This window comes from Panicum virgatum, chromosome 2K, assembly GCF_016808335.1.
Source record: "Panicum virgatum strain AP13 chromosome 2K, P.virgatum_v5, whole genome shotgun sequence".
Classification (NCBI taxonomy): domain Eukaryota; kingdom Viridiplantae; phylum Streptophyta; class Magnoliopsida; order Poales; family Poaceae; genus Panicum; species Panicum virgatum.
In genome coordinates this window covers 23162417-23234505 of record NC_053137.1, presented here as the reverse complement: position 1 = coordinate 23234505, position 72089 = coordinate 23162417, and the positions used below count along the sequence as shown (strand labels likewise).

The 72089-nt window shown below is 46.5% G+C and overlaps 1 protein-coding gene and 1 pseudogene across 1 annotated transcript; both read right to left on the bottom strand.

Moving 5' to 3' along the window:
* Window positions 1-34561: 34561 nt before the first annotated feature.
* LOC120672306 lies at window positions 34562-56208 on the bottom strand (annotated as a pseudogene).
* An 11760-nt stretch (window positions 56209-67968) lies between these two features.
* On the bottom strand, window positions 67969-71108 carry LOC120672297 (geraniol 8-hydroxylase-like). Its single transcript, XM_039952622.1, has 2 exons — window positions 70025-71108; window positions 67969-68777 (listed from the first exon to the last, which is right to left on the bottom strand). Exons 1-2 carry the CDS (start codon window positions 70925-70927, stop codon window positions 68160-68162), a joined length of 1521 nt encoding a protein of 506 aa, XP_039808556.1. The 5' UTR covers window positions 70928-71108; the 3' UTR covers window positions 67969-68159.
* Between the last annotated feature and the right edge of the window lie 981 nt (window positions 71109-72089).

The following is a 72089-nucleotide window of genomic DNA, read 5'->3' as shown; positions in this document are numbered from 1 at the left end:
TTTTTTGTTATGGTTTAGTTATCTGTTATGTTCGCTAGGCCTAGTTACGTGTAGGACGTTCCGATGTGAAGCTTTTACTGTCGTGGATCAGATCAGCTAGATTTAATTGAAGCAAGTTTCTCATAATTATTTGCTTTATTTGTCAATATCCGGATACACACAGATCCAATCTGACACCGGGACTCGATCGGCTCTTTAAAGCCGATGCAAGAATCGTCTCAGGGAGCCGACCACGGCTCGAACTTACGTTTCCATGTGTTTGTGTATGTAGGCAAATCGTCGCAAGCACGTTCGCACCTTCCTGATCGGGTATAGGTCAGGTGGCACTCCTTACATTCTCCGGAATCTCCGGGCGCGTGACGGAATTGCGGGCCGTTGACGAGGGAGCAGTGCCTGCCAGCGCTCCGGTGACCTCCCGGCTCTTCGTGTTGCCTGTCGCTGCTCGCCGGTGGGTTTTGACCGACAACAGAGCTTCTCTATCCTACGGAATTTATTCCGTATCATTTTTAAATTTCTTTCTGCTACCTCAACCCCCGCTACCACGGAGCAGCCTTCCATCCGAGACTTTTCTGCTCCTATGGGCGAGTTCCTTGAGCCACCACTCTCTGAGCACCCAATCCTTTCATCCGGCTATGAACTCCGTCCCGACCGTATCGCTATGGTTCGGGAGCTTTCCTTCTCTGGGTTAGATAGCGAAAACCCATACCACCATCTGCGAGAGTTTGAGCTAGTGTGTTCATGTTATGCCATCACAAGCATGTCACGCGATACCCTTAGGTGGAAGTTGTTTCCCTTTTCCTTTGTAGAGGAGGCTAGACAATGGTACACGCGTACTGTAGCGAGTATGAAAGGAAACTGGGGTGAACTTAGAGATGAGTTTTGTCTTAAGTTTTTCCCAGAGTCCCGACTCATTGCTCTATGAAGGGATATCATCTACTTTCAGCAGAATGAGAAGGAATCTATAGGTGCGGCTTGGGCTAGATTTTTACTTTTAGTAAAATCCGGCCCTGTCTTATCATTACCCGATTATGTGTTGCTTGAACACTTTTACTCTGGGCTCGACATGGACTCCGCATCTTACCTTGACACGACCGCTGGAGGGTCTTTTGCCCACAAGACTCTAGCCGAAGGCATAGAAATCTTAGAAATTATCAGCGAGAACACTTCCTTCGTAGCCGAATCTACACCCTCTCAAGAACAGCGTAAGTCAAGTGATGAGGACATTCTAGCAGCTGAACCCGATCCTTCTTTGTCCATACCCTTAGATTCAGCCCTAGAAACCTCTCCTGAACCACGAGTTTTGGAGAAAGAAGAAATTCGAACTCTAGAACTCCATTTCAAATTCGAGGATGATCTTTCTGAAAATTTTGAAAACACCTCGAATTATGTCTGCAAGAGGAGACCACCGGTTCCCGTTGCTTCTACATACCCCATAGAAGCTGCCTTCTGTAGGGAAAATATTAAGAAGTCAGCGACGATTATGAGCAGCAAGCGGTTGAGAGAGATGGAGCTATCATCAGAAGTACTCCGGATCAGCTCTCCTCCTTCAACCCTTCCTTGCACCATAAAAGGAACCTAGGTAGACACCCTCTACAGTCCCTCTGTCGGGGCTAACATCATCTCAAGAGAATGTGCATTTCGCCATTTGCGAGATGAGCCGTTGGTTCAAACCGACAAGACCTTCCAGACTCCCTCTGGAGAAATCCTGGAAGCATATGGGACTTTGCGGAATGTGTCTATTAGACACGAGGACATCGAAGTAATCCTTGACTTTCATATAATCAATGTCCAAGACTTCGATCTCTTAGTCGAGCAACCCATCGAGAAATTTCTCTTGAAAGCTCTGACTCAAAATAAGCTCAAAGTCCATCTAGGGAAGGAGACCATTTCTGTCCAAATCGCTAAATCCACAAACTCCATGACAAAACCTTCCCTTGACACTAAACCAATCAAAGAGGTTAAGGGAATTCTCCTTGTTGACTCACTGGAATCCCTCCTCGAAAAAGATGCTGAAAGATTCATCGAGGAGGATGATTCCGTCGAGCCCATAGATATATCTGAGTTCGAGACTTCCCTAGACCTCCGATTGAGTTTGAGCCTCTTCCCTCTGGCCCCGAGAAAGTTGTTCTCGACCATGATCAAGATCCAACTACGATTTCCCATGATGAATCCCTTGAGATGGAGAATACATGGGCCATGGAATTTGATGAGGCACCGACTCTGGAGTCCAAAGAAAAGGATTCCTTAGACAAGCATGGGAGTTTCACCCCTGAAATACCACAAGAACCATACTCATTTAATGCCTCTCCAAAGTCAGGCATGCTTAGTGCCTCGCGCGCACACGAGAAAAGCAATCACCCCAAGGTGTTTTCCTGCAAAATCTTCAGGAGGGTGGTTGTAGGCGCATTTGTTTATCATAAACATTGCAAATTTCGTGGGTGCACCGTGACACTAACCTTGTAGCTAGCTTTAACAATTGGTGGTGAAATAATGACCCATCACCAATGATGGCTACAAGGGGTCTCATGGTCGAGCTTATGACCATAAAAACAAAGCACTGCCGGGAGATAGCCCGGATTATCATTTATTTATTTACTTATTTATTTCATTTCAATAAAAGCAAGAGCATGTTCTAGGATGTATTTTTCCTTCGGGTATTTTTGGTTGCTAACCTTTCCAGGGGAAGATCAAGAAGAATGACGGACAAGCAACACCTACGAACATGAGAGCTACACCAACTACAATCCCTAGATAGGCCTTGATGAAGGAACAACTACAGAAGGAGACTTGAACTCCATACACTTGAAGTTTTGCAGACTCCAAGTGTGGGGGAGGTATGTGAGTGCCCCGAAGTAAGTTCTTTCTCAATCCACATCTTGTCTTCGAATTGGTGTTAGTTCCTGCATCTTGCTCTCTATAAAAAAAAAGAGAGAGAGGAGTTGCCATGGTGACAATATTGAGTTCTCATCAACAAAACACCATGGTAAGTACTTTCAATGTCCTGCTTTTGACATTAAACAAAGCCCTGCCGGGAGATCACCCGAGGATCGCCAGAGTAAGTCTCATGGTGAGAGTAAAGTTTAGTTTGAATAAATTCCAGAGCTCCCTTGTTCTTAAAACCAGCAGAGCCATTATTTTGTTTCCACTATCTCATTGAATACAGCACCAGGTACAAGTACAAGTGTGGGGGAGATCTCTTAAGATCATCATTGTCATACACATTCGAGATCTCCCATAGATGCATCGCACAACATCGTCTACACAAACATGACAAGAGACAAGGCAAGGACACCAAATTCAACCAGCCACCTAGTGGTTTGGCTGAATCACCATTGCCTTGATCCCCACCTTCTTAAAGAGCGATAGTATGTGCATCCTCTACCTCTCAACTCCCTTTGATTCATGAGTTTGAATAATTTCTTTTAAATCTGACTCATTAAAATCAAACTCAAGAATAAGTGTGTTGCTCCTGCTCTACATGTTTCCTATGGTTGGCTTGCATATGTTTTATTCCATTCTTATCGCCTTGATGCTTGTGAACCAAAATATTTAGGAAACCATGCTTATCTAAGTAGTTGATGTTTGAGATATGGTTTGAATGATATGATCTTCTCTCTTTATTGTTTAAGTGCTTGGGTTGTTTATTTGAAAATTTGTAAAAACCTTTGCAAAGCTCCTCTTTGATATGCCAAAGTCCTACCAAAGCCATATGATGATACTTCTTGAAAACCATATACACATATGCTGCTTGTTTTTGCATTGAGCTATGTCAAATTGTTGTGACCCTTGAGAGAATTCTTTTCATGCTTTCATGATCAAGATTCATGTGCACGCCATATACCCCTTTGCTATGCTTCTTTGAGAAGTTAGCATTGTACCATCCACTCATTCCACAAAATAAAACGCTCCACTATATGTGTTGGTCTCTCTCTCTTTGTTAAAAAAAAGAGAGGCATGGGCTATCGAGAAAAAAAATATGGACACATGAAGGTTCAAGTATTGAAAAAAAAAGAAAGAAAAAAATGTGTTGGCACATGAAGGTCCATGAAAAAGAAAAAAAGAGATAGCCACGCTCTCAAAAGAATTTATATAGGGAGAGAGATCATACAAATGGAGTTTTCATTCCTTCCATCACAATCCATGCACGTGCACATCTTGATCTGATTGTATGATTTGTTTTTCTCTTTGGATCTGGTTTTTGAATTTGCAATATGTGCAATACAAGTATGCCTTATCCTTCATACCCTACCTTGAGCTCCACATATAGCCATCACTAGAAGTAGGATGAAGAAAAGGCAAGTCAAATGCCTTGGTAAGGACATATACACATTAAGCGATCTAAGAGAATCAAATGAGGAGCTAAGCAAGGTTTGTTTTGAAAACTTATTGAAAAACCCCAAGCTACTTGACATGAGGAGTAGAAGTGATTTGATTCACGACCATTCCATTCCTCAACTACCCAAGACGGCATGATAGACACTTCAAAGTTCACAAGTACAAGGTATGGTTTGGAATATTTCTTATGCTCGCTTCATACCTTTGGAATTCATGTTTCACCTTAGTCCTTTGTGCTTTACTCGAGGACGAGCAAAGGCTAAGTGTGGGGGAGTAGTTGACGGCTCTTAAGTACCAAATTTAGGCCGTCAACTCCTGCATAAATACATAAAATGCAAACATCAACATAGTGGTAGGGTTTTATTACTAACCATTTCCACGAGTGTTGGTAATTATTTGTATGCAGGTGAATTAACGGAGAAAACACACTTCATGAGCAGGGAAACACACTCCACAGATCAAGGCAAAATGCGCAACCAATCAGAGAACACGAGTCAGGCTCAATTGGACAAAAATAAGCCCATGCACCCAAGCAAACCAGTTTAGGACAGGCCATGCCCCATGGGTTTAGGACAAGGGACACCAGGACATCCCAAATGTCAAGTTTGGGGGCGGTTGGAGCCTCGGGTAGGCCGACCGACCTACCAGGTCGGTCGACCTGGCCCATGGGCCCCACCGCCTCATCTTTGACGTGTGGCAGCTCCTTACTGGCTCCCAAGGTCAGTTCCAGGGGTAGAGCAGCAATTCTCGGACGAATGGCTGGTGGCTCCCTCCTATAAATACAAGGGGAGGGGTGAGAATAGGGACACACCACCAAGTTGGAGTTCCACATCCACCAAGTGCTCATCCAAGCCTCCTCTTTGGTTTAGAGCTTCCTAGCTTAGGGAGAGGGTAGAGGTACTCAGGAGGGGCGCTGGTATTCGGCGCTCTTCTCCAAATTGTACCTCTACGAGAGTGAGAGATTAGTTCGGGAGAAGTGCCGGGGTGTCGGCATTCTGCTCCTAGCATGTACCTCTACGGATGCAGCTACATTCTTCGGTATTTAGTAAGTATTCGTGGTTCCTATCTCTTGTATTTTACTTGGTATAGTAGATGCTAGTAGTGCTTGTAGCTGAGTGAGATCAGTTCTCTTACTCGCGGGTTCGTCGCTCTGTATTCGTACAGAGTGTTGTAGTTTGGTACGGGTACCAAACGTAGTTAGACTGCAGTAGTAATCTATAGTGTAGATGTGGTGTCTAGACTAGAGGTTATCCTTTGTTTGCCTTATATCCCACGGTTTGTTAGAGGTAGGCCATAGGTGGTGACAGCCCTATTGGTCGTTCGTAATCCTCTACGTTCGGATATAGCGTAGAGCTGTTGGCCGTAGTCGACTGGCAGACCAGTTGTAAGCCGGTGCCCGAATCGAGTATTGTGCCCGAGAGATCGACCTTTAACTCAGCAGTAGCACTATCTTAGGAACCCTCTCTACCCTTCTACCTATCTTGGTGTGTCCTTGGACCGATTAGAATAGAAGAGAGTGCACACACGTTCCTTGTGGATTCGATAACCATTGGAATACTCTGAGATGAAAGCTACAACGGTATCCGTGCGCTTGCGGATTTATTCGTGACGCTAAAATACCCAACAGGCCCGACATAAAATCACAGAAATTATCAAAGTACCGATTCAGGCTCAGATGGACCAAAAGTGATGCTAGAACCCAATTCAGACAAGCCAAAACAGGCCAAGACCAACGTGGATTAGACAAGGAGGCCCAGGACAGCCTGCTCGAAGAAGATGGGGGCAGTTGGCGCCACTGGCAGGCCGACCAACCTACAGGTCGGCCGACCTAGCCCGTGGGCCCCACTGCCTTAGCCAAGCCACGTGTCGTCTCCTGGTTGGTCCCTTAGGTCAGTTTGGAGAGTCTCACCCCGTGGCTGTCTGCTATAAATACAAGGGGAGGTAGAAATTAGAACACACACACACACACCTCACCTCACTCACCTCTTGCATAGTCTTTAGGCTTAGTGGAGTTTAGGAGAAGTCTAGGAGTCATCGAGTCGCCATATTCGGTCATTTGTAATAGAATTAGACTATGGTTACTGATATCTGCTCGAAGTATGTTCTGAGTTATCAGGTATATGCTTCTTGTCACGGTTCCGTTATTATTCAATGCTTGCATTGCATGATCGCCCTGTGCTGGAGATGGTTAGCCTTTTGTTCTTAGAACTCTATCAACTGCTCCAGTATTCATATGATTGCTCTAGTATGATGTCTGTCCATCCGGAGGGTGGGGGCTCCGCGCGGGACACTAGAGTATCCCTTACTAGTGTAGACATGGTGTCTAGACTAGCTAAGAGTTGCTGGATGTCAACTATACCCACGGTTTGTAGAGGTAGCCGGCAGGTGGTGACAGCCCTGTCCGAGCCCGAGTAATCCTCCATGTTCGGTATGGGGGGTAGGAGGTACATAAAGTCGCCGGGGTGTACGGGCTCCTACCGTTGCTTCGATAGCGATCTCCCTGTTGTGTAGTTTAATCTCTGACGAGCTAACCAATGAGAAAGTATAGATATAGCTAGACTAGCATAGTTGACTCGAGCTCTAACTTCTGCCTTGCTCCCGGCCTAGAGCATCTTTTATCTTTCTTTTATTTATTTATTTATCCAAGAGGGTAGTTTGTGTGTGTGTCACACTACCTCCTACCATGTTATTATCCTACCCTTGTTTATGCATGAGAATATCCAATCTAGATAAAGTTCATCAACTAGTCTATATCTCTTCACTCACCGTCTTCCCTGCGGAAATATAAATGACACCCCGGTATACTCCCGGGTAAAATGCTACAGCGGTATTCCGTGCGCTTGCGGATTTATTCGTGGTCCATGAAATACTGCCACCCCAATTGGTGTCTGCGGGCGTCATCGATGTTTCCTGGTGGTGACATTGGTAGGCGCCAACAACTAGCCGATTGCACGTGTGTAACAATATCTAAGCTACGAATGTGTAACCCGGATGATGCTTGCTCGAAACAGATCTAAACCGGCTTTTAAGATAACAAGGTGTTATTATAAAACCTAAAGCCGATCTAACATGCTTCTAAGCGGATAAATGTGATAATGGCCAAAAAACATAGGAAAAACCTATAAATCTAGCCGATATCGATAAATTGTGAATAAATCTAGACGAGAAAACAGCGATGCGCCCGAGATCAAAGGCTAGATAAACTCGATAACTTTTGAATAGATTTGAACGAAGCCACAGCGATACGCCCGGTAGCTAAAGCTCAAATATACTCGGTAAAACGAAAACTTACCAGCAAATCAAGTCGCTCGAATGTGAGGCGTCCTTGATCAACTTGAAAGAACTCGCCGGAAAAGAAAAGAAAAGGTGAAGTCGCCAAAAAAGTACAAAGGAATTGTAAAGTGTTTGTTGTATTGGATGTGTATCAAGTTTCTCTAGTCCCGTACAACTAATATATATAGCCTAGCGCTATTAAGTCCTAGCCGATTACAGCAAACACATTACTTAACTAAAAAGTAAAGATTTTCTAAAAATACAACAACATAGCCTTTTATCCCAAGTGAGTTGGGGCAGGCAAAGATTTTCTAAAAATAAAGTAACTAAATATTACAACCGAATTATCAGAACCCTTATAGAGCTTGGATTCCTTTTTCTCCTTTTGATTCATCGGCAACTTCTTATCAGCCGATCACCAAACCACGTGGATCAGCATCTTCATGGAATATTTCTTCTGGCCCATCGGCTGCACTTCATCCGCCGATCCTGATCCTATACACCTTTTGGTTTCTTTCAAATCGGCAACGTCTCCTTCATAAAATCACCTTCTTTGACGCGTGTCAAAAAAGGTGTCAAAACATGCCCCCCAGTTTCGCAATAATTTATTTATTTACTCTAAAATTACTTCAATTCATGATTACTCTTTTGTACCAACGCTCCAATCAGCACTTAGAGCAGTTCCTTGAATCCTGTGCACATGGCATGCTTCAGTATAGCTAGGCAAAACTCTTCATTGCCCCTGGCTTTTTGCTTTCCATCCACACAGGGTCAATACGAAGATTCATTTTTCATCTTTTCGCCCGATCCATTTCTTCGGCCTCAGCCCATAAATAATAGCTTCTGGCTTGACATTGGCAACACGCCTCCTCCAGCCTTAGCGTCCTTTGCCCTTCTTTCTCTTTTGCCCCAAAAACCCTAGTTTTTCCTGTAGCAATGGCGGGATTCAAGCGCTCAGGCGAAGGTCCCTCCAATGATCCCCTGGCGATCCGCCGCCGTTGGGAGTAAGTCTCTTTCTTTCACTTCCAATCATCGTATTCTTGCTTGATTTTGATCTTCAATTTCTTCATTCTTCGCACAACAACGACGCTCCTCCTTCCTCAGACTCCTCCGATTTGGAGGGTCCTCCCTTCCCTGGTGTCCCTGAAGACACCAAGGAGTACATTTGCCAGCTTGTCCGTGAGAAGGACGAAGCTCGGCAGAACTACTCCCAGGAGACCATCAGGTCTCAGTGCCTCGCCGTCGAACTGGAGGTGGCGCAATCCGACCGGGCGGTCTTCCGGGCCCAGCTCGCCGCCGCCGATTCTAGGGCCACCTGTAAGTTATCTTCCCCAAAGCGATATTTCCCTTCATTCCTAAGATTTTCCTCTAATTTCTTACTTCAGTCCTGGAGTCATAGGTCTAGGCCCTGCACGCCGCAGCCGCCACCGCAACCGGATCGGTGAGCGCTCGCGACGACACGGTCGCCGCTCGTCTGCGGGATATCCCCCGCCGCGTCCGGGGGGTCGCCGGACATGGGGTCCGCCGGGGTGCTGCTGTGGCTCTCACCACAGCCCAGTACCAGTCCGGCCACGACTTCCTACAGGTCAAGCCGGTCCACCTCCAGCTAGGAGGCGAGGACTGGTGGGCATATGAGGAGCTTGCCGACAACATGGAGATGGCAGCCACCGCCATCTCCGAAGATATTAGTATAGAGGTGATCATCGGCAATGTCTTTGCTGATGACTAGATTTCTAGGAGTAGCATCTTAGATTTCCAAGAGTAGCTTCTGATGTATCAGCCTGATCATCCGATCGGCCCCTTGTAAAAACTTGATCAATGAATCATCTACCTTTTCCATCAAATTTTACTGCAATTCTCTGAATCTTCTCGTTGCACCAATTGATAACGCAAAAATCAACATCGGCCCGAATCCAAACAATTTGGAGTGTGTGGATTTTTTGCACTAAGGGCGATATATGTCATATCGGCCATAACAACTCAACCGATAACTCAAGTCAATCAGCTATGCATCCACCCAAACACTAGGATAATACTTCTTCAAATATTTCCCATTAAGGGCTCTAGAATACTCTTCCCCTTCAAGCGTTTCCAAAATGTAAGCATTACTAGGAACACATCTGTTTATTCTGAATGGCCCCTCCCACATTAGTGACCATTTGCCGAATTTCGAACTCTTTGTTCCTATCGGCAGAATCAACTTCCAAACCAATTCTCCTTGATCAAAAGTTTTAACTTTCACCTTCTTGTCGTACCATCGGCCAACTCTAGCTTTGTTTGCCTCAACATTTACAAGAGCCTTCAGCCGATGGCCAGCCAAAACCTCCAACTCATCTTTCATCAGAGCCAAATACTCATCGGCTGTTAACTGATCTTGAAACGTGATACGCCATGAATCAGGCTTTAATTCCCATGGGAGAACAACTTCATGCACATACACTAACTGATACGGAGATACTTTGGTAGCACCATGACAAGCCATCCTATATGCCCACAAAGCTTCATTAAGCACAGTATGCCATTTTCTAGGATATTCATCAATTTTCCTCTTTATCAGCTTGATAACTCCTTTATTAGATGCCTCTGCCTGACCATTAGCTTGGGCATAATATGGAGAAGAATTCAGCAATTTAATCCCCATTCTAGTGGCAAACTCTCCAAATTCTCCTGATGTGAACATAGTACCTTGATCGGTCGTGATGGGTTGTGGAATATCAAACAGATAGATAATATGTTCTTTTACAAACTCGATCATCTCTTTTGATGTCATATTTTTCAGAGGAATCGCTTCAACCCATTTGGTGAAATAATCTGTGGCTACCAATATGAACTTATGATTCTTGCTGGATGGCGGATATATTTGGCCGATCAAATCAATTTCCCATCCTCTGAATGGCCACAACTTGATTATAGGATTCATGGCTGATGCAGGAGCTCTCTGCACGCTCCCAAACTTCTGGTATTCTTGACAACCTTTGTAATATGAGAAATAGTCTGCCAAAAATAACCATTCCTCCTAATCACCCATTTCATTTTGTATGCCGATTGATGGGACCCACAGACACCTTCATGAATTTCACCCATTAGCACTTTTGCTTCTTCTTTATCAATGCATTTGAGTAGAACTCCATCAATCACCCGATAATATAAATCATCTTCCAATAACACATATTTGATTGCTTGGAACCTGATTTTCTATCCACTTTCTTGGAAGGATCTTGCAAATAATCAACAATTTCTTTTCTCCAGTCATCGGCCGCTAATTCCAAGACCATCGCTTCTTCTATCAGCCGATATCCAGAAGCATGTTGAGCCAGCCGATTCGCATTACTATTATGAAATTTTTGAACATGTTTGATGGTCACTTTCTTAAATTCTTTCAGCAATCGGAGGCACTCTTCATAATACAAACGCAGAATGTCATCTTTGCATTCATATTCCCAATTAACTGATTAATCACCAGCATGGAATCTCCAAAAATTTCAACCGCATCAGCCTTGATTTCTCGAAGTAATTGAATTCCTTTGAGAATAGCACGATACTCAGCATGGTTATTGGTTGCAGATGCCTCAATCGAAAAAGAGAACTCAAAATTTGATCCCCGAGGAGAAATTAGCACTACACCAATTCCAAAACCATTTTCACATGAAGATCCATCAAAGAATAAAGTCCAAGGAACAAGATCTACCATGGTTATTTTTGGTCCACAATGTTTTACAATAAAATTGGCTACTGCCTGACCTTTAACTGCTTTAGCCGATTCATATCTTAAATCAAATTCTGATAAAGCTAAAATCTATTTTCCTATTCTCCCATTTAAAATCGGTAGCGAGAGCATGTATCTAATCACATCATCCTTGCTTACGACAACACACTCAGCCGATAATAAATAATGTCTAAGCTTAGTGCAGGAAAATATAAGCAAAGACATAGTCTCTCGACTGGAGAATACCTAGTTTCAGCATCCAGTAATTTTCTACTCACAAAATATATAGCTCTTTCTTTTCCTTCAAATTCTTGAATAAGGGCCGATCCGATGGCACACTCGTCAGCCAATAAATATAATTTAAATGGCTTGTGCTTTTGGGGAGGAACTAACATTGGAGGATTTACCAAATAATGTTTGATCTCGTCCAATGCCTTCTGATGTTCCTCTCCCCATACAAACTCCTGATTGGCCTTCAACTTCAGTAGTGAGCTGAACAGCTGAATTTTTTCGGACAAATTAGATATAAATCTTCGAATAAAATTAATATTGCCGATCAATGACTGAAGCTCAACTTTTATCGTAGGGGCTTCAACTTTGTCAATGGCTGATATAGTCTTCTGACTAATCTCGACTACTTGCTCATGTACCATGAAACCCAAGCATTGGCCAGCCGATACACCAAAGGCACATTTATTTAGATTCATTTTCAAACCGTGCCTCCTTGTGCATTCCAAGGCTCTACGCAGATCAGCCAAATGCTCTTGGTACCCCTTCGACTTTACAACCACATCATCAATGTATATTTCCACAATCTTACCGATGAGTTCATGAAAAATATAGTTCATGGCTCTTTGATACGTGGCACCGGCATTCTTCAGTCTGAAGGTCATAACTACCCATTCGAACAAACCAAGATGCCCAGGACACCTAAACGCAGTCTGGTGGATGTCTTCCTCTACCATAAAGATTTGATTATACCCAGCATTGCCATCCATGAAACTGATCACTTTGTGCCCAGCAGCAGCATCCACCAACATATCCGCTATCGGCATAGGATAACCATCCATCAGCGTGGCTTTGTCGAGATCCTTGAAGTTAGTGCATACTCATAATTTTCCATTCTTCTTGTAAACAGGAACCACATTAGAAATTCATTTAGCATAGCGACACTGCCGAATAAAATTGGCTTCAATTAACCGTGTGATCTCAGCCTTTATATCTGGCAAAATCTTAGAGTTGCATCGCCTTGCCCCTTGTTGATATGGCCGATATCCCGGTTTTATATGTAAACGATGCTCAACAATAGATCTATCCAAACCATGCATCTCATAATACTCCCAAGCAAAGCAATCTTCGTACTCCTCCAGCAAATTCTTCAATTCTTGCTTGTATTCAGGATCCAAGTTAGCACTAATAAATGTTGGGCTTGGTCTATCACAATCTCCAATATCAATCTCTTCCAGCAGATCGGCCGACGTAAACCCATGCCCTAACTTTCCCTCTTCTTCTAGGAACTCATCCATTAGGAACTTTCTAAAGAACTGACTACTTGGATCGGTGTAGAATTATTACCAGCCGACGAACCATCACCTTGTTCACCATCAGCCCTAGCTTTGACACGCCAAACTTGCATCTTGACCCCTTTCTTATTTAAGGTCTGCTCTTGCTCTTCCTCTATGATCTCCAGTTGGGATAGTCTCTGAACACGCCTCTTCTGCGATCTGTTCAAACCTCCTGGACACCATCGAGGTTGACTCGTATGATTCGAATCAGGCTCGCATTCCGGATCTCTTCGCATCGGCTGATCATCTTGCACCCTGTCATCGGCCATCTTCTCTAGCCGATCGTGCGCAGGCACTCTTCTTCCAGTAGGATACGTAGCATGGTCCTACCCCCTAGTCAATCATGCACTGATACCCTTTTTCCTAGCCGATCATGCACAGGAGTGCGCTCACGTCGATAAGGTTCATCAATGTGACGTGGCCTTTTATACAATCGACTGCCTTAACCATTGCACTCAGGACAATCATATGCCGATGGCAATGTCAATCCTTTTTCCCAACAGTAGACAAAGAAAGGAAACCTCCAATATAAAAACGTGCCTCATCCTCTTTGCACTGCTGCCTTTCGCGATCACACTGGAACTTGTTCAACAACATCTGAGACGTGACACATCTACGTGGCACCGAAGAACGTTCAGCCTCTCCTTGTGGACCCTTTCCTTTGACCTCATCGGCCGCTATCTGTGCCTTGGGATCAACAGCTCTAGATCTTCTGGCTGATGATGATGTTAGGATCTTGGCTTGAGGAGGACTCCTTTCTTTAGCCAGATCTACCATGTTAGTAGCAATTGGATGTTGGTTGATCTTCATCGTCCTCTTGGGAGTTTCAAACTTCAGCTTTCCTTGCTCGAAAGCCAACTGAATCTGCTGCCGGAAGACTTTGCACTCATTGGTATCATGTGACGTGGCATTGTGCCACTTGCAATATTTCATGTTTTTAAGCTCTTCTTCCGACGGAATCTTGTGATACGGTTTCAACTTAATCAACCCTTCCGACAATAACAAGTCAAAGATCTTATCGGCTTTGGTGATATCAAACCCGTATGACTCGGGTTCTTTCTTCCCAAACGGACATGTCACCGGCTTCTTACTATTTTGGATCCATTCAGCCAATGCGACCGTTTCTTGCTGCTCTTCAAAATCGCCATTAGCAGAATACTCCACATAATTTATTTTCTTCTAAAAAGGCTTCTTGGACTCATAGGATCGAGTCTATCCTGTCATCCTGGCTGCAATCTGGCTAATGCTCTCAAACTCTTGCGATGCATACTTGTCTTTAATGTGTGGCAAGAGTCCATTAAATGCTGCATCGGCCAACTGCTGATCAGACAGTACCAAACTGTAGCATCGGTTCTTGACATCTCTGAACCTCTGAATAAAAGCAGCAACCAATTCATCATTCCTCTGCCTTAAGCCAGTCAAATCGGTCAACTTTAATTTAGTAATTCCAGAGTAGAAGAACTGATGGAATTGTCTTTCTAGATCGGCCCAATACAATATGGAGTTTGCTGGTAAAGTAGTGAACCAAGCAAAGACCGATCCAGATAAAGATAACGAGAACAATCAAACTCTGAGCGCGTCTTGGTTGCCTGCCTCTCCCAACTGTAGAAGAAAACTGTTAACATGCTCCATCAAAGAAACTTCTCCCTACCCTGAGAACTTGGTGAAGTTAGGCATCTTGTACTTGTGTGGGAGAGGAATCTGATTATAAGCTGGAGGATAAGGAGTCTTGTACATAATAGACTGTTGCTTCGGCCTTAAGCCAAACTTCTCCCTCATCACATCAGCTATCTTCGCATTCCAATCAACCTGCTGATTAACTGCTGGCGTCTGTTGTAGAAAAGCTATATTTGCTAAGTTCATTGCCATCCCAGGTTATGGTGACATAGGCATCATCGGCTGTCCATCCGATGACATCGGGTACGCTTGCTGAGCCACCCGATTAGGTGACTGCTGAGTCATCGTCGGCTGTGGAATTGATGGACTAGCCGACTGCTGACCAGTAGAATTCATGTATGGCATGTTGACATATCACAACTGTCCAGTTGCCTGATCATGGAAAACCCAATTGACGCCATTCTAGTGAGGAGATTGCGAAAGCAGAATTTCTGTAGGAGACTTAGGTTGGAGCAAGATCGCGAGACGCTGCTGTGGGGTCATTGGCGGTGGTGCCGATGCGTTGACTTGTGCAATCATCTATGGACTCCATGTACCATGCGCATTTGGCGGTGTTGCCGATGTGTCTTCCTGAGAACCCATCGGCTGTGTAGCCGATGGATCAGGCTGAGAAGTCATCGGATGAGTAGCCGATGTATTGAACTATGTCTTGGGTGGTGTGGTAAAGAAATCTGGAGGCATACCATACCCAGGAGCTGGATTCCATCCTCTTGGGAATCCAGGTGCAGATCCACCTTGCACAGCCGTAGGGATAGGCGAAGTAGTAGTATAGACAGGAGTTGTTGTAACTGTGGATGTTGCAGCAGTTTCTTGCTTTGATGCTTGACTGTTACTTGCTTCTGCATGGCTATTTTGAGCCGACAAAGCTGCTGCCATAGACACCTCCAAGGAAATATACTGCATCTGATCTGGCTGTATAACAAAGACCCATGCAACCTGGAAACGTGCCTTCAGCAAAAGTTTTGACTACTGCGTTGTGCACCGTGTTGCCCATGACAGACGCGCTCTTGACAAATACTTGTGCCACAGCTTGAGACAATGCATCTATCATCTTGTTATCACGCTGTGTTTCTGTCAATGGCTGGAAGAATGGAAGATTTAACCTCTTGATCACGTCACCAGATCCGGTGACGCTGTACGACTTGAGGCATTCACGTTTGAATCATTCCACGAGATACTCACACTCCTATTTTTTATCTTCTTTGAGTTTATTCTCATCAACAGGGATGTAGTTTTCCTCGTTGACTTCGGATTAATCAGTAATATCCACCATGTTGAAGCTTCTGGTCCCACTGGGCGTGCCAAAAGATGTGTTGACGCAAAAATCAACACACTGAAATCCGAGGGCAAGTGTTCGTCAAGCTCTAGAAAGTCAACCAAGCGTGCCAGTCAATTTGACATGTAATTGACAAGGGATAAAATAAAGTCAAATTTGAGAGCGTATCGGCTGGGATTCCAAATATCTCTCACCTAAAGTATCGGCAGGCTTTGCCGATACAGAAGATGACAAAAGAATATTAAATGCTGGTGCTTGGTAAATGAGCGCGTCGGCGGGATCAGCCGATGCGGAAAATGACAAGATCAGCTTAGAGTAGCCGATTGCACGTGTGTAACAAGATCTAAGCTACGAATGTGTAACCCAGATGATGCTTGCTCAACACAGATCTAAACCGGCTTTTAAGATAACAAGGTGTTATTATAAAACCTAAAGCCGATCTAACATGCTTCTAAGCGGATAAATGTGATAATGGCCAAAAAAACATAGAAAAAACCTATAAATCTAGCCGATATCGATAAATTATGAATAAATCTAGACGAGAAAACAGCGATGCGCCCGAGATCAAAGCCTAGATAAACTCGATAACTTTTGATTAGATTTGAACGAAGCCACAGCGATACCTAGCTAAAGCTCAAATATACTCGGTAAAACAAAAACTTACCAGCAAATCAAGTGGCTCGAATGTGAGGCGTCCTTGATTGTAACACCCGGTTTATAAAAGAACATAAACCGAGCAATCATATACGTGCCAGGATCAAGTCACACGTATATACAACAGAATGAACAGTATATCATAGCACATATCACGTAAAAAGACATAATAAAGCGAATACGAATGTTATTTATTACAATAATGACAAAATGTCTGATACAGCGGAAGCGAAGTACAAAATACGATAAAGCTCTCCGAGGCTGAAGCAGGGCGCCACAGGGACGTCGACTGGGAGACGAAGCACCTAGAAGTCCTCGTAGTCCTGGTAGCGCTGGACGAACTCCCTCGAGTCGGCAGGAACTGAGCAGCAGTAGCGAAGCCAAGAGGAAAAAGTAGAGAAGAGGCAAGAGTGAGTACACAACTTGTACTCAACAAGTATAACACAAACTATGAGGCTCTAGGCTGGCTGACTCAACTGCATTAGCTTTTAAGTGTTGGCAAAATTTTATTAAAACTATTTACTACGAGTGGATGAGTTACCATTAACCCAGTTACATAGTAATTAATCAGATTTAATCATACTACTACTGAGATCCAAACCAAAACCAAGCCACCAAGGTAACCCCGAGAAGCACCTCCCTCGTCGGAAGGAGATAACTTCACTAATCAAAAGGAGGATCTGGGCCGCTCATAACCGTGAGCACGGCTAGTATACCAGTTTTACACTCTGCAGAGGTTGCACATCTTTACCCACAAGTCGTGAGCTACGCCAGTTGTTCATCACACTTCCTTAGGTGAGATGGCCAGCGACTCACTACGAGGCCTTTAAAAAGAATCTCGTTGGTAAGGCGTAACCGCGAGAGTTAGGTCGGCGACGATGGGGCCCACCTCCAGGGGTACAAGCACGTAGCACAGACCAAGCCGGAGGAGCAGGGACCATTGAAGCTTGCTACTCTTGCCCCGCAGGTAAGTTACTCCAAACCAAAAAGATCTAATTATTACGCCAAGTCTATCCCATTCTAGCCTTGTGGTAGCGCTGTTGTCCCAGGTTGTCGCTCTATGAACCGGTCCTTATGGAGAGTGGCCAACCAGGCAGTAAGCACTGTGCTGGCCCCCTAAACCATGTTTCTAAAAAAACATCTTTTAACGAGAAGTGAGCCACTCAAGCCACACAGAGTGCCACTCTCAGAATTATGTTCAGGTAAAACATTAATCAATTTAATTAAAAAGGACCAGAGTGTGTTATAGCGCAGCAACCTAGCACAACTAACCAAAATGCAACCCAAAGGTATATATAAAGGATATAAAGTGGCTAGGAAAGTCCTTATGGGCATACAGTATTAAAATGCAGTATGAAAATGTATTTAAAAGTGATGGGTTGTTCATGTTATGCTTGCCTTCCTCATACTGCTCCTGCTGCTGCTCAAAGTGGTCAGAAGACGGGTGCTCCGGGTACTGGTACTGGGGCTCCTCAGATGGATCAACGTCTACTCACGAACACATGGCCAAAACAATGCACAGAAATAAGCATACAAGCAAACACTAACAAAAACTAAGAAACAATACATCAATACATAAAAACAGCACACTAAACTAATCTAAAACTATTCTACGCGTTACAACGATCGCGTGGACATAAAGAACGCTTAAAACGGAGCTAAACCGCATTTTCTGGGCTAAAAACAAGTTCTAGGGGCTTATTTGTAATAAAAACAGGGTTCCAGGGACTTTTCTGCTAAAACCGAGGGCTAAAACGTAATTAAACCTTAGTTCCAGGGTCTAACGTGCAAAAATGGCAGGTCTGGACGGCGGGTTCTAATACTGGAAAAGTCAGGGGCTAAAGCGTAAAAGTAAGGACAGTTTTGTAAATACTTTTCAACCGAGTTGGACGGCGGGTTGATTTCAAAGAAAGGCGAGGGCTCTTTAGCAAATGTGACAGGCCGAAGGGGTACGGTTGGATCTCAGCCGTTGGATTCGGATCTGAGGGTCCAGATCTGATCGGGTTGGGATCTAATCTCAGCCACGGGTTCTAAATCGGATGGCTCAAGTGCTCCGCGGCGACGGCGGCGGCGCGGGTCGCCGGGAAATCAATTCCCGCGGCGGCGCATCGCCGGAGAAGTCCGAATCCGGCCTTCCCGGGGTCGAATCAAGCGGGATTCGGGTCGCGAGGGGACTACGCGACACGCGTGACGCACCTGGGCACTCAGCTGGGCTCGGGAAGGACTGCAACGGCGAGCGTGGCTACTGCGGCGGGTCTGCTCGGCGGGGCTCACCGGAGCTGTGCGTTCTCCCCACTCCGGGTGCGTATCTGGGCAAAGTTTGGCCTGGGAGCGAGTACGCGCGATAGAGAACCCTTCTGGGCAAACCGGGCGGCGGATTGGGGCTCGGTCGTGGCCTGCGGCGGTGCAGGGCGGCCCTGGGTCGCCGGCGTGCCACATGCTAGTACCTAGAGGGTGCTATGGCCCACGGCATCTAGCGCAAAGGAACAGGGGGGTTGGAGTGGTGCTCACCGTGCCCGGAATCGGACGGAAAAAGTGGCGCAGCGGGGTTGTGGTGCGGTAGCGCCGGCGGTGGGATCCGAGCGGCGGCGTTGGGCGGCGCTTGCGGAGGGAGTCGTTGCAGGTCGTAGTCGGGGAAGGAGGGCTTGAGGAGGATCCTGGCGCCAAGGAGGAGCTCCGGCGGCGACTCTTGGTGGCGGAGGTGGCCTGGGCGTGCTGGACCTCGGCGGCGAAGGGGTTCTGCGCGGTGCGGTGGTGGCGCGGTGGCTAGCTTGGGGCGGCGCGCTGGTGGATGGAAGGGGGCAGGGGGGGTTTCGGTTCGGTTTAAAGGGGGCGCCCGGGATCTCGGGCGGGCGTGCCCCGGAAGGAAAGGCCGGCGAATCCGGCCGGATTCCGTTGCGCGGACGGAGGGCGCGGGGAAGACAGGGCTGCCATGTGGGCCCGGGCTGTCAGCGTAACGGGGTGCGCGGCGCAGGCTGACCGGTGGGCCGGGGCGGAGTGGGCGCGGGGCGCTGGCTGTGGGGTTGGCTCCACTGGCTGAGGGCGCGGCGTGTGGGGAGAGCTGGGCCGCGCGAGCGAGCCGGGGCGCTGGCAGGCGGGTCGGGCTGGCAGGTGGGCCTGGGCAGCGAGCGCGGGGAGTGGGCGCGCGGAGTGAGCGGCGCTGGCGGGTGGGCCCGGGCGCGGGTGAGAGGGACGCGAGGCGTGCGACGCGCGCGGGCTGAGAGGCGACTGGCAGGGGCGGGGTGCGTCGCGCGGCTGCCTGCTCGGTGGGGTCAAGGCGTCGGGGAAGCGCGCGGGTGCGCGGGCCGGCCTGGTAGAGAGGGAGCGTGGGGTGCTGGGCCGTGCGCTGCCGTTCTGGGCCGGGAAGAGAGAGGGAGTGGGTGAACCTGGGCCGTGTTGGCCATGGGGGTTGCTGGGCCCGCGTGAGAGGAAAGGTGGGAGGGCTGGGCTGCTGGTTTTGGGCTGGGGAAAGGGGAGTGGGCCATGGGCCGGTCTGATGCTGTGTTGGGTTGGAGTTTTGGTTTCCTTTCTATTTCTAACTCAACTCAAGTCTAAAGAACTCAAACTAATTTGAATTCAAAAACAAACTTGAATTCAAAACCTTATACACTCAAACAAATAAAACAAAACTCCAGCATGAATGCAACAACATAAAATTAAACCTATGATAAATTTTAATTACTTAAGGAACAAAAATTAGATTAAATGCCAACTAAACACAATAAACCTTAGAAAATTTAATAAAGCCAATTAAATTTATTATTAAATACTGAATTTTGAATTAGGGTGTTACAAATCCTACCCCCTTACAGGAATCTCGTCCCGAGATTCTGGGCTGGCTAGCAAAGAGATCCGGGTATGTCTTCATCACTTTCTCTTCCTTCTTCTGACAAGTTTTCCGGAAAGACATCCGGGCATTCAGCTACGCGAATATCATCCGTGGATCTAGCCTCCATCTGATGAAGAAAACCATAAGGCTCTGTAGCACTGACTGTCACCTCTTGGCCATCAGATGCTGACAAGTGAACTGTCCGCTGAGCACAATCAATACGGACTCCCCATCTGGTAAGGGTCTCCATGCCCAAAATCACATCTATCTCTGAGGAATCAAGGACGATCAAACCAGTGCAGAATTCTGCCCTCCTTATAACAATTCTAACTCTGGAGCATATAGAGCATGTGTGTATCTGGCCCCCAGGTGAAGTAACTATCATAGCTGTCCTCATACAAGAAATTGGTATACGATGCTGCTCGGCAAATGACTTGGAAATGAAAGAATGGGTAGCACCGGTATCGAAAAGCACCATAGCTGGATAAGAGTTGACCATGAATGTACCAATAACCACGTTAGAAGCCTCGGCTGCTGACTCGGCCGTCACGTGGTTCACCTTCCCCTGTCGTGGCGCCCTGGGTTGGACTGGGCGTCCCTGCTGTCCTGCCTGCCGTGGAGCCTGAGGTGCTGGACAACTTTTAGCATAATGACCTTTTTGCCCGCATTTGTAGCACATGCGGTGGCGGTGAATGGCGCGACTTCGTTGACCTCCCTGTGAACTTATCTTCACATCTTGCATTATTTCTGCTGCTTGCTCTTTGGACTCCTTGCGACCGCGTGGCTGGATCACATTCATAGTGATAGTCAACCCATCAACATAATCATGGAGAGCTTGATTCTCGACCTGTGTATCTCTAGAGCACTTAGGATCCTTTCTCTTTGGCATGATCTGTAGCTCTCCGACCGATGGACCGTCAAGGAAAAGGGAATCCTCCGCTAGCTGCCCTTGATGAGGCATCTTTCTCTTTGTACCGGAGAACAACCTCTGGTTCCTTTTAGTTGTGGCTTCATCTTCAGTCGCACGAACTTGACGACAAGGAACACCATAGAATTGGCAACACTGGCAAGTTTTCTCACCATCACCCATTGCACTGTCTCCAAGGTCTTTTTGTTCTGCCGACATCTGAGCTGGGGCAAAAGGAAACACAGATGGGTAAGGTCAAGGAAGAGAGAAAAACTCCATTATTTAAGGTTTTATCCTATTTAGATAACACTGCTCTGATACCACTCTGTAACACCCGGTTTATAAAAGAACATAAACCGAGCAATCATATACGTGCCAGGATCAAGTCACACGTATATACAACAGAATGAACAGTATATCATAGCACATATCACGTAAAAAGATATAATAAAGCGAATACGAATGTTATTTATTACAATAATGACAAAATGTCTGATACAGCGGAAGCGAAGTACAAAATACGATAAAGCTCTCTGAAGCCGAAGCAGGGCGCCACAGGGACGTCGACTGGGAGACGAACACCTAGAAGTCCTCGTAGTCCTGGTAGCGCTGAGCGAACTCCCTCGCGTCGGCAGGAACTGAGCAGCAGTAGCGTAACCAAGAGGAAAAAGTAGAGAAGAGGCAAGGGTGAGTACACAACTTGTACTCAACAAGTATAACACAAACTATGAGGCTCTAGGCTGGCTGACTCAACTGCATTAGCTTTTAAGTGTTGGCAAGATTTTATTTAAGCTATTTACTACTAGTTGATGAATTACCATTAACCCAGTTACATAGTAATTAATCAAGTTTAATCATGTAACTACTGAGAAACCAAACCAAAACCAAGCCACCAAGGTAACCCCGAGAAGCACCTCCCTCGTCGGAAGGAGACAACTTCACTAATCAAAAGGAGGATCTGGGCCGCTCATAACCGTGAGCACGGCTAGTATACCAGTTTTACACTCTGCAGAGGTTGCACATCTTTACCCACAAGTCGTGAGCTACGCCAGTTGTTCATCACACTTCCTTAGGTGAGATGACTAGCAAACTCACTACGAGGCCGTTACAAAGGACACATTGGCAAGGTGTAACCGCTAAGGAATCAGGCTCCGCAACGATGGTAACCACCTCGAGGGGGTACAAGACACACAGACCAGCCTCGTAGCCTGGCCACCATTGAAGCTCACCACCCCCCATGCCCCGTCGGTAAGTTACTCCCGAACCAAAATGGCCTAATTAGTAAGCCAAGACCGTCCCATTCCAGTCTTGTGGTAGCGCTATTGTCCCAGGTTGTCGCTCTATGAACCGGTCCTTATGGAGAGTGGCCAACCAAGCACTAAGCACCGTGCTGGCCCCCTAAACCATGTTTCTAACAAAAGCCAATTTTAACGAGACGTGAGCCACTCAAGCCACACAGAGTGCCACTCTCAGAATTAAGTTCAAGTAAACCATTAGTCAAATTAATTAAAAAGGACCAGAGTGTGTTATAGCGCAGCAACCTAGCACAACTAACCAAAATGCAACCCAAGGGTATATTTAAAGGATATAAACTGGCTAGGAAATCCTTAAAGGCATACAGTATTAAAATGCAGTATGAAATTGTATTTAAAGATGATAGGTTGTTCATGTTATACTTGCCTTCCTCGTACTGCTCCTGCTGCTGCTCAAAGTGCTCGGAAGACGGCTGCTCCTGGTACTGGTACTGGGGCTCTTCAGATGGATCAACGTCTACTCACGAACACATGGCCAAAACAATGTACAATAGTAAGCATACAAACAAGCATTAACAAAAACTAAGAAACAGTACATCAATACATGAAAACAGAGCACAAAACTATTCTAGAACTATTCTACGCGTTACAACGATCGCGTGGATATAAAGAACGCTAAAAACGGAGCTAAAACGCGTTTTCTAGGCTAAAAACAAGGTTCAGGGGCTTATTTGTAAGAAAACTAGAGTTTCAGGGGGTTTTCTACAAAAACTGAGGACTAAAACGTAATTAAACTATAGATCCAGGGTCTAACGTGCAAAAACTACAACTCTGGACCGCGGGTTCGATTTCTAAGAAGGCCAGGGGCTTAAGCGTTAAAAACAGGACCTATATCTAATTAGTTTTTGAACTCAGGTGTACCGCGGGTTGAATCTGGGAAAAACCAGGGGCTCTTTAGCAAAAAGTTTAGGCCGAACCGGTACGGTTGGATCTCAGCCGTTGGATCCGGATCTGATGGCTTAGAACAGATCGGCTCGGAATCTAATCTTGGCCGTTGATTCAGGATCGGGCGGCCACGGGCGGTTGGGGGCGCGGGCGGCGGCGCTGGGTCGCCGGAGCTCTGCTCCCGCGGCGGCGCTATGCCGGAGAAGACCGAACTCAGTCTTCCCGGGGCGGATTCGAACGGGGTCTGGGTCGGGAGGCATCTACGCGGCATGCGTAAAGCACTGGTGGCGATGGGGAGGTGGTTCGGGGTTCCGAGCGTGACGCTCGTCGGGGATGGCGGCTCGGCGGCGCAGGGCTCGCCGGTGCTGGCGCGTTCCGGCTCCTAAGGTGCACCTTGGCTACGGGAACTAGCGCAGAAGCAAGCGGAGGTCAGGGCGCAGCTCACCGGGGGGGTCGAGGCGGCCGGGGCTGTAGCGCAGGCGGTCGGCGACGAACTCCGGCGGCGGCGATGGCGTGGTGGCCGCGGACAGCGCGCTGCGGAGATCCTCCGGGCGTCGGAGCTGCAGGTCTCGATGCGTGGTGGCGCTGTGAAGATGGTCTAGGTGTCAGTGACGCAAACGAAGTCGCCGGCGGCGCGAATTTCTCCAAATCGGTCTTACCTGCGACGGCAAGGTTCGAGCAAAATTCCGGCGTGGGCGTGGCGCAACCTCGGAGCGGAGGCCCCAGGGAGCGTCACTGGGCCTTGGTGGAGCTCTTGCGCGGTTGGTGGTGGAAGGTCTACAGGGGCCTGGGAGATCCGAGGGTCGCCGGCGGTGAGGAAACGGCGGCGGGGTGCTCTGCTTCAAGCAGAGGCAAGGCGGGCGCGGCGTTGGGAGTAGCGGTGGCGGTGGCGTGGCGAGTTGGGGCGCAGGAGGCCGCGGGCGCCAATTAAAGAAGGCTGCCGGGATTTGGGCGTGCGCGCTCCAGAAGGGAAGCCGGCGAGGATCACAGGCGCAGCGCGGGGAAAACGGATCGCGCCAACATCTCTGCGTGATCCCGGCCCTGGGGGTGAAGCTTCTAGAAGGCTCCAGGTGTGCGGGCTACGGTCTGGTGGGTCCGCAGGGTCGAGGTCGGTCCACGGGCAGAGGCCGGATGAGCAGGGCCAAGCTGCGCGGTCGGAGTGCGAGCGGCCATCCCGGCGGGGAAGAAGGACCCGACTGGTGGGCCCTGGCGGTCAGACACTGCGGGAGGGGCGCGCGCTGGCTGGGTGGGGAAGTGGCGCCGACAAGCGGGGCCGGCTTGTCAGGGAGAACGCGGGCGAGCGGGCGTGGGTCGTGCGCGCGGGACGGGCCGTTGCGCGGGGAGGCCGGCTGGGCCAGCGGAGCGAACTGGGCCGAGGGGGTGTGGGCCGCGCGTGTAGGCTGGGCCGGGTTGGAGAAAAGGGCTGGGCCCATGCGGGAGAAAAAGGGCCACGGGCAAGGGATGGGCTGGACTGGGCTTGGGGTTTGGGGGGCTTGGGCTGGATTTTTTTAAAGGGGTTTGGGTTTTCTGGGTTTTGGGTTTTTTTTCCTTTCTATTTCTCCTTTTCCAAAACCAATTCAAACAAAGTTTGAATTCAAAATTGAATTTGAATTCAAACCACACTCAAATAAAATTATGCACCAGCATGAATGCAACAAAAATTTAAACCTATGATAAATTTTAATTAATTAAGGAGCAAAAATTAGATTAAATGCCAACTAAACAAAATAAACCTTAGAAATTTAAATAAAGCCAATTAAATTTATTAATAAATGCTGAAATTTAAACTAGGGTGTTACAGACCCTACCCCCTTAAAGAAATCTCGTCCCCGAGATTTAGCTGGGCTGGCTAGCAAAGAGATCTGGATATGTCTTCTTCAACTCATCTTCTCGCTCCCAAGTAGCCTCAGCTTCACTGTGGTGACTCCACTGAACTCTGCACATCTTGATGCGCTTGTTCCGAGTAACCCTCTCTGACGTCTCCAGAATCTTTACCGGATGCTCAGTATAAGTCAGATCCTCCTGCACATCGACTCCATCCAGGGGTGCCTGCTCCTCGGGTACTCGCAAACACCTCTTCAGCTGAGATATATGGAAGACATCATGAACTCCTGAGAGGCTGAGAGGTAACTCCAGGCGATAAGCAACTTCGCCTTTCCGCTCTAGCACCTTGAATGGCCCCACATAACGAGGTGCTAACTTCCCTTTGACATTAAATCTGCGGATTCCTCTCATCGGAGATACCTTCAGATACACATAATCACCAACACTGAAAGTCAGGTCTCTCCGTTTGCCATCAGCATAGCTCTTCTGCCTGCTCTGTGCAATCCTCAGATTTTCTCGCACAGCCTGAACCATCTGCTCTGCATCATCTATGATCTCAGGACCAAAGAGCTGCCTCTCACCGATCTGATCCCAATAGAGAGGAGTCCTGCACTTTCTGCCATACAATGCCTCAAAGGGAGACTTCTTTAGACTGGCCTGATAGCTGTTGTTATATGAGAACTCAGCAAATGACAGGCACTTATCCCAACTAGTACCATACTGAATAGCACAAGCTCTCAGCATATCCTCCAACACTTGGTTGGTTCTCTCTGTCTGCCCATCTGTCTGAGGGTGATAAGCCGTACTGAAACGCAGCTTCGTATCCAACGAATCATGGAGCTGCTCCCAGAACCGAGAAGTGAACTGAGACCCTCTGTCAGATATGATCTTCTTGGGCACACCATGCAAGCAGACAATCCGAGAGATGTACAACTCTGCAAATCTAGCACCGGAGTAAGTAGTGTTCACTGGAATGAAGTGAGCAACCTTCGTCAGACGATCCACTACTACCCAAATGGAGTTGTACCCTTTCTGAGTACGAGGCAATCCAACAATGAAGTCCATAGTGATTTCTTCCCATTTCCACTCTGGAATCTTCAAAGGCTGCAATAGACCTGCTGGCCTCTGATGCTCAGCCTTGACACGCTGACAGGTGTCACAAATAGCCACGTACTCTGCCACTGAACGCTTCATCCCATACCACCAGAAACGTTCCTTCAGATCATAGTACATCTTCGTGCTGCCCGGATGAATAGAATAAGCTGTATCATGGGCCTCACTCAGAATCAACTTCCGAAGATCCTTCACATCTGGAACACAGATCCGGTTCTTGTACCACAAGGTACCCTGATCATCCTCTCTGAAATGAGGAGCCTTGCCCTTCTTGAGCAACTCACGAATCTCCTGCAGCTTCTCATCATCATTCTGATGCTGCCTGATCTCTGACTCTAGAGTCGGTACTGCCTCGAATGCTGCACTGGAAGTATGATGCAAGAAGCCCAGACTCAACTGCTCGAACTCCTCGCATAACTCTGGAGGCATCTGGAAAGCCACGGCCATGTTGACATAACTTCTCCTGCTCAAAGCCAACAAAAAACTCCAGCATGAATGCAACAACATAAAATTAAACCTATGATAAATTTTAATTACTTAAGGAACAAAAATTAGATTAAATGCCAACTAAACACAATAAACCTTAGAAAATTTAATAAAGCCAATTAAATTTATTATTAAATACTGAATTTTGAATTAGGGTGTTACATTGATCAACTTGAAAGAACCCGCCGGAAAAGAAAAGAAAAGGCGAAGTCGTCGAAAAAGTGCAAAGGAATTGTAAAGTGTTTGTTGTATTGGATGTGTATCAAGTTTCTCCGGTCCCGTACAACTGATATATATATATATATATATATATATATATATATATATATATATATATATATATATATATATATATATATATATATATATATATATAGCCTAGCGCTATTAAGTCTTAGCCGATTACGGCGAACACATTACTTGACTAAAAAGTAAAGATTTTCTAAAAATAAACTAACTAAATATTACAACCAAATTATCAGAACCCTTATAGAGCTTGGATTCCTTTTTCTCCTTCTGATTCATCGGCAACTTCTTATCGGCCGATCACCAAACCACGTGGATCAGCATTTTCATGGAATATTCTTTCTTGCCCATCGGCTGCACTTCATCAGCCGATCCTGATCCTGTACACCTTTTGGTTTCTTTCAAATTGTCAACCTCTCCTTCATAAAATCACCTTCTTTGACGCATATCAGAAAACGGTGTCAACAGTATCATGGCGAGACGGATGCTCCCCCTCCGACGAATAATCTAGTGGATGAAATCATACAAGATGAGGAGTTTGACAGAATATTTCATTCTTATTTTTATGGTGGTGACGATGATGATGGGTTGTTGATGATGATGGGTACCTCCCAGTTTCCAATCACCTGAGGCGTTTCTTCTCGAACCCAAAGGATGATGAACTGATGCGATGGTGGGATTCAGATAAGCATAAGAAGAATGACAGAAAGCTCCAACATCAAGCTGATGCTCGACAGTGGAAGGAATTTGATGAGAAGTACTATCTGAAATTTGGGAATGACCCGAGCAATGTTCGGTTTGCATTGAGTACGGATGGAATGAATTTCTTTTGTGAAAGAAGTAGCACCCACAGCATATGACTAGTGATACTGATGATGTACAACCTGCCTACATGGTTGTGCCAAAAGAGGAAGTATCTTTTGCTATCCATCCTTATATTGGGCCCCAAGCATCCTGGCATCAATACAGATGTTTTTCTTGAGCCTTTGATGCAAGAGATGGAAACTTTATGGAAAGAGGAAATCAATATCTTTGATGGTTTTGCACAGCAGCCCTTTAATTTTAGAGCCATTATATTCATCATCATCCACGATTACTAGGCATTGTTTATCCTATCAGGACAGATCAAAGGTAGGACAGGATGCATGGTGTGCGTAGATGGCACCATATTGTTTTTCCTTGAAGGTTCTCGAAAGGTAGTTTATACGCCTGCTAATGGGGTTGAACCCACCCCAAATCTGCCCCTACCCATATTTCAAGAGCCCTAACTACCACCCGCCCCGACCCACCCCATCGGCCCAATGCCCCAACCCGCCCCAACCCGAAGTCACGATGGAAGATGATATGCGACTTACGTGCCGATCTACTACCATAGCGCTCCAACCCGTCCCAACCCGTCTATGTAGTCAACCCAACCCGCCCCAACCCAATTCATAGTGTCACCCGTTTCCACCCATCCAATAGTACCCGTATTAAAACCCACCCAAAAAACCCATCAAGCCCCGCCCCATTAGCAGGAGTAGTAGTTTACCTTGGTTACAGACGCTTCTTGGTGGAAGGACAAAGGTACCTAAGTAAGAAATTCTATAATCTTTTTTATGGCAGGCCTGAATTACATTCTGCTCTAGTACAACTAGAAAGGCACTATGTTTTCATTATGGTTCGGACCATCCAGGTCATTTATGGGAAGAAGAAGGAAGATGAGAAGAAGAGAAAGAGGATAAGGCACCTATTAATGGCGTACCATTCAAGAAATACTCCATCTTCTACAAATACTTGCCATATTCGGCGGATCTTAAGGTCTGCCATGCAATCGATGGTATGCACATGAAGAAGAATGTGTTTGGTAACACAATTGGGATCCTCCTAGAGACATCAGACAAAACAAAGGATACCTTGAAGTTGCATCAGGACTTGGTAGCCATGAAAATAAGACAAGATCTTCAGCATGTGGATAAGGGAAATATGAACTTCCTCCAGCTAGCTATAACATGACACGTGATGAGAAGAAGGAAATGTGCGAGAGCTTAAGAGGGATCAAAGTCCCGAGTCGTTTCACGTCCAACATAGGAAAACTAGTCTCGATGAAAGATCTATCACTATGTGGCCATAACTATCATGATTCTTATGTGTTGCTGATGGTGTTCCTCCGGATTGCAATCAGTGTGATCAAACCAGTATGTGTAAAGATGGTAATCGCTCGGTTGTGTACTTCTTCAATAGGATTTCACAAAAGGTGATAGACAAAGATGAGTTGCAGGATCTCCAAGAATTCATTGGGGAGACTATGGCGCAGCTCGAGATGTGCTTCCCTCCGAGGTTTTTTGATATAACCGAACACCTAATGATTCTCATGGTCGATCAAATACAGGCATTTGATCTACTTTACCTACACAAAATGTGGACGTATGAGCATTTTGTGACCATCCTCAACCAGTACGTACTGAATCGTGCTCATCCTAATGTGTCCATGATAGATGGATACAGTACTGAGGAAGTCACCGAGTCTAGCCTAGGTTATCTAAAGGATAATGTGTCCCTTGATTTGCCTATTTCATGACTTTTGGGGAGGTTGGAAGGTGTGGGTACAGTTGGGAGGAAAATCTTCATTGACAAAGATTTCAAAGGTGTGCAACAAGCATATTATAGCATCTTGCAACATCTCACAATAATGACACCTTTAGTCATTGAATACTTGAGCATTATTCGTGCAGAAAGTAATGGCTGCTCGGATGATTGGATCATAAGAGAGCACAAACATCGGCTGACTGCATGATTGAAGGACCTAAATCTAACAGATGGGGAGACCTTGGAGGAGCAAACGATCAAAATATTGGCAGTTGGTTCATCTAACCAGGCCACATCATGGCAAGGATATGATATCAATGGATATCTATTCTATACTGCCACCAAAGACAAGAAGATCATGTCTCAGAACATTGGTGTTCTTATTGAGGCCTTAGTCGAGAGAACAAGGCAAAATACGACATATTTAGGTGTCATAGATGATATATGGGAAGTGAACTATGGTTCCAATATACAAGTCCCAGTCTTTCGGTGTCGATGGGTCAAACACCCAAAAGATGTTAAGGTGGACGACTATGGTCTCACGATTGTCGACCTCAACAATGTCAGCATGATGAGATCAACCACTTCATAGACCTGCCATAGAAGATTAAGATTATAGAAAGTAGACATAAGAAAAGATGACAAGCCATGGGCACAGAAAGATGGCAAATCTAGAATTGTTACCACTTAAATATATACAGCTAATATATCATGCATTCATATATTCTGAATCAATTATAAATATGAGTTCTATTAATGTACGAAAGTGTTTCTATTTGTATTTCAATATTTTTTATATATTCTACATATCATAATATGCTTATAATAAAAATTTCACAAATTTTGATGTATTTTACCATTTTTATGAACTAAATGATTTTTCTACCAAATTTATTTTTAGGGGCAGGTGAGTCCCCACCCGCCACTACAAATTGATTTCCGACTTGCCCCTAAAAATATTTTTTTAATTTATTTTGAAAAATCATAGAATCCAAAAAATAGCAAAACACCTCGAAAATAGTGAAATTTGTGCAAGATTATGTGGTTTCTATATATGGTATAAATATGAGAAGTGTATTTCTATATATGTAATGATTAAGTGTTTCGAAACACAAAGTGAGGTTTGAGTGGTATGAGATAAAGTAGTGTGGGAGGTACACATTATGGTTTAAACATATCTATCCATTACATACACTGAAATTTGATTTTGATATTTTATTTAAGTTCTACATGTCACAGTGTGCGTATGGTATAAATTTCATATTTTTTTATATAGTTTGCAATTTTTCTGAATTAATTGAAATTTTGGAATATATCACAAAATCATTTGTAGGGGCGTGTGGGGGCCTCACCCGCCCCTACAAATCGATTTCTAGGGGCATACAAATATCTGCCCTATATATGTTGTGTTCGCTCAGGACTTGGCCAAAATATTCATTTCGCGCGGACGAGGGCATTATGCTGCGACAATTTTGAACCCACCAGACCTCGCCTCCACCCTCATCGCCGCCACCGGGACTGCACTGCCATGCTCCACAGCCGCCACGTGCCGACGCGCTGCCGCCATCTCCTCCTCTGCGCCGGCCACGCCCCTCCCGACGAGCACTCGCAGCCGCGCCTCCACCTCCCCACGGCCCCTCTTCCTCGACTCGCAGCCGCCTTGCCGCTCCAAGACAATTGGAGCCCAAAAGTTGCATGAATAGATACGCAAACCATACAAGCAAGTCTGCACTCAAAAAAGGAAAAAAATCTAAATTACTTCCCTCATCAATAGTCAAAGTCTAGATAACCTCCTAAACTATTGTTTGATTCATTTTATCCTCCTAAAATATGCCCTTTAGTTCAAACTACACCATAATATAATTTGTCTATTTTGTTTCTCCATGCATAAGCGGAGTTTTAAGTAAAATTTTACAAGATAATAGTAGATATCATAACGCATGTTTAAAAAATACACCGTAATTTTTATCATTATTTAGATAGGTTAGGATATATTTAATAATAAATTAATTATTGGAGTTCAAAATTGTACGAAAAAAAGTTGAAACAATTGAAAGCTTTTCTCACCAAGATTAGGCCCACTGTACCTTTCATGGAGGTCTTACTTGTCAGGCCAAAGATTTCATGAAAAAAGGTGTAGACCCACAAAATTGATAGAAGGAAAATTTTTCCACCAAAATCTTAATATTTTTTTACACCAAGCATTCATCTACCCACTTCATGTACCAGCATATTACTTTCCTTTAACACACACTGTACTTTTCTTTGCACATGCACTCACCCATAATTCACGTCATTATTTTTCCAGTCAATATATGTAATCTATACTGTAAAAGTTGAAACAATTGAAAGCTTTTCTCACCAAGATTAGTCCCACCGTACCTCTCATGGAGGTCCCACTTGTCAGGCCAAAGGTTTGACGAGAAAAGGTGTAGACCCACAAAATTGATAGAAGAAAAATATTTCCACCAAAATCTAAATACTTTTTACACCAAACATTCATCTACCCACCTCTTGTATCCGCATATTACTTTCCTTTGGCACACACTATACTTTCCTTTGCAGATGCACTCACCCATAATTCGCGCCATTATTTATTTTGGAAAGATAATAATTGACATTATTGTTTTATGGAAGGAAAAGAAATACATGTATTATTTTGGAAGAAAAATAAATAATATCTTTGCTTGTTGGAAGGAAAATTAAATACGTCCCTATGGCACGTACATCTCCACTAGTTGTATGAAAACTAACGAGAAAAAATTAGAATATTTTTAAATATGCATTGTGATGTCCACTGCTCTCTGCAAAATTTGAAATTAAATTCAACTTATGTATCAAGAAACAAAAAAGATAAATTGTATTATGGGGTAAAATGAACTAATTGGTAGGAGATAAATTGAACCAAATTATAGTTTAAGGGGTTATTCAGATTTTGGCTACATTGAGGGGAGTAAATTGAAAACACTTTTTACTATCCTGATAGCGTCTAATTAGGTTATAATTTGTTAGATTGTCCCTCTTCAAAGGTATAAAAAGGGTCTTTACTCTTAGTGTGGTGCCTTTAGTTTCCAGATATATATATATGTTAATGTTTGGGACCTTAATACGGATCAAGGTCAAAGTATTATGATTTCATCAACACACCATTCAGATGGAAATTCCAGCTGAATTCATCCTCTTCCGGACACACCATTGCTCATGATGCATGGAAGGAGTGTATTCATTATTGCTAGATTGTTCCCGATAAGGTCCCTATGCTAAAAAAATATTTGATAAATTGACGTATACTATTTTCGACCAGCAGGTGGAATGTAAACGGATTGGATATAGACAGATATCATTGATATTGTATTTATTTTCACATTGTCTATTAAATTTGGATTCGAACATGGATAGATTTGGATACAAATACGAATACAGATTGCTTCTTGTGTATCAAATACAGAGCTAACCGGACGTGGTTACGATCAGACATGGATATTTCTTTTAATATCGAGTAAAGGCAACATTAATTTATATCACTTATGTTGAAACATTCGAACACCCTATGAGTTCAAATTTAACTAGATTATGCATAACAAAAGAAATTAACAAAAAAATTACTTGACATTTATAACTTATTACATAGATTCGTCTATTCAAGGAGGTCAGATTCAAAATAAAATCATATTTGATTAACCTAAGTAATAATAAATGACATACCATTTTGGGCACTCAATTACATGATATTGGCATTCTAAATTATTACATGCATATGTATAAGCAATTGAATTATTGCAAGAGTTTGAACTATTATGCGATATTGAGCATATGCATATGCATACCCAGATATTTATTTTGCAGTATCTATTTCCATACTTCGTCTGTTGCAGGTAAATCAAAAAATCACTTGCAAAGCAGTGGTGTGTTTCTCATATCTATATTTTAAATCCCTAGTCCTTATTTTCTTTAGGTTGACAAAGGTTATTCATTTAGCTAAACGGTATTTTCTTTTATAGTCGTTATATTGACATTTCTTTTGAAAGTAGCATCAGTGCGGATGAAAAAATAGTATCTTTAAAATCGTCAGCACATACTCCCTCCGTCCTAAAAAAAACAAGTTGCGACAAATTAATAAGAACATAAAATGACCATTACTCCTATTTCTTACCCATATTTGGCAATTAATTGATTTTTAAACAAATTTTGAATCCTAAAATAATTTGTTTTTAGGACGAAGAGAGTACACATCTAGTTTGACATACAAAACAGTTCACATCTAAGTCAATATTACGATGATATATTCTCTTTTTGTAATTCTAAAATGGATGGAAATTTTTCACACGTCACATGAAATAGCCTCCATGAGTGCTAGATATACAACTGCAACTGCTGCGGCCACCCCAACTACGTTCATGGCGTTATTTCTAAAAAAAAAACTACGTTCATGGCAAAGAAAGAACTAGTTCAAACCAGGCTCAACCGCTCAATGTTCAACTTTCCTCGGCGTAGACTACGGAGGGTTGTCACATAGGCACATTGGAAAGCCTCAAAAAGTATCGTTTTCGTGGTTATTGGGTCGGTGTTTGCAAGGCCCTAGGGCATGTATAACAAAGGCCCTCCATGCACACTTGTCTAAGTAAAAAAAATTATACCATACATATAAAAAGTTTTTAAAATAAAGCACAAATGACCCAAATAGACATGAGCACAAATTCATATATAAAGATGTTAGATAAGGAAGAAGAATCAAAATAACACAAAGATGGATGCCAAGAAAGAAAGTACCATAAGTGAACAATGTAAGGAAAAATAACTATGCATACATTTTAGTTTCAATATGATGTCACCTAACAATTTCTCATATTTTTACTTGCTTTAAATTCTGGCAACTTTTTATTCATGGTTCATGGCCCTTGCAATTAGTGTTTCAGCAGCTGTCTGCAAAGAGCATATGCATGCTTGCTAACATTGACATCTGCAAGATCTGTAACTAACATGTCAAGCAGGTGGGGGCAACTTACAACAGACGAATACACTTGCTGTAGTGCAGAGTCCGGAGATCAGAACAAAGTACAGAACAAACCAAAACCTTGTACACACAGCAAACTGTAAGCTATACATATACACAATAGCAAAACTTCTGTTAGCTTGCCGCGACAGTTACTTTGTCCATCCTAAACATGTGCTCATCTGCCCCGGCATCAGTTAGTACCTTGTCCTGAGTGTAAAGTAATACCTCGCACCCACCGTCAGTCACTGCCACTGCACCTGATTTGGCATCAACAGCAACACAGGAGACTGGCCCACCTGATTACACAACTTGGAGATTAGTGAACAATCGTTACATTTGATTAGAACTACGAGTGGTTTATTTACCAAACATACTTAGGCCACGTTTGGATCACATGGGCTAAACTTTAGCAGCTAAAATTTAGCTGAACGGGATAAAGTTGGCCACTAGGGATCCAAACGGAAGGGCTGATGCATGGCTAAACTTAGCCAGAGGCACTTTTACCCATTAGCTAGACAAGAGGAGCTAAAGTGGACTACTGGATGCAACCATCTAGCCAAAAGACAAAAATACCCCCACCTAACCTTATCCATCCTCACCCCTCACGTTTTATGGGGGGCAAAATGAACTTTTCCCTGTACACAGCTAAATTTTAACACATGTATCCAAACAGGACATTGATAATTTTAGCCATCTAAAGTCAGCTGGCTAATCAGCTATTGCTAAGTTTAAGGTTTAGCCCATCCAAAGAAAACATTATAATATAAAACAGATAATTCACTCCAAATCTGATTGTAACAAGAACAATTATGGTTATTGATTAACATTGTTGGGCACACAGTAGTAATGGCCACAGGTTAGCTTAGCCACGGCCTCCAAACCTACTTAGTTCCTAGAAGTATTGAGTACTTAAAAATAATGCTACAAGTTATTTTGTTACGAATGTGATCACTCAAGATTAGAATAAAAAATGGATTCTCATTGCCTTGCCCATTTGGTAAGAATAGATCATGTTTTGACATTCCAAGATTCTACATTCTAGACATCAAGAAGACATGGTTCTGTGTCACGGTTGAAACACTGTACACCAATCAGTTTTCTCCCAGAAGACAATTCCCACAAATAAAGCTGGCCACCATTTGTTCCAGCAAATCCATAGCTACCGGAGGCATCTAAAGCAGTAATTCTGAAAAGAAAAATGCATATTATCAGAGAAACTGATGAACATTCAACTGAGAAACTGAGAAATGGTATTATCGCGCCGAAATAAAACCCGAAATCTGGTTAAAAAATATTTTTCTCTTCTTGTATTTCAACCCTTTACCTTTCTTGATGAGGAGCTTTAAGCGAGCAAAGTAGAAAACTAGTCAATACCTTCATCCAGTAGCTCGTATAAAAATCTAGATGTAATTCAGTTTTCAGAATTGCATGCTATATTACTATGCTGATGATAGCCCTGCATGCCATTTAACATTTTCAGTCTCCACAAAGATGGAACAGTCAGTCGAGGATAGCCAGCAGGGACAATGAAGTGGTAGACGAGTTAATATGTATTGGTTTCTAGACAGTAAACATCTGTCGGGGAAGTCAAACTGAAGCGACTTGGAGGTGGAATAGCCCTGAGGAGATGGGATACTGTGTGTGGACTTTACTTTGATTATTCATTGCTTGATAATCGCCGTAACAGCTTGAGCTAGTAAACCTTATCTCTAGCTATCAGGACTTAGCTGCATAGTTCTAAAGGCGTCGCCTAGCATCTAGGCAGACCCAGCTTGCCTTGGGCAACAGCCATGCCTTGTCACCTAGGCGCCGCGTAGGCATCTAGGCGTACCCAGCTCGCCTTGTCGCCTTTAAACACTAACTGTAACAAACCTGAAGCCAACCTGACATCTAAGCAAGCTAAGAAAAACATTAGCAATAAAGGCTTATCTCTAGGCTAACCACTGAAATCTATTGTGCACTAAAGCAACACGCCATAACAATACCACACATGGCTGCCGCTCATACACAAGCACAAAATGACTGAAGAATCAGAGTGTCCATCATGGTGGCTGGCCAGCTGGCCAGGCCCTGATAGGCTTGAACATTGCAACGTGCTATGCAAGGAGTCAGAGTAAGGTTCATGTTGAGAAAACCTACCAAAACCTTATAAAATCCCATTCAGTGTGGCTGGATTGAATTTGTTGATAATCTCTTTTGCTAAATATATATACTTCTGTGACATGCAATTCTAAATCTATACTTCGTGATACTCATGACAACATATAGTACTTTTGGAAAAATTGATAAAAAAAATTATTATCATCTTCTATTCTGGTCCTTGCTCTGTAGCAGCAATCATGCGAAATTAGGTGTGGTTAGTTAGATTTTTTTTTCAGCTTGTGGAAATAAGCATTAATCAATATACATCGCCAGCAGTAATTTAAACGGTTGTCATAAACATAAAATGATGATACTTAATCAAAGCCATTAACAAATATTAGAGCAACTGTCAGTATGTGCTATTTCGTCTGAAAAAATCAACATGCGGCATAACAGTTTATGGAGAAGTGAGCATACCTTGTATCCAAAATATTTCCCATTACAATTCTCTTCTTTGCTAGCAGAGCTAGCCTCCATCGCGGATTGTGCTCCTTGGTTCGAAGATCATATTGATACTCAGCTATTGAAGCAGAAGAAATCAGTACCCAAACTCCTATATCATCTCTCATAAAGTGATCCTGGTCAATTTTTCTGGACATGTCACTGATCCCGATCTCTCGTAGCTTCTTATCTATGTCATCAACTGGAGCATGAATAATACCCTCCTGCAAACTACAAAAGCCTACTGGCAGAATCTGGAAGACAATGTTTCCAGGAGCTGCAAAAGTTGCCAATAGTGTGCGCTTGGAGATGTCCCTAAGAAAAATATTTAATTTTGTAAAATCATGTCTGTTAAAAGAATATTTGAAGGCAGTAGATCATAAAAAAGAACTGTATTTAAAGAAAAGCTGGAATTTATAAAGCATAGGTCAATTGTTGACATGCACACATGTATGCATGTTCACATTTGTTATGATGTGAAGCTTGTTAACATAAAGAAAGTAAGAAGAGCAGACAAGCAATCTCTTTGTTATGCAATACGAATTGTTAGTGCATTGGGCAACATAGCCACTAACAATTCTTGTTATTAAACAATGAATCCTAGAAACATAACTACATGATTGGCTAACAAATTACGATATATGCATGTAGTCAAGTAATTTAAAGATAACATTTCAGCTTACATGATGCAAGTTACAGTAATCGTGTAGCCAGTCCTTGCATCACTGCCCCACATGCATAACAAGTATGTTCTGATCTATTGCTAGTTCCTATTAGTTTAAGGATTTTTAGACTTTTATATCAACCCTTCAACATGGTAGGCCTTCTATAAAAGTTTGAAGTAATCTTATGAACCTTGAGTTTGGTTCCCATTTCACAATTTATTTCTTATCGACCAACCCATGTCTTAAAGAATGATAAAGCCTATGTTCGTTGATAAAGGTAGTGCTGAAGGTATAAAGTTAGCAGAATTACCATTTACATTTTTGTCGATTCAGACACAAATACATAATATAACTGGACTCAAAACTGTTTACATACTGCGACAAAAATGGACTGAACTCTGAATATTTTAGCCTATTAGCATCTTTGGAGTATGAAAATGCATAATTCCCATCAAATTAAATACAAAATTGCTGTTGTCAGTTAACTTTCGGCGTCAGCATTTTCTTGCTCATCCAGTTGAAACTATTTTCTATCATTGTAAATGATACGATAACAGTTTGACAAAGCCGGAAAAGTACTCCAAACTTGCTCCCGTGATTCACAAACGCAGCAAATCTCTTCTACTCAGCTTCCACATTTCTTCACCAAGCACTTTCACAAAAATTGAGAGTTTGAGACCCAAGCAAGCAACACATAACATCAAAAGAAACACTGATAAAAAACTGGCTGACAAAATGACAATGTTCTTTGTGGGTGAGGGAGAAGATCCGGATGCAGGTTTCTCTAACTGAGTAGGCCAACCTGCAGGCGAACCACTAGCTCTGTTCCCTACTTCTCTCCAAAGCTCACATGAGTTGATGTATATGCCATAGACGAGGCTGATGTATGCCTCAGACCCCTGCCTCCAAACAACCCACAATCCAAAAACGTGCGCGGGCTCATGCACCCAAAATAAACCAAGTTCTAAGGGCAATGTCTGCCAGCATAGGTGGATGTCATGGTGGTAATTGGGTAACTTCATGTCAAAAGTTCCCAAAGGTGGATTGTTTTATTGCAAGACACCAAAAAAATGCACCTAAGATAGGTCTTTATGCTCTAACACTAATTTGAGCAAATTCTATGCCCCTTTTACAGCCTTACAGGTGAAGACATATCTTGCATGAGAGATGGCTCAGGTCATTTCTTGTATTCTCTCTCCACCTTATATTTATCTGATCCGACAAGTATTTGGATATAGCTGGCATGAGCCATGGGAGATGCATATGTTGGTGTATATGTTAGCCCATGTATAGAGGCCCATCTAGAGGCCCATGTATAGGATCTATATATCCCACCCTTCTAGGGTTTGGAGGAATACAATTCATTATTCTCTCCTACATGGTATCATTAGCTTAGAGTTCTCTCCTCCCTACCCCAGCCGCCGCCGCCCCCTCCTCTCTCCTTCCCTCCTCTTCCCCTGTTCCGGCCGCCGGCGCCTGGCTCTCCTCTTCCTCTGCTCTGGCCTGGCGCGCTCCGGCCCCTGCTCCGGTTGCAGCCGCCACCTGGCTCGCACTGGACACCGCCGTCGTGGGCTCTGCGCGGCCGCCCTACGCCGTCGCGCTGGACGCCGCCGGCGGCACGGGCCAGGCCGGCGCGGGCGCGGCCGGTGCGGCCGGCCCCACGACCCCCGCCGCCGGATCCGCCCCCCAGGGCGCCACTGCGGCCACTGCCGCTCGCGCAGGCACGGGCGCGCGCACGAGCTGGGCGATCTGCGGCCGCCCGTGCACGACCTGAGCCCGCAGGTACCACCCCGCAGCCTCCAGGACGCCGGATCCGCCCCCCCAGGGTGCCGCTGCTGCCCCTGCTGCCGGATCCCCGGGTACATGGCCGCCCCACGGAGCTGTCGCTGGCCCCGATCCCCTGCTGCCACGCACTTTTGCTGCTGCTGCCCCGCGGGCCGCTCGACGCCGCCACAGTCGCGTCCCAGGGCCGCTCCGCCGGCACCCTTGCCGTGCCCCGCGAGCCGCTCGACGTCGCCACCGTCGCGCACCAGGGCCGCCCCGCCGGATCCGCCGCCCCTGCCCCAGGCGCGGCGCGTCCCCTGCTGGACCATGCTGCCGCCGCCCAGGGCCGGGCAGGGCGCGAGCGTGGGCACCAACGCCGCCGCTGCCACTGCCCAGGGCGCCCTGGCCCTCGCCGTCGACGCCCAGACCGGTCTCCCTGGCGCCCTTGGCGCCGCTGCCGCCGGAACTGCGTGTGCGTGGCCGCGCCAGGGCGCGCCCACGGCGCCGCCCCTTCCCGCGCCCGTGCCTGCGTTCGGTATGCCCCCCGCGGACGCGCCGTTCGCCCCGCTGCCTTCCGCGGGCAGCAGATTGCCGCCGAAGTCGCCGCGGCCCTCCTCGCTGCCAAGTCCGAGGCTTCGGCGGCTCAGGAGCGGGCCGCGCGTCTGCCCTCGCTTGGGAGCGCGAGCGCTCTACGGCCGACGCTCTCACTCGTCGGGTCGCCGCTGAGAAGCACCACTTCCTGGTCCCGCCCGCCGTCCCCTTCACCGAGCACGGTGCTTCGTCCTCCCACCAGGCTCTACCCTTTGGATCTGGACCCTGGATCGACCCCCTCCTTGGTGCTCCTCTCACCAGCCAGACCGGGGGTGGCGGAGGACGCGGGCATCGTCGGCGGGGCGGACGTGGTGGTGGTGGTGCTGGAGGCACTACCCATGGTGGTAGTGCTGGAGGCTGTTGGGACACTCCGACTCCGACTCCTGCTCCTGGCCCTGGAGGTACGCCCTGGCCATCCTTCAGCACCCCGTGGCCAGGGCCGTTTCAGGGTCAAGGGGGGCCCTCGTCCTCAGCCCCAGCCGGCGGCCATGTTCGCCTGTGCTGCTCCACTGTTCGCGCCGCTTTGGACCCCGCCCGCTCAGCCCAGCCAGCAGCCGACCTGGCCTGGGGGTGGGACCAGGCTGCACTAGCGCAGTCCTTCAGCGCCATGGGGCTGACGCCGCCGGTCAGCACCGAGTGAATCGCCGACTCGGGTGTCTCCTTCCACACCACCCCAGATTCCGGTATCCTCTCTTCTGTCCGGCCCCCACACCCCTCTTGTCCTTCTTCCATCATGGTTGGTGATGGGTCTTGCCTTCCTATCACCGCTGTGGGTTCTGCTCCTGGTTCTTTTCGTCTTACCAATGTCCTTGTTGCTGCTCAAATGGTTCATAACCTTCTTTCCATTCGTCAGTTTACAGCTGACAATTCTTGTTCCATCGAATTTGACTCTTCTGGCCTCACTGTAAAGGATTCGGCCTCCCGGCGTCCGCTCCTCCGGTGTGACAGCACGGCCCCCCTTTACACCCTTCGCCTTCCGTCTTCCGCTGCACCACTTTCGCCTTCTTCTTCGTCTGCCGCTTTTGCCGCGACGCCGTCTTCCACCACCTGGCACCGCCGTCTTGGTCACCCTGACCGCGACGTGCTGGCTCAGCTCAGCCGTAGTACCGATGTTCCTTGTACTAGGGCTCCTGCTGAGCACCTCTGTCATGCGTGCCAGCTTGGTCGCCATGTTCGACTTCTTTTTTCTTCTTCTTCTTCGCATGCGACGCATGCCTTTGATCTTGTTCACTGCGACCTGTGGACATCTCCTGTACTCAGTATGTCTGGATACAAATACTATCTGGTCGTGGTGGATGATTTCTCTCATTATTCTTGGACTTTTCCTTTGCGCGCCAAGTCTGAGACCTTCCCCACCCTCCTCCACTTCTTTGCCTGGGCGTCCACTCAGTTCGGCCTCACCGTTAAGGCCGTCCAGTGCGACAACGGGCGTGAGTTCGATAACTCCACCTCCCATTCCTTCCTCCTCTCGGGGTGTTCAGTTGCGCATGTCTTGTCCGTATACCTCTCCTCAGAACGGCAAGGCTGAGCGGATGATTCACACGACGAACGACGTTGTGCGCACCCTTCTGATCCAGGCATCTCTGCCCCCGCGCTTTTGGGCTGAAAGCCTCTACACCGCCACCTACTTGCTTAATCGCCTTCCGTCCACTGCTTCTCCTGCTCCCACTCCACACCACGCTCTTTTCGGTACCCCTCCTCGCTACGACCACCTTCGGGTCTTCGGGTGTGCGTGTTACCCTAACACCTCCGTCACCGCTTCTGACAAGCTGGCGCCCCGCTCGACTCGGTGTGTGTTCCTTGGTTACTCCACTGACCACAAGGGGTACCGATGCTTTGACCTCACCTCTTGTCGCGTTCTGATCTCCCGACACGTCGTGTTTGACGAGTCGGATTTCCCCTACTCCACCTCCTCCACACCTCCTGACCCCGAGTTGGAGTCCATGTTTTCAACTGACCCGGTGGTTCAACCACCGTTACCTGTCTGTCCTTTTACTGCAGATTTTCCCGGTACACCAGCACCGCTTCCGGTGATCCCTGCTGCGCCGAGCGCGGCCCCGGTGCCCGCGGTCGCACCACGCGCGGAACCGGTCTCCTGCTGCGCCACGCGCGGCCTCGGTGCTTTCCTCTGCACTCGCGCGGTACGCCCAGCCGGTGCAGGTGTACCGGCGTCGTTCGACGCCGACGCCGGCACCGCCGCGGTACACTAAGCCGGTACAGGTGTACCGGCGTCGTTCGGGGCCGATACCGGCGCCGCCTCCGGCTCCGGAGGCTCCTACGACGCCTACACCGGACCCGTCGCTGTCGCCGCCTCCACCGGCTCCCTCTCGAGCCGAGCTGGCGGTGTACCACCCGCCAGTCATCCATCGGGGTCCTCGGCATATCCATCCTATGGTGACTCGGCGGATGGCGTCTCAGGCCGCGACTCTCTCCGCCACCGAGGGAGAGCCGCGGGTCTCTCCGGTACCCTCCTCTGTCCGCGACGCCTTGGCGGATCCTCACTTGCGTCGTGCGATGGAAGAGGAGTACGCTGCTCTTCTCGCCAACCAGACGTGGGACCTCGTGGCGCGTCGGTCTGGTTGCAATGTGGTGACTGGCAAGTGGATCTGGACGCATAAGCGCCGAGCTGACGGCACACTGGAGCGCTACCAGGCTCGCTCGGTTCTCCGGGGGTTCACCCAGCGGCCTGGTGTGGACTATGATGAGACCTTCAGTCCAGTGGTGAAGCCTGCTACTGTGTGCACAGTCCTCTCACTTGCGCTATCTCGCTCTTGGCCTGTGCACCAGCTGGATGTGAAGAATGCGTTTCTTCACGGCACTCTGTCAGAGACAATCTACTGCTCTCAGCCAGCGGGATTTGTGGACTCCAGTCGTCCGGACATGGTCTACCAGCTCAACAAGTCTCTCTATGGTCTGAAGCAGGCTCCTCGGGCTTGGTACTCTCGGTTCGCCACGTTCTTGCTGACATTGGGGTTCACCGAGGCCAAGTCTTACACGTCTCTCTTCATCTACCGCCGTGGGGATGAGACTGCCTATCTGCTGCTCTATGTCGACGACATTGTGCTCACAACCTCTAGTCAGCAGTTGCTTCAGAGTGTCATCTCTCTATAGCAGGAGTTTGCTATGAAGGATCTTGGTCAGCTCCACCACTTCTTGGGCATCACTGTTGAGCCTCGCCCGTCTGGTCTTCTACTTCACCAGCGGCAGTACGCACTTGATATTCTGGAGCGGGCTGGGATGACTGAGTGCAAGCCCTGCTCCACTCTTGTCGACACTCAGGCGAAGCTGTCTGCTGATCTGGGTGATCCGGTGGCTGATCCTACTACCTACCGGAGTCTGGCTGACGCTTTGCAGTACCTCACCTTCACTAGGCCGGACCTCACCTACGCTGTTCAGCAGGTCTGTCTTCATATGCATGATCCACGGGAGTCACACTTTGCTGCGCTGAAGCGTCTCCTCCGCTACGTCCGTGGCACTGTGGACCTCGGCCTGGTCCTTCACCGACGCTGACTGGGCTGGCTGTCCGGACACTCGCCGCTCCACTTCCGGCTACGCCGTCTTCCTGGGCGGCAACCTGGTCTCCTGGTCGTCCAAGCGGCAGCCGGTTGTCTCCCGCTCTAGTGCCGAGGCGGAGTACCGTGCTGTCGCAACGGCGTGGCGGAGGCGTCCTGGCTACGACAACTCTTGACGGAGCTCCACAGCCCGCTCGCCAAGAGCACGCTCGTCTACTGCGACAACGTCAGCGCCGTGTATCTCTCCACCAACCCCGTCCAGCATCAGCGGACAAAGCATGTGGAGATCGACTTACACTTCGTGCGCGACAGAGTCGCCATCGGCGATGTTCGGGTACTCCATGTCCCGACTACCTCCCAGTTTGCTGACATCTTTCACCAAGAGACTACCCTCCTCGACCTTCTCGGAGTTTCGCTCCAGTCTCAACGTAGCATGTGGCTAGTTGTGGCTGCGGGGGGTATTTGCCCTTTGTACTCTCTTCTTGTCCAGTCTTGAACACCGCTGCAACGGTTGTTCAGACTGCGGGGGGTGTTGGCTTTCTTATTGTCCAGTCTTGAATACCGCTGCGCCGGTAGTTCAGACTGCGGGGGGGCGTTGGTGTATATGTAGCCCATGTATAGAGGCTCGTCTAGAGGCACATGTATAGGATCTATATATCCCACCCTTCTAGGGTTTGGAGGAATACAATCTATTATTCTCTCCTACACCACAAACCAAAAAATCTAATCCCCAACAAAAGAAACTACCACATGAGTAACTATTAGGCATGTATAGGCCTGTATAGCTGTGTATGTATACACTTAGCCCATGTTGGGCCTATATATGCCTAATAGTAACCACGACACTACACACTACAGTACAATTCCCATGTCAACAGTAACCAAGACACACTACTGCAGAATACACAAAGTGATAACATTAAGATGCAAGAACTTACCACAAATAAAAGCCGCCTGAACCATCATGGCCAATAATAAGAGAGCTGCTTTTTGGCATTATTCCAAGCTCCAATATAGGACTCATATTACCAAAACTAGGAATCACATACTGCTCAGATATCTCGCTGGGTAAACAAAGGAAATAAAGTTGTAACAGATAACTAAATCAAGCCTAAGGAGTTGGAATTTGGTTTATCGTTGGATGAACTGATAGACATATTGCATGATCAATGCATCAAAGAAATACTGAGAAAACATTTTAAAAATATGAAAGGATATACTTAACATGTGTTCATTAGAAATACTAGGGCATCCACAGGACAAACAAATAGGCATTTGAAGTAGACAAATTTTCTTGGACATCTTTAACACTCTAGTTTTGTACTGTGCACCATATTGGAAGTATCAAAGTTCTCCTTGTAGCTTTGGGATGTATATATAAGGACAATCAGTACACAGACAGAGTTCTAATTGTTAGCAAATACAAGAAAAAGGAAATTGGAATGTTAAGTGACTTTGTAATTGTAGTATAGAACTTAGAAAACCTCAAGGTTTTCCAAAGGATTAATGTTTGGTGTAATTTATTAGACCTGATGTTATGACCGGCAAGACCTATCAGCGCCGCAACAGGATGGTCGTGCCGCAGGAGTCCGGCAACAAACGTGGCTAAAGGAGTCCTAGACGGTCTACAATCCGGCTGCAAGTCCAACGGATAGATATGGACGTTTCGGTTAGAGAAGATTTAGGAGATTGGTTGTGTACTTTCTTGTTGCTTAGTTATATTTGCTTTCCTGGAGATAATCTTATATAAGATCACATTGTATCGGTTTGGATTATGCAGTTAATGAGATACATCTAGCTTCCCAGCCTATTCTCTGTTCCCCGTCTCTTTCTCCCAGTTATCCGGCGACGTTGCCGACGGCGCCGACTCGCCGGGGTCCCAGACCTCGACCTTCCACCCACCACAGCTACAACCTGCGCCAAGTTCCTCCGTCCAACACTGCTCCGTCCAGCCCGACCAGCCCGGAACGTAACAATCTGGTATCAGATTGCTCAGGTACCCCGATCACCATGGATGCTCTTCAACAGTCGATTGAGGATCTCAAGACTCTCATGGAGAAGATGAACACCACGGTGTCCGCCCTGGAGCCCTTGGTCCCTAGCGTCGCCTCCTTGGTGGCACTGCCGACTTCTGTGGAGTCGCTGCAGCAAACCATGAAGGAAGCGGGCGATCACCTCAAGTCCATCACCGTCGCAGTTAAGCGCTTGGAAGTCAGCGATCGCTCGTCCGGCTCGAGCAACACTCAGAAGCCTGCGGAGGATGATGGAGTACTTGGACCGAGGCCGCGGCAACCGCCGCCGCCACTGCCGCCACCGCCGCCGTTCCCACGACCACCACCAGTGCAGACAAGATATGGGGCTGCGCGCGTGGATCCCGTGGAGGACGAACAGGCCTTCCTCAAGCCCAAGATGGTGTTCCCGTCTTATGATGGAACTGGTGATCCGCTGCCATGGATCAATCGTTGTGACCTGTACTTTAGAGGCCACAACACCCCGGAGCACAGGAAGGTTTGGATGGCCTCGCTGCACATGACTGATGCAGCACAGCTTTGGTACTACCGGCTTGAAACAACACAGGGCGAACCGGATTGGCGGCGCTTTTGTCAACTGGTACATCGCCGATTTGGGCCGGCCATCACAGAGTCACCCCTAGGCGAGATCTCTCTCTTGCGCAGAACTGGCACGGTTGAGGATTATGCAAAGCAGTTCGTCGCGCTCGCCTGTCGTGAGGTGGAACTCTCGGAACGCCAGCAAGTTCAACTCTTCATCGCGGGCCTCGTCAATCCTTTGCGGACAGACGTGGCCATACAATCTCCGGCGACACTGGACGACGCCATCCGTTACGCTCGTGCCTTCGAGCAACGGCTAGCCCTGGAACCGGCGTCGCAGCGGCAGAGTGGTCGCGCGCCGTTCCGTCCGGGCGGGCAACTCGCAGCTCCCGGCGGCCAGCCGGCCGGGGTGTACGCTGGGCCGGCTCCGGCCTCCCAATCAGCTGCCGGCCGCCCAGCAGGAGCACAACGTGCAGCGTCGCTCCCTCGCCGTCAGCTCACAGTCGCTGAGATGGCCCAGCGCCGTGCAGAGGGGCTTTGTTACAATTGCCCCGAGAAATATGTCACTGGACACCGCTGCAAACAACTTGCAGTGATCGAGATCGTACCGGACGACGCCGATGATGACGAGCCCAGGGAGGACATTGGAGATCCTGAACTACACTTCCTCCACACGCCTCTGGCCTCTCGCGCCGAGAGCGAAAAGCCACCAAGCATATCCCTGCACGCCCTCACGGGCATCCAACCCAGAGAAGCCCCAACGATGAAGGTTTGGGTATTCCTTGGAGGCCGCCGGCTCACGGCTCTCCTTGACTCCGGCTCGTCAAAGAACTTCATCAATACCCGTGTTGTCCAGGACTTGGGTATCCCTCTGGACACCAGTGAAGCTCTGAATGTTACAGTGGGAAACGGTGATCACGTCCGTAGCCCGGGACGCCTAGCTGAGGTGCGTGGCAAGGTTGGCGGTGATTATTTTTGGTTTGATTCACACGCACTGGCTATGGGCTCCCTTGATATGGTGATAGGAGTCAGCTGGATGAGTCAATTAGGGGACATTCAATGGAATTTCCAAGAGCAGACCTTTACGTTCCGGGTAGCAGACAAGAGAATCCAGTGGTGCGGCATTGAACGGCCGCCCGGCCATGTCCTTCGATCCTTGGAGACGCCACCGGGCACCCTACTGCCGGAACTGCTTCAGTCTTTTGACGGCCTTTTCAAAGAACCCCACGGCATGCCCCCGCAGCGAACCATTGAGCATCGGATTCGCCTTAAACCGGGTACAGAAGCAGTTGCAGTCAGGCCCTACAGGTACGCTCATCTTCAGAAGGATGTGCTTGAGAGACAGTGTGCAGAACTCCTTCTCCAAGGCATTATTCGAGCCAGCTCATCAGCTTTCTCTTCTCCTGCGTTACTCGTAAAGAAACCGGATGGTTCCTGGCGCCTTTGTATTGATTACCGGGCTCTTAACGCTGCTACCATCAAAGACAAATTTCCCATTCCAGTTGTAGAAGAACTACTGGACGAGCTGCGGGGTGCACGGTTCTTCACCAAGTTGGATCTCCGTTCAGGGTACTATCAAGTGCGCATGTGCTTTCAAGATGTGGAAAAGACGGCTTTTCGCACTCATCAGGGCCTATTTGAATTTTTGGTGATGCCTTTCGGCCTAACAAATGCACCAGCGACTTTCCAAGCTTTGATGAATTCAGTTTTGAAGCCGTTTCTCAGACGATTTGTGTTGGTATTTTTTGATGACATCTTGATATATAGCAAATCGTGGTCTGAGCACCTGCTGCATCTTCAGGCGGTATTTGAGGCTTTACAGCAACACCAGCTTTTTCTAAAGAAGTCTAAGTGTTCCTTTGGGGAAACATCAGTGGGCTACCTTGGCCATGTTATCTCGGCTCAGGGAGTGGCCATGGATGCAAGCAAAGTGCAAGCTATCTTGTCATGGCCGCAGCCCAAGTCAGTGCGTGCTGTTCGGGGATTTCTTGGCTTGGCCGGGTATTATCGCCGCTTCATCAAGGACTACGGGCTGATAGCTGCACCTCTCACCAAGCTGCTGAAGAAAGAGGGGTTTCGTTGGACCGAGGAAGCCGCTACAGCTTTCAACGCCCTACAGAAAGCACTATCCAGCGCTCCAGTCCTACACCTCCCAGATTTTAGTTCACCTTTCATTGTTGAATGTGATGCCTCTGGGTCAGGTTTCGGTGCTGTGCTCCATCAAGGAACGGGGGCTATTGCTTTCTTCAGTCGCGCCATCGCGCCTCGACATGCCAAGCTGGCCGCATACGAGCGTGAACTCATTGGGTTAGTACAAGCAGTCAAGCACTGGAGGCCTTATTTGTGGGGCCGAGAATTCGTCGTCCGTACAGATCATCAAAGCCTGAAATACTTGCTCGATCAACGCCTTTCAACAATTCCACAACATCACTGGGCCACTAAATTATTGGGATATGACTTCCGTGTGGAGTTTAAACCTGGGGTTTCAAATATTGTGGCTGATGCTCTCTCTCGTCGCGATGAGGAAAATTCTGCGGTATGCAATGCTCTATCCGTCCCAGTTTTCTCTTTCTTTGATACACTCAGACAATTACTGGAGGCAGATCAGTCCCTACGGGAGTACAGGAATAAGGCCCAGGAAAGTATAGATGGATGGTCAATGGTGGATCAGTTGCTGCTCAAGAATGGCAAGGTGTTTGTTCCGGCCTCATATGATGTTGTTCCTTCCTTGCTGGAGTTTGCTCATGGTCTAGGGCATGAGGGTATCCAGAAGACTCTCCACCGCCTCCGTTCTGACTTTCACATTCCGGGGGATCGTCGTTTGGTGCGGGAGTATGTGCGGAACTGTGAGACTTGTCAGAGAAATAAGACAGAACATCTAAGGCCGGGTGGGTTATTACAACCGCTAGACATTCCATCAACAGTTTGGTCTGACATGCCATGGATTTCATTGAAGCTCTTCCTCGGGTAAATGGCAAGACAGTTATTTTGACAGTGGTGGATCGTTTTTCTAAGTATGCACACTTTATTCCTTTGGGACATCCTTACACGGCTGCATCAGTGGCAAAGGCCTTCTTTCAGGAGATTGTTCGCCTACACGGGCTGCCGGCAACTATTGTGAGCGATCGGGACCCAGTTTTCACAAGTGATTTTTGGAAGGAGTTATTCAATCTTACTGGTGTCCGTTTGCAGTTCACTTCTGCTTTTCATCCTCAGTCGGACGGACAATCAGAGGCTACTAACAAAATCATAGCTATGTATTTGCGCTGTTTGACAGGAGATCGGCCTAGGCAGTGGATTCGCTGGCTCCCTTGGGCAGAGTTTTGCTATAACTCTTCTTATCAAGCATCACTAAAGACTTCGCCTTTTAAGGTGGTTTATGGTCGTGATCCCCCTGCGCTGCGTGCTTATGAACAGGGTGAAGCCCGCTTGCCGACGGTTGAGCAACAGCTACTTGAGCGAGATGAATTCATTGCGGAAATTCGTGATCGTCTGGAGCAGGCACAGCAGTATGCTAAAGTGCAGTATGACAAGAAACATAGAGAGTTATCCTTTGAAGTAGGCCAGTGGGTTTGGCTTCGTTTGCTCCATCGGCCGATGGCTTCTCTCGCTGTGAAGGGTCGTGGCAAACTCGGTCCACGATATTTTGGGCCGTATCAAGTGGCAGAAAAGATTGGCGAGGTGGCTTATCGCTTGGACTTGCCAGCAGGAGCACGCTTGCATAATGTTTTCCATGTTGGATTACTCAAGCCCTTTCACGGAACTCCTCCTGTGGCGCCAGCTCCTTTGCCCCCGGTATAGCATGGGCGTGTCTGCCCTCAGCCAGCCAAGGTTCTCCGAGGTAGGCTTGCCCGTGGTCGTTATGAAGTGTTAGTGCAATGGGTTGATCAGGATGCTTCGTCAGCCGCTTGGGTGGCATTGGACGATTTCAAGCGACTGTACCCTGATTACCAGCTCGAGGACGAGCTGTTGCTCCAGGGGGGAGAGATGTTATGACCGGCAAGACCTATCAGCGCCGCAACAGGATGGTCGTGCCGCAGGAGTCCGGCAACAAACGTGGCTAAAGGAGTCCCAGACGGTCTACAATCCGGCTGCAAGTCCAACGGATAGATATGGACGTTTCGGTTAGAGAAGATTTAGGAGATTGGTTGTGTACTTTCTTGTTGCTTAGTTATATTTGCTTTCCTGGAGATAATCTTATATAAGATCACATTGTATCGGTTTGGATTATGCAGTTAATGAGATACATCTAGCTTCCCAGCCTATTCTCTGTTCCCCGTCTCTTTCTCCCAGTTATCCGGCGACGTTGCCGACGGCGCCGACTCGCCGGGGTCCCAGACCTCGACCTTCCACCCACCACAGCTACAACCTGCGCCAAGTTCCTCCGTCCAACACTGCTCCGTCCAGCCCGACCAGCCCGGAACGTAACACCTAACTTCTAGTCAATTATTTAAAAATTGAAAGTTTTCACAACCTCATCAGTTCAAATGTTTCCACTAGGACTCCTTTTAAACTATATTACATAATTTTTATTCTTATGAAGTAAATACTACTTCCGTTCATTTTTAGTAGACATACAACATACTAGGATAAGAAAGCTTTAGAGATATATTTTGGGGTAGTAAAGGGCCTTAAAATTTAGCCTAGATAATCTAAGGACCAGGCTGTTAAAGGGTTGGGATCTAATCTTATATAATTTTGAGCTAAAAATATATAAGGGACAAGTTGGATTGCGAAGTGGCCCTTACCACCCCCTAGATATAATTCGACCAATAATTTCTCTAACAATATCACGAATAGCTACAAAATCAATGCCGCATGAAAATATTTTTGAAATACGAAACTATTCATATAATTCTATACACTAAGCATGCATTCATAAATATTGGACAAAATTTATGAGGTTTGACTTTCCTAATACGCCTACTAAAAATGAATGTAGGAGGCCGGCAGTATGTTTTTCAACGACAAACCCTACAAATCATTAGGAAACCATAAGCTTTATTTAATGCAAATACTTTTTGGTATACGGTACATGATTAATTGACATATTCGAGCATATCTAGTTTCTGGTGTATACATTTCTTGACTGATACAAGATTTGATTTCTATAGCAGAGCACAATCATTCATTTAAACCTTTTAAAATGAAAACTAGAAAATTACTAGAATAATATCATACTCGTCAGGGAGAAAAACTTAGGATGGAAGGAGCGCATTTAATGCTTATACTATAGAAAATACATACCTCCAACTATTGACCATCTTCCAGATATGCAAGTCTCTGTTGTCTTCAATAGCTATAATGTAATTTGGTTCACAGATCAAAATGCACGACACTGTCCCATTCCCATAAGGCATCAACTTGGTTATAAGTGAGACATAACCCAAGTTAACATATACAATTTTCAAAGAATTATCCTCGCATTGGCCCAACTTGCATACCGAGCACAAGCAATCAATGTTCTGCATCCTGTCAATAAGCATATTTAATCAGCACCAGCTTAAGGGGTGTATCCAACATTTTTCCTGCATGTCATTAAGGGATTAAGACTACAACCTGCAAAAAGGTATTCTGATGCAGCTCATGAGGACCAGAAGTTGGCCATCAGGTGTAAATTGCAAACCAGATTTTCCGAATGAAAACTGAAAAGAACAAAAGTATAAAGGATTTTAATGCAATGTTGCATCACCAAGAGGGAGGGGTAATTGTGATCACAGGAAGCTCTTACATTTCCTGTACAAGACTGGTCCAAGGAAGGAAGTAGAAGAGTGTAGCCGACAAAACACGGTGGTGCATCTTGCTGGTCTTTACTGACAGTATAAACATAAACAAACCTTTGGCAGCTCTCCAGAAGGCCACAGAATACATAAATATATAAGCTGCTATGATTTTTAGTGTTTAACATGATAGACAAGACAGGCATTTGGTGCAGGTAGCATCCCACAAGCTCTAAGTGATAAGCTGATCTGCTTGATTGCGCTTTTGTGTATTCAGATAGTAACCCATGTGTATGATTAGTGATAGAAAGGGCATGACCCGGTTGATGAAAACCATCATTTTCACCCTTCAGAGGTATGCGTTCACAAACATTGCTTTGCAAACTGACAGACATCATGTTCTTATTACCATTTCTACATCCAGCCTGACATTCTTCCACTTTGCCAAGCACATTTCCTTTACCTGCTTCAGGTCCATCACCAACAGGCCACATTTCAGTTGTGCTTACTCCTTGTGACCCATCATTAGAATGCCTGCCTTTTTCTGGTGGCTCAAAAGCAACATATTTGTCAACAAACTCAACATTGTCAGAATGGCAACTAGTACCATGAAGCCTATTTTCCTTCTGATCAATTGCTGGCACTTTAGTATGATCTTGTTCATCCTGCACGTCCAACAATGATGAGTTTGCCTCACATACAGGTGGGGCAATTGAAGTTGAACTCACATCATGCTTAACCCACTTTGCAGCATCATTACATGTATTAGAATGACCTGGAGGTAATACATTTGCTAAACACTCCATTCCTTGAAACCGCTGAACCTTGTCTAGCAAAAGCTTGTGCGCAAACATCAATTGATCCACTGCTAGTTTTATTATGGTATGAAACATCTATTGAAACTGATGAGCCATTTTTTGTACCATTTGTAAGGTCATTAGATTGCTGTTCAAATTGAATTTTTTCAACATCACCATTACATTGGTTATAGTTTGCAGGGTGGTAACTATCTTCCCCACCAAACTCTTCCTCTAGACAAGCAAGGAGTGAATCAGACAAAATATATAGACCTTTTTCATGACCATATACCACATCAGGTGCATTTGTACCATCATTTACACCAACCTGACACTCATAAAGTTTAGTATGATCTTCAGTTTTTCCATATATCAGCTTTGAGTTCTCATTAGGTCCCCTAGAGCATGTATCATCAGACTCATGATGATGAACATCCATGGATTTGGATTTGTTATCGCCCAAAATCTGTGTATCATCCTCAAAACTATCAGCAACAAAATCATTCATCTTGCCTAATTTAAACACATTTTTGAAGTCATCATCAGCAGAGCCCTTTTTAATGATATCACAATCATGGTCACACGTTCCAGAACTATTTTTACTTATACCTTCACCAATAATTGTAGGTACAATTAAACCTGTTAAAGAGAAGAAATCATTCAGCCCTATATCTCTCTTACATAAAAGAAAAATAATCATCTGTCAAATGTCGTAAATCGTAAGACTTTGAACGAGGCAGCTTGCTTGGCTATAGAAGTTTCCCTTATCAAAGGAAAGGAACACCATCTAACTATTATGATTAATAAAATTTTCCATGAAAACTATTTCCGCAACAAGTCAACAACAAAGATATATTTCCACAAGAGAACTAAATTTAGTTACCTTGGCAGCGATCATTCGATGGATTGTGAGCTGAAGCTGTTCTCACTGAAACAGTAGACTTTTCTTTCTTTTTACGCTTGGATTTCTTCTTTTTGTTAATTTTCTTGAGAAGGGGAATAGCATGGGGAAGCAAAATAGACATCATAGACTTTGCTACTTCCTTCTCAGCCAATTCTAGATCAGTATTTTCAGAGCTCAAATAAGAACCAGAAGATAAACCAACTTGTTCAGATGAAACTGGAGAAGGCTCTCCCAAATTATCATCAAGAGAAGTGGATTTTGAATTGCCAGAGACTTCTTCCAGCGATGGAAGCATGCATCTTGAATCAGATACATTTTCCAACAGTGCTCTACCTGTAGGACCTCGCTTGAACATTGAAAAACAACAATCATCATCAAACAATGGCCTTTCAACACAGAAGTAGCAGTGTCACATGAGGATGATTAACAAGGTCACAATTGACCTTCGAAACTTGCATGATAACAATGTTCCTTAACATCCTGACTGGTGCAGATTTATTTGTATTTGTGTGATAATAAGACATTTTGTGCACTATCATGGTGCATGTTCTCACCTAACGGTATTGAAGTATACTGTTCAATTTTCACGAAAGTCTCAGGCTTTGGGGTGATAACTGTTATCCAAAAAAAGGTTCTCATTCAATAATTAAAGAAAACATGCCAGAGGCGCGTTCAGTAAGCAAGGCTACATAACTCCTATAGGAATAAAGCAAAGAGAGAGCAGAAAAAACTACGTATTTTTTACAGCACATACCTAATTACTGAAGTTACAAAGAATGAAAGAAGTACTCCAAAATTGTCCAACATGAATTATTCAGTGCTATACACGTGAAATAAAGTTCACTAAATCAAAGAATGTTCTAGCCTTAGACAATAATTACCAATAGGCTAGATAAGTCGTTATGTAATTTCTTTAGTTGGCTGACAAAACTAACGCGTGATACGTAAGTAATCAAGAACCAACGACACTTCAAGGGGAAGAGGAGTGCAAAGAAAGAAGGGTCCAGCTTACTTCATTTGCATTTCTATGAGTAGATACATTGCAATTATCAACTGAAGTAAACATGTCTTGGTAGTGGACCTTCTTAGCGGGGCTTCCCAACTGGCTTGGCTCAATACTTCTTTTAGCAGTTCCACATTCTAGGCCCAAGCAAACAGGTAGATCTTCAGCCTCAGAAACATCAGCTGCATCTTTGTGAGCTAACAGTACAACATCCTCAGAAGCGACTGCACAAGGCAAGTTTAGTTCAACTGCTCCAGTTGAATCAACTATGAGCTCCCGAAGCAATCTCTGAACAGATGCATTTTTGAACCCGAAAAGCTGCATAGGACAACATAGTTCTCAATTGCATGAATAAAAATGCTCATCACTATGTGTGTAGAACCTTAACTATTTTAAATACAAAATCAATCACAGCATGTCATCTTGGTACAAATAAAATAAGCAAGAAGAACCTTGACTATTTTGATGCGATGTGAAATGGCGAAGTAGCTAAAGGTGCAGAAAATCAGGACATGCCTCAGCACCATCAATCTTCTGAGGGAAGGACCTTCTTATCAGCCAGTTCCTGACTTTAGCCCCAGTCATCTTCTGGAGGTTCTTCCAAGCGAAATCAGGGGTCTCCCCTGTCGCCGAGTCTCCTTCGGTGGATGTGACCTGCAAATTGAACTTATCAGGCTATCATCTGTTTCCATACACAGGCAAGCCAAATCGGTGCAGAATGTTCATCACCAGGAATATCGGCCCCCTGGGCCCCTGTTGGATTTCCATGGCGTACGATATCCCAGAGAAAAGGCGGACTGCATGGTAACCTACCGGATAAGGGTACCTATCCTTGCCCTTGGATGAATAACACATCATGTATTAGGCAACCATGGATAAATTACCAAAAGAAATGAGATCCCTGACAGAAGCATTGTACCATATAGTGTGTACTCAATTGTTAAAAAAAGGGGGGGCGGTAGCTGGAATTGCTGCCGAGCTGCGATTTAGTCTCAAAGTTGCAAATGCACATCCTAATAGACTTCGTTCCTGTTCAAATCCCCAAACTAAATCCCACCAAATAAATAAATAGGAGCCTACGATAGTAATGCCTCAACACTGGAGCCCGCGGGGGGAATCCGCGTGCCGTGAGAACGAGGCGAGCGAGCAACAAGCTGGGCGAGACAAAGGGGATTTGAAGGAGAAGACGAAACCCTAGGCCCTGGTTGGCAGCCTTACCCTGGAGCAGCTCCAGTATTTGCGCTCCCAGTCGCCGCCGCGGCGGTAGATCGACCCCGCCGACACGATTTCGATCACGCGGTCGCCCTCCGCCTCCTCTGCTGCCATCCTCCCCGCTGACAAGCACGAGGGCCGCCGCTGGATTGGCCTCTCTCTCTCTCACACACACACACAGCGGAGGGCGCGAATTCGGCAGCTCGGCGCGCCAAAACGAAATAAAGTTTTTTTCCTTAGGTGCCGTTTGGATAGCAGAGCAGGAGGGAATTGGATCGGATATTGGGTGGGTTTGGGTTGGAGATATATTATTTTTATTACTATAATACTCTTTTTAAAATACTCTCCTTAAAGTGACGCTTCATTTATAATCTAAAAATATTTTTGTAATTTTACGCATCATAACCCACCCCTTCTTTTGAGAATGGATTGGTGGGATAATTTTACGCACATGGAGTCCGCAGATGGCTTCACAATCCAATGCATCGGCGCCACCGCCGATAACCCCGCAGCAGCGTCTCACAATTATGCTCCAACCCTAGTCTCCTATAGAAATCCTGCTTTCACAATTCCCTCACCAGAAAGGAGTCAACTGGGTTTTCCATGATCAGGCAACTGGGCAATTGCGATATGTCAATGTGCTATACATGGATACTACTAGTCAACAATCTAGTCCATTGGTTCCACAGCCGACAATGACTCAGCAGACACCCAATCAGGTAGCTCAACATGCACACCAGATGCAATCGGCTGAACAGCCGACGAATCATATAGCTCAGCAGCTTGCAATGATGACAAATACGACGAGCATGGCTTCTCCTCAGAAGATGCCAGCGGTTGATCAGCAAGTTGATTGGAATGCAAAAATAGTTGAAGTGATGAGGGAGCAGTTTGGCTTAAGACCAAAGCATCAATCTGTTATGTACAAGACTCCCTATCCTCCGGCTTATAATCAGATTCCTCTCCCACACAAGTACAAGATGCCTGACTTCACAAAGTTCTCGGGGCAGGGAGAAGTTTCTACCATGGAGCATGTTAATAGATTCCTTCTGTAATTGGGAGAAGCGGGCAACCATGAGGCACTCAGAGTTCGGTTGTTCTCCTTGTCTTTGTCTGGATCGGCCTTTGCTTGGTTCACCACCTTACCAGCGAATTCCATATTATATTGGGCCGATTTAGAAAGACAATTCCATCAGTTCTTCTACTCTAGGATTACTGAATTAAAGTTGACCGATTTGACTGGCTAAAGGCAGAGGAACGATGAATTAATTGCTGCTTTTATTCAAAGGTTTAGATACATTAAGAACCGATTCTACAGTCTGGTTTTGTCCAATCAACAATTGGTAGAAATTGCATTTAATGGACTCTTGCCACACATCAAAGACAAGTATGCATCGCAAGAATTTGAGAGCATTAGCCAGATTGCGGCCAGGATGTCAGGAGAGACTCGATCCTATGAGTCCAAGAAGCCTTTTCAGAAGAAGATAAACTATGTAGAATATTCTACTAATGATGATTTTGAAGAGGAGCAAGAAACGGTCGCATCGGCTGAATGAATACAAAATAGCAAAAAGCCAGTGACGTGTCCGTTTGGGAAGAAAGAGCCTGAGTCATATGGGTTTGACATCACCAAAGCTGACAAGATCTTCGACTTGTTATTGTCGGAAGGGTTGATCAAGCTGAAGCCATATCACAAGATCCCGTCGAAAGAAGAGCTCAAGCATATGAAGTACTGCAAGTGGCATAATGCCACGTCGCATGATACAAATGAATGCAAAGTCTTCCGGCAGCAAATTCAGATGGCTTTCGAGCAAGGGAACTTGAAGTTTGAGACTCCCAAGAAGACGATGAAGATCGATGGGCACCCTTTCGCCATGAACATGGTTGATGTGGCCAGAGACAAAGGTCCTTCTCAAGCCAAGATTCTGACGTCATCATCGGCCAAGAAATCTGGAGCTGTTGATCCTAAAGCACAGATAGCAGCCGATGAGGTCAAAGGAAAGAGTCCACAGGACGAGGCTGAGCGTTCATCAGCGCTGCGTAGACATGTCACTTCTCAAATGCTATTGAACAAGTTTCAGCGTGATCGTGAACGGCAGCAGCGTAAAGAAGAGGAGGCACGTCGTGAGAAAGATCATTGGAGGTGTCCTTTCTTTGTCTATTGCTGGGAAGAAGGGTTGACATTGCCTTCGGCATATGATTTGTCCCGAATGCAATGGTCAAGGTAGTCGATCATATAAGAGGTCACGTCATGTTGATGAACCCTATTGATGTGAACGTACTCCTGTGCATGATCGGCTAGGAAAAAAGGGATCGGTGCATGATCGACTAGGGGGCAGGACCATGCTACATGATCCTGCTGGAAAAAGAGTACCCCGCACACAATCGGCTAGAACAGATGGCCGATGATAGAATGCAAGACGATCAGCCGATGTGGAGAGATCCAGAACGCGAGCCTGATCGTTTAGGTCGACCTCAATGGTGTCTAGGGGGTTTGACCAGATCTCAGAAGCGACATGTTCAGAGGCTTCGCCAGCTAGAGATTATAGAGGAAGAGCAAGAGCAAACTCTAAACAAGAAGGGAGTCAAGACACAGGTCTGGCGTGTTAAAGCTAAGGCTGATGATGAATCGGCCGGTAATAGTTCCACAACGATCCAAGCAGTCGGTTCTTCAGAAAGTTCTTAATGGATGAGTTCCTAGAAGAAGAAAGAAAGTTGGAGCATGGGTTTACGTCGGCCGATTTACTAGAAGAAATTGATATCGGAGATGGTGATAGACCAACGCCGACGTTTATTAGTGCTAACCTGGATCCCGAATACAAGCAGGAATTTAAGAGTTTGTTGAAAGAATACAACGATTGCTTTGCTTGGGAATATTACGAGATGCCTGGCTTGGATAGATCTATTGTGGAGCATCGTTTACCCATAAAACCGGGATATCGGCCGTATCAGCAAGGAGCAAGACGGTGCAATCCTAAGATTTTGCCAGATATAAAGGCCGAGATCACACGGTTAATCGAAGCTAATTTTATTCGGCAGTGTCATTATGCCGAATGGATTTCAAATGTGGTTACTGTTTACAAGAAGAATGGCAAATTACAAGTGTGTATTGATTTCAGAGATCTCAACAAGGCTACGCCGATGGATGGTTACCCCATGCCGATAGCTGATATGTTGGTAGACGGCACTGCTGGACACAAGGTGATCAGTTTTATGGATGGCAATGTTGGGTACAATCAGATCTTTATGGCAGAAGAAGATATCCACAAAATTACGTTCAGATGTCCAGGACATCTTGGTTTGTTCGAATGGGTAGTCATAACCTTCGGACTGAAAAATGCTGGTGCTACATATCAAAGAGCCATGAATTATATTTTTCATGAACTCATTGGCAAAATTGTGGAAATATATATTGACGCCGTAGTTGTGAATTCAAAGGGGGCACCAAGAGCATTTGGCCGATCTGCATAGAGCTTTAGAGTGCACAAGAAGGCATGGTTTAAAGATGAATCCAAACAAGTGCGCCTTTAGTGTGTCGGATGGACAATTCTTGGGTTTTATGGTACATGAGCGAGGGATTGAGATTAGTCAGAAAACTATATCAGCCATTGACAAGGTTGAAGCCCCTACAACAAAAGTTGAACTTCAGTCATTGATCGGCAAGATTAATTTTATTCGGAGATTTATATCTAATCTGTCCGGAAAGATTCAGCCGTGCAGCTCACTACTGAAGTTGAAGGCTGATCAGAAATTTGTATGGGGAGAGGAACATCAGAAGGTATTGGATGAAATCAAATGTTATTTGGTAAATCCTCTAGTATTGGTTCCTCCCTAAAAGAACAAGCCGTTTATATTATATTTATCGGCTGATGAACGTGCTATCGGATCGGCCCTTATTCAAGAATTTGAACGAAAAGAGAGGGCTATATATTTTGTGAGTAGAAGATTGTTGGATGCTGAAACCAGGTATTCTCCGGTCGAAAGATTTTGTCTTTCCTTATATTTTTCTTATACCAAGCTTAGACATTATTTATTATCGGCTGAGTGTATTGTCGTGAGTAAAGATGATGTCATTAGATATATGCTCTTGCTGCCGATTTTAAATGGGAGAATAGGGAAATGGATTCTAGCTTTTTCAGAATTTGATTTGAGATATGAATCGGCTAAAGCAGTTAAAGGCCAAGCCATAGCCGATTTTGTTGTGCAACATTGTAGACCAGAGCTGAGCATGGTAGATCTTGTTCTTTGAACTTTATTCTTTGATGGATCTTCATGTGGGAATGGTTCTGGAATTGGTGTGGTGCTAATCTCCCCTCGAGGGGCAAATTTTGAGTTTTCATTTCCAATTGAAGCATCTGCAACCAATAATCAAGCTGAATATCGCGCTATTCTCAAAGGAATTCAATTGCTTCGAGAAATCAAAGCTGATGCTATTGAAATTTTTGGAGATTCCATGTTGGTGATTAATCAGTTGATTGGGAAATATGAATGCAAAGACGATATTCTGCGTTTGTATCATGAAGAGTGTCTCCAATTGCTAAAAGAGTTTAAAAAGGTGACCATCGAGCATGTTCCAAAGTTTCACAATAGTGATGCAAATCGACTGGCTCAACATGCTTCAGGGTATCTACTGATGGAAGGGGTGATGGCCTTGGAATTAGCAGCCGATGACTGGAGGAAAGAGATTGTTGATTACTTGAAGGATCCTTCTAAGAATGTAGACAGGAAGATCAGATTCCAAGCAATCAAGTATGTGTTGTTGGAAGAAGATCTGTATTATCGGACGATTGATGGAGTTTTGCTCAAATGCATTGATAAAGAAGAAGCAAAAGTGTTAATGGGTGAGATTCATGAAGGTGTCTGTGGGTCCCATCAATCGGCCTATAAAATGAAATGGGTGATTAGGAGGAACGAGTATTTTTGGCCAACAATGTTGGAAGATTGCTTCACGTATTACAGAGGTTGCCAATAATGCCAGAAGTTTGGGAGTGTGCAAAGAGCTCCTGCATTAGCCATGAATCCCATAATCAAGCTATGGCCAATTAGAGGATGGGGAATTGATTTGATCGGCCAGATATACCCCCCATCCAGCAAGAATCATAAGTTTATCTTGGTAGCTACTGATTATTTCACCGAGTGGGTTGAGGCAATTCCTCTGAAAAATGTTACGTCAAAAGAGATGATAGAGTTTGTCAAAGAGCATATTATCTATCGGTTTGGTATTCCACAAACCATTACAACAGATCAAGGTACTATGTTTACTTCGGAGGAATTTGAAGAATTTGCCAATGGAATGGTGATTAAATTGCTGAATTCTTCTCCATATTATGCCCAAGCTAATGGTCAAGCAGAAGCGTCCAATAAAGGAGTCATCAAGTTGATCAAGAGGAAGATTGATGAATATCCTAGGAAGTGGCATATTGTACTTAATGAAGCTTTGTGGGCATATAGGATGGCTTGTCACGGTGCTACAAAGGTGTCTCCGTATCAGTTGGTATACGGGCATGAAGCTGTCCTCCCATGGGAGTTAAAGCTTGATTCACGGCGTGTTACATTTCAAGATCAATTAACCGCCGATGAGTATTCGGCTTTAATGAAAGATGAATTAGAAGATTTGGCTGGCCATCGGCTGAATGCTCTTGCGAATGCTGAAGCAAATAAAGCCAGAATTGGTCGATGGTACGACAAAAAGGTAAAGGCCAAAGCCTTTGGACAAGGAGAGTTAGTTTGGAAGTTGATTTTGCCGATAGGAACAAAAAGTTTGAAATTCGGCAAATGGTCACCAACATGGGAAGGGCCATTCAGAATAAGCAGATGTGTTCCTGGCAATGCTTACATTTTGGAAATGTTTGAAGGGGAAGAATATTCTAGAGCCCTTAATGTGAAGTATTTAAAGAAGTATTATCCTAGTGTCTGGGTGGATGCATAGCCAATTAATTAAGTTATCGGTTGAATTGTTATGGCCGATATGATATATATCGCCCTTAGTGCAAAAAATCTACACAATCCAGATTGTTCAAATTCAGGTCAAAGTTGTTTTTTTGCATTGTCAATTAAAAGGTTGCAGTGGAAGGTAACAGGGGAAGGAAATACTTCGTTAATAATATTGATTACAAAAGGGCCGATCAGATGATCTGGCTGATACAGCAAAAGGCTATTTCTGGAAAAATGCTACTCCTAGAAATCTAATCATCGGCGAAGACATTGCTGATGACCGCCTCTATGCTAACTTCTTCGGAGATGGCGGCGGCTGCCATCTCCATGTCATCGACGAGCTCCTCGAAGGCCCACCAGTCCTCGCTGCCCAGCGGGAGATGAACTGGCTCGACCTGCAAGAAGTCGTGGCCGGACTGGAACTGGGCTGTGGCGAGGGCTACGGCAGCTCCACGGCGGACTCCATGTCCGGCGACCCCCCGGACGCGGCGAGGGATGTCCCGCAGGCGAGCGACCACGGTGTTGCCATGGGCATTCACCGACTTGGTGATGGTGGCTGCTGCGGCATGGAGGGTCTGAACCTGTGACTCCAGGACTGACGGAGCAATGGGTCAGAGATGAAGATTCAAGAAGGAAAAGGAGCAGTGCATGAGAAGGATAGCTTACAGGCGACCCTGGAGTCGGCGGTGGTGAGTTGGGTCTGGACAATGGCCCAGTCGGCTTGTGCCGCCTCTAGTTCGGAGGCGAGGCACTGAGACCTGATGGTCTCTTCGGAGTAATTCTGCCGAGCTTCGTCCTTCTCACGAAGGAGCTGGCGAATGAACTCCTTGGTGCCCTCCGGGATGTCAGGGAAAGGGGGCCCCTCCGAATCGGAGGAACCAAAAGAAGCGTCATCACTTCCCAAGGAAAGATGAAGAAATTAAAGATCGAAGCCGAACAAAAGCATGGCAATCCAAGATGGAAGAGGAGGACTTACTCCAAATGGCGGCGGATCGCCGGTGGGGGCATCAGAAGGGCCCTCATCGGAATGCTTGAAACCCGCCATTGCTACAGGAAAATCTAGGGTTTTTGTTGGAGGAAGGAGAAAGGAGATGCTGTAGCTAATGAAGGTTTGTTGCCGATGCTAGGACGGAGGTGATATTTATGGGCCAATCTGATGAGGTGAAAAGACGGAAGATGAATCGGCGCGTTGGATTTGTGCGGGTGGAAGGCAAAGGGCCAGGGGCAAAGAAGAGTTTTACCCGGCTGTGCTAAGCGTATCGTGTGCACAGAATACGAGGAATTGCTCTAAATATTGATTGGAGCGTTGGTGCAGGAGGGCAATCATGAGTCAAGATAATTTCGAAATAAAATAAATTATTCCGAAACTGGGGGCATGTGTTGACACCGTTTTTTGACATGTGTCAAGGAATGTTATTTTGATAAAGAGAAGGTGGCCGATTTGAAAGAAACCAAAAGATGAACAGGGTTGGAATCGGCCGACGAAGCCCGTCTGATGGACCAGAAGAATATGCTTTGAAGATGTTGATTCACCCGCTCTGGTGCTCGGCCGATGGAGAGTTGCCTATGAAGTCAGGGAAGGGGAAGAGGACCCGGACTCTACGAAAATCTTGACGATTCGGTTGTAATATTTTAGCATAGTTTAAATTAGGAAGTCTTTTCTTTAGAGTCAAGTAATGTTTACCGTAATCGGCTAGGACTCGATAGCGTTAGGCTATATATATCAGTTGTAAGAGACCGGAAAAACTTGATACACATCCAATACAACAACAATTTACAATTCCCTTTGCACTTTTTCGGCGACTTCACCTTTTTTTTCTTTTCGACGAGTTCTTTCGAGTTGATCAAGGACGTCTCACATTCGAGCGACTTGGTTTGCTGGTAAGTTTTTCGTTCTATCGAGTACATTTGAGCTTTAGCTACCGGGCGCATCGCTGTGGCTTCATTCAAATCTATTCAAAAGTTATCGAGTTTATCTAGGTTTTCATCTCGGGCGCATCGCTGTTTTCTCGTCTAAATTTATTCATATTTTATCGATATCAGCTAGATTTGTAGGTTTTCCTATGCTTTTTGGCCATTATCACATCTATTCGCTAGAAACATATTAGATCGGCTTTAGGTTTTAGATTAACATCTTGTTATCTTAAAAGCCGGTTTAGATTTGTTTTGAGTATCACATTATCTGGGTTACACATTCGTAGCTTAGATTTTGTTATATACGCACAATCGGCTATCTTAAGCTGATTCTGTTGTTTTTCGCATCGGCCGATCATGCCGACACGTCTGTTTATTACACGCACGCATTTAATATCCTTTTGTCGCCTTCTATATCGGCAGAGCTTGCCGATATGCCTGTGTGAGAGATATTCGGAATTCCAGCCGATACGCTTTCGAATTTGACTTTGTTTTATCCCTTGTCAATTACAGGTCAAATTGACTGGCACGCTTGGTTGACTTTCCGGAGCTTGGCGAACACTTGCCCTCGGATTTCAGTGTGTTGATTTTTGCGTCAACAACGACAATGATGTTCTTGGTGCTTTAGGCATCATAGCTGCAGTTCTACCCCTCCTACACTTTGCCGGTGCTCGAAGCGATGACTAATGTGCAACGAAAGCATTGTACTCTGTGCGCAGGGTGGTGCCCACCTCAGTACATCAAGTTATTGCATGCTCGCCATTTCCAAACTTGCTGCCTGATTGACCCCCCCCCCCCCCCCCCCCCGTTTGACCCTAAAAAAACAGCATCAATCGGAGGTTGAAGCCACGCCTGGTGGTCATGTTTATTAGCTTATACTAGAAGTGCTTTATATATGGACCGGAGAACTAGAAGTGCTTTTTGTAGTCTGGTGGTCATGTTTATTAGCTTATACTGTTGTTTGCAAGTGTCTATAAATTTAAACTTGTAGAAAAAACACTTGTGTCGCCCCGCGCGGCGACTCGGGCGGCGGCAACCCTTGCGTCGCCGCCCCTCTCCTCGCCGCCTCTTGCCGTCGCACCGCTGCCTGAGGGAACCTCCGAAAGTTCGAGAGGCCTCCAATGAAGGTGGTGGCGCGATCCTCTACCCTTCCTCCGGGACTACGCGGCGAGCGCGGCCGTTCTGACGGACCTCGCTGGCGCCAGTGGCCCCTGCGGCGGCGGCGGAGGCAAGGGGCCTCGGATCGGGCCCACCCTCGACCGGATCTAGGGGCCGCACGGAGTGGGCGCCTGTGTGTTGGCGGTGGGTAGAGGAGGGCGTCTGGTGGCGGGCGGCTGCAGATACAGAGGCACAAGGGTTGGCGGTCCGTACGGCGGTGCGCGAGATGGCTATGTGGAGGCCCAGGCGATGGCGCGCAGGACGACGACGACGACAGCGGCGACCCGTGCGGGAGCGCGCGCGAGATGGCATCGCCAGCGGCGACCGGTGCAGCCTGCGGGGGTTGTCGCGCCGGCCGTGGAGCTGTGGGCGGCCTCGGTGGGGGCACCTTCGGCGCCTACTGCCCTAGGTCAGGATGGCCAGGGGCGATGCCAGCGACGTGCTTCCTGCGGGCAATGGGAGCAGAGGTGTGCTGGGCGGCGTCCCCCTTCTCTCCTCCTCGACGGTGCTGTAGGAATGGCGCCACCATGGTGGTGGGGCTGGGTGGCTTGTGCTGGGCGCGCCCAGCACTGGTCACGCTTGTGGTGCTATGGTGGCACTTCGGGCTGTGCCGGGCCTCCTCTTCGGCAAGGGCATTGCGGAAGCGGCAGGGAGCGAGCTGCTGTCACATGATCAGGAGCGTGCTGCAGGCATGGGGTTCAGCCGGGCAAAAGCCTTCACCGACACTTCTGTCGGTGGCGGCGTCCTTGGAGCATCATTTTCCCCATTGGGGGTGCCATTGTGGAGTACCTTGCCATGCAGCATGGGGTCCTCGGGGTGAAAACCCTATCCAGCTATGGGCGAGCGACGACAATGTCATTGGTGTCATGCCCTTCTTGGAGGCGTCGTTTTCTGAGACCTATCTCGGGCTGTGGCAGTGTTGGTAGTGATTTGTTTGGTGGTGGTGTTGGCCGTGCGCAGCGGAGGTGGAGGTGCGCTGGCTCCATGTTGGCGGCAAGGTGCAGAGGGCCCATGGGTGCTGGAGGCCTTGGGCTAGCGCGCATGTCCCGGTACTGGCTTGGCGAAGGTGAGGCCCTCAATGCAGTTTCGATGGCAAGAATCCTTGGCTGAGCAGTGTCCAGTGTGGTGGGCGGCAAGGTCCCCGTACACTTTAAGGTGATTACTTTAGAGGAGTATGAGGCGGTGGATGAGGAGAGGCCCCCAAGCATTGAGTGTTAAAGGTGCCTGCGCTGGTGCTGCGGCGGGAGTGTTCTACTGAAGCAAGGCTGGAACTGCGGGATCGACGGTCGTGGTGGAGGAGTTCTGGTTGCCGCTTAGGCTTGCAGCGGGTCGCGGCTTTTGGCGTGGCACAACGTTGGCGATGACAGCGCAACTATTGGTGGCATACTTTCGGCTCCTCTCCCAGGTTGTGGTGGTGTAATGTTTTGTTGTGTGCGTTGTCTGCGTACGTTGTTTGTGTGGTGGTGATGTTCGCTTCGGCGCGTGATATACAATTGCTTCTTTTTCTTAAATGATAGAGCAGTCCTCCTGCTATATTCTAAAAATATTAAACTTGCAAACTCCTGGAAACTCTGGTCGGTGGATCTCTTTGTGTCGTAGTTTGAAATCAGCCGTAGGTGCATGTGTCCTAGGCTCCCCTTTCTCTGTTTTTCTGGCTGTCAAACTTCTAGAATTTCCGTTTGATTCAATGGAAATGGGTTGTAGATTTATGTATAAAATAGTTAACACAGTATGATTTTTCTTTTTCCAATTCAGAACCAACACACACGAAAACACACGATCGTGCAACGAGGAGGGCACGAAGCAGTGCTCCTGCATAGGGCGGTCATACCGGTTCAGGGGACCGGTCAGACCGGTTAGTCGGGGTTGACCAGCGAATCCGACGAACCCTCGCGCGGGAGGGACCCGTTCGGGACAGGCGCATGTAGAGTTATTCTAGAAAAAGTGAGATAAGAACCACCAAGGCTTTTCTTCGATTTCCTTTTCCTTGCGTCGTTTGCTCTCCTCTTCACATTCTTTTATGAAAGCTTCATAAGCTTGACGATCCTCGGGCGGCAACTCATCAACAGATGGTCTGCTAATGTTCTCGACGTCGATCTCACCAGGATTCGACAACTTCACCATGGTAGTAGGTGGAGTAGACTAGGTCAGTTTTACAACCAAAATCTTTGATTCCCCAGTGGAGTCGCCAAAATATGTTGGCGCCGATTCAGGACCAACACACGAAAACGCACGACTGCACAGCATAAGGAGGAGCTCGATGCAGTGCCTCCTGCGTAGCGTGGTCAGGCCGGTCTAGGGGACCGGTCAGACCGGTTCGCCCGGGGTTGACCAGTGAATCCGATGAACGCTCGCCCGGGAGGGACCCCGTTAGGGCAGGCACACATAGGGTTGTTCTAGGATCGGCAGGCCACCTAGAACGCCTTCAGACGTCGCGGAGATGAAGAAAGAACAACAGATTGAGGGCAGGAGGAGCTAGGGTTTGGAGAATACAAAAGGTAATAAGAAATAAAAGAAAGTGAAAAGCAATGTATTATTGTGTTTTTGATCGATTGGATACCCTCAATCGGCTATGACCCTTTATATTTATAGAGTGGGGTGGGCTTATCTCGCAAGAAATCGTATTTACAGATCTAAATCTATAAAATCTCTAGTTGTACTCGGACTCTGCTTGGACGTGTCAGACCCACCGGTCAGACCAGTTGGTCGTGCCAGACCGGCTACAACATCACAGACCAGTCAGACTGCCTGGGATGACCGGTCAGACTAGTTGGTCTGGTGTGCTGTCAATTTTGATTGTCAACAGTTTGCTTCTGCAATTTTCACGGTAGAAACGAACCTAGTGGTACTGATGGTTATGCATCTATCCATCACCACTGGAGTTAGTGAAATCTTCCGTGGAAAAATAGATTATTATGTTCTCGAGTCTTCCAAACAGCCTATCTGCTAGTTGATCGATTGCTGCATGTTACAGAAGTTTTTGATCGATGCATGCTACAACTTCTCAAGTTATTATGAACTCACCATGCATAGACTGTATTTATTTGACATCCTGCAATGAAGTTGCAATGTACATACTATCTGACAATACATGCACGTGCCTTGTACTTCGGGAGAAGAAACAACAGAGACCACGCCCACAAAGCAGCACACAGCTACAGCTCGAATAATAATCCAAATTAAATCCAGCTAGGCGTCATCTAGCGCACACTCTTCGCTATAGCTTGCAGCGGGGTAGCCATAATCATCGTCAACCCCAGACTCTCCGCCATGTCCACCCCATTTTCCTTCACCTCCCCCGGGAGTGCCCACTCGAAGTGGTGAAGCAGCGAACCGAGCATGGCGTGGACCATCCGTGTCGCGAGCGGCAACCCGAGGCAGACGCGCCGCCCGGCGCTGAACGGGATGAACTCGAACTCCGTGGTCCCCAAGAAGCCGGCCTCCTCAGGACGCCGCCGCAGGAACCGCTCCGGCATGAACCAGTCCGGCTCCGGCCACGCCGCGGCGTCGCGGTGCACCGCCCAGAGGTTCACCAGCACGGTGCAGCCCTTGGGCACGGCGTGGCCCTGGATCTCCACCGTCTCCTCTGCCTCGTTCGGCACCAGCGGCACCACCGGGTGCAGCCGGAGCGTTTCCCTGATGGCTGCTCGGAGGTAGGGGAGACGGTCGACGTCGGGGTGTTCCACGAGTGCCTTGGACCCGAGAACACTCCTGAGCTCTTCCTGCACCTTGCTCATCGCGTCGGGGTGCTGTAGTAGCTCTGCCATTCCCCACTCGATTGTGCTCGAGATTGTGTCGACCGTCGCCAGAAATATGTCCTGTAATAAATACGTTAAAGAGCATGCGTTTGGAAGATTAATAAAAAACGCTGTATAGCTAATAGCAGGACTCTGCGCTGGGTAACTGCCTCTGTGTGGCCATGTTCATCAAAAGTTGACAATTGACATCCATCCTATTCCTTGAAACTCCTCTATAATCCATACATACCATAACAATAGAAGTATTGTACACATAACACATATGACTATATGAGCAGCAATTAAGTTATATTATTTTCGTTAAAAGGGTTCACCAAGTTCCAACTCAATATTAGTTATCCTATTGTAAAATGTTTCGACCATTATTATATAAATATAAATAAACTTGATGAAAATCCTACGCATTTCGTAAGAAAAAAATATCAAAGTTAAAATCTGAATTTTAACCATCACGCAAATAAAGAAACTGATTTTAAAATCCATTAATTAATTCAGCCTAAGCCACATTAGGGCGTCGCCACCTAATATAAAAGCACTATAAAATATGGTTCGATGTTGAATATGTAGTGTCTAGTTTTGATGTTATATGCTCTGTTTCAGACTTCAATGTAGTAGTTTAGTTTTGCTATACTGATAAAATTTACTTTAGAAGCCTTCATAAGGTATATATTGCTGTACGGGTCTTCCAAGTGTTGATTCATAATACCGTTACATTAGCAAGATGCACAGTTTTTATTAGATAATGGCAAAATAAGTTAGGTACACATAGTAAATGAGATAATAAGTCCATTTTACACCTTTAGAATATTAAAGAATTTTACGTTACCTGACGTGGATGCTCATATTTTCTGACATTTATTATTTCAGTGGTGAGCGATGTGTCCGTTGATAATAAGGCACATGCAGTGACTTCGACTATCTCAAAATATGTCGGTTTAGTCTCTCAGATGTGCTCATAGATATATATGTGTATTTATGTGAGTATGCGTGTGCCTGTATGTAAGCGTCTACATCTATCCTATATTTGGGGGGGGGGGGGGGGGAACCCAAAATCCTAACTCTCACCCTGTCATTCATTTGAATTTCGACCAAAGAAGATTCTAAATTTTCTGTCACATGACCGAAGGTGTGATTTTTTTTTTGAAAAGACCGAAGGTGTGATTTTTGTGGGAGCCTTATTACCTTCCCCTCTCCCTCGGTGTCCTTGATGCATGCTACTTAAAAAGTTAAAATAAAACCGCATATGGCATACTGCCTTCTCGCACGAAATCGAAATATATAGCAGTTCTCGCGCTTTATTTGCTTACCGTGAGAAATGTCCTTATCACTTCTCTGTTGACGATCACTACGCCGTCGCCCTTCCCTTGCTCCGAGATGTCGAGCACCACGTCTAACAGGTCCTTCTCGCCCGAGCTCCCACCGCCAGTTTCCGGCCGCTTCCGCATCCGCCGCTCGATCTGCTCGTCGATCATCTGGTAAACCATCGCAACCCTTCTCGCGAAGCGGCGCCGCACGCCCTGGAGGTCGGCCGCGGCGAGCGCCGGGAAGAAGTCCGAGACGTTGGGCTTCAGGGACAGCGCCACGGCCTCCCGCGCGGCGTCGTGCAGCGCGCGCGCCGCCGCGTCATCCAGGCCTGCCGAGAACATGGCTCGCCACTGGAGGTCCATCATCGCCGCGAACGCGGCGCGGCCGACCTCCACGGGCCGCCCCGCCGCCGCCATCCCCGACACGCGGCGGACAAGGTCGAGGACGGCGTCCCGCAGCACCGGTCGCAGCCGCGTGCTGTCGAGCTGCCTCGCTGAGAGCAGGTGCTCCGTCCCGATCCTGCGCAGCGCGCGCCACATGCGGCCCGGCGGGAGGACGAAGACGGAGTTGGCAGCGTGGCCCAAGGCGAGCCATGCGTCCGGCGGGCTGCGGCCGGTGAGGCTGCCGTTGTGCGTCTGGAGGACCTCGCGGGCGGTGGACGGAGATGAGGCGACGACGGCGACTAGCGTGCCTAGACGGACCGTCATGAGGGGGCCGTGGCGTCTGGCGAGGCGTGCCAGGGAGCGGTGTGGCAGCTCGCTCGCGACGTCGAGGAGGTTGCCGATGAATGGGAGCGGTGTGGGGCCAGGAGGAAGCTTGCGGCGGCGGGCGGCGAGCAGCTGGAACACATACCAAGAGATAGAGATGATCAGAAGCGAGGAAATGCAAACGACGAAGAAAGCCATTTTCACTCCATTCGGCTGGTGGGAAAGTTGATTAGTTTCGGTTGATTTAATAATGATCTGTAAGAGAGAATCTGCTGAAAAAATTGGCTGATTTTGGCTGAGTCAACCAACAGAACAGAGTGTTTAACTTCGATGTTCCTATTTAGAGTTTTTGTTTTTCTGCAAGCAGCACACAGCCTCCTCCAGGTGAATTTATAGAGAAGGAAATCGGAGGTTTGGAACCTGCTCCAACAAGCCATCATTGTCTTGTCTGCAACCCGTCACTACCGGAAACAGTGGTTTTCCGTGTGCCAAGTCCTTTGCCTTGTGCACAATCTCGGGCACATGACAAGGGGACTCTTTGCCGTGTGCCAAGAAGGAGACTCTTTGCCGTGTGCCAAGAAAGTAACACACGGCAAACATCTAGGCACACGACAAAAAGGTTCTTTGCTGTGTGCCAAGTATTTAACACACGGCAAATACTTGGACACACGACATTGCAGCATATTTGCTGTATGCCGAGCTATATAACAAACGGCAAACAAAAACACATGGCAAAATTTGTTGTTTGCCGTGTGCTACAATATGGCACTTGGTAAAGAACAATCTTCGTCATGTGTTTTTGTCAAGCACATGATAAATTTGATTTAAAAAAATTAATTCTGCGTTTGAAACTTTTTTGCTTATCTTTATATTGTATGTGGGACTCTACATTAGGTTTTGGTATTTTTCTCGGTCCTTTTGCTATATTTAACATTTTTATTTCATGAAAAGGAATATTGGAGAATAAGTCAACTTTGAATTGCAATAATTCTAAATAGAGTAATAATGAAGCAAAAAATGATGTTCACATCATGAAGTCCCATTTGAGCCCTTATCTAAAAAATGGATGCAAAATTTGAAAATCTTGCTCATGAGCCATGCCATGAACCATGTGGCCCAACCGTTTTAAAATTCTATAAAAAGCAAACTTACTTTGAAAAATATAAGATTTGTTATGCTATCATGATTTCATAAGTGGAGGCTATGGTAAAAATTTGAAAATGGTTAGCACAAGTTATCACGTGTACTCCTTATAAACCGAAGTATCTTCAAAAAAGATATATAGAGTTGAGAAGAAGCTGTTGATATTTCAAGTGAAAGTGACAGTCGAATTGAGTGTTGACTTCACAAATTTTTGTAT

Bases quoted from the DNA above. Each gene is read 5' to 3' on its own strand.
- LOC120672297 (XM_039952622.1), bottom strand. From the start codon at position 70,927: ATGGCTTTCTTCGTCGTTTGCATTTCCTCGCTTCTGATCATCTCTATC. The intron at 68,778-70,024 runs GTAAGCAAATAA...TATTTATTACAG, and splicing joins TGATAAGGACATTTCTCACG to GACATATTTCTGGCGACGGT.